Source organism: Xenopus laevis, chromosome 3S, assembly GCF_017654675.1.
Source record: "Xenopus laevis strain J_2021 chromosome 3S, Xenopus_laevis_v10.1, whole genome shotgun sequence".
NCBI classification, from domain to species: domain Eukaryota; kingdom Metazoa; phylum Chordata; class Amphibia; order Anura; family Pipidae; genus Xenopus; species Xenopus laevis.
In genome coordinates, this window is record NC_054376.1 from 77,027,553 (window position 1) to 77,099,641 (window position 72,089).

At 37.9% G+C, this 72,089-nt stretch overlaps 4 protein-coding genes across 9 annotated transcripts in view; 2 read left to right on the forward strand and 2 right to left on the reverse strand.

The window, feature by feature from the left end:
• Positions 1-11,166: 11,166 nt before the first annotated feature.
• qrich1l.S (glutamine-rich 1 like S homeolog) lies at positions 11,167-33,913 on the reverse strand. 3 transcript variants are annotated; one of them, XM_041587706.1, is made up of 9 exons: positions 33,776-33,913; positions 26,782-27,812; positions 25,606-25,777; positions 18,919-19,073; positions 15,827-15,941; positions 15,635-15,743; positions 13,946-14,097; positions 13,597-13,687; positions 11,167-11,397 (listed from the first exon to the last, which is right to left on the reverse strand). In XM_041587706.1, the coding sequence occupies exons 2-9, from the start codon at positions 27,787-27,789 to the stop codon at positions 11,208-11,210; spliced, it is 1,992 nt and encodes a 663-aa protein (XP_041443640.1). In that variant the 5' UTR covers positions 27,790-27,812; positions 33,776-33,913; the 3' UTR covers positions 11,167-11,207.
• A 3,936-nt stretch (positions 33,914-37,849) lies between these two features.
• Positions 37,850-41,640, forward strand: LOC108712484 (tetraspanin-7). The gene is made up of 2 exons (XM_018254685.2): positions 37,850-38,501; positions 41,129-41,640. Exons 1-2 carry the CDS (start codon positions 38,194-38,196, stop codon positions 41,571-41,573), a joined length of 753 nt encoding a protein of 250 aa, XP_018110174.1. The 5' UTR covers positions 37,850-38,193; the 3' UTR covers positions 41,574-41,640.
• A 1,881-nt stretch (positions 41,641-43,521) lies between these two features.
• On the reverse strand, positions 43,522-56,557 carry panx2.S (pannexin 2 S homeolog). 3 transcript variants are annotated; one of them, XM_041588520.1, is made up of 5 exons: positions 56,203-56,557; positions 55,595-55,930; positions 51,995-53,431; positions 50,485-50,630; positions 43,522-44,612 (listed from the first exon to the last, which is right to left on the reverse strand). In XM_041588520.1, exons 2-5 carry the CDS (start codon positions 55,818-55,820, stop codon positions 44,541-44,543), a joined length of 1,881 nt encoding a protein of 626 aa, XP_041444454.1. In that variant the 5' UTR covers positions 55,821-55,930; positions 56,203-56,557; the 3' UTR covers positions 43,522-44,540. The 3 variants fall into 3 exon arrangements, with proteins under 3 accessions (XP_041444454.1, XP_041444453.1, XP_018110080.1); XM_041588519.1 differs by lacking the exon at positions 43,522-44,612 and having other exon boundaries at positions 49,787-50,630; positions 56,288-56,557; XM_018254591.2 differs by lacking the exon at positions 43,522-44,612 and having other exon boundaries at positions 49,787-50,630.
• A 4,134-nt stretch (positions 56,558-60,691) lies between these two features.
• Positions 60,692-72,089, forward strand: part of trabd.S (TraB domain containing S homeolog) — a 13,512-nt gene continuing 2,114 nt past the window's right edge. Inside the window, exons 1-8 of one of the 2 annotated variants that reach the window (XM_018255822.2) lie at positions 60,692-60,853; positions 64,952-64,992; positions 65,711-65,756; positions 67,871-68,037; positions 68,319-68,459; positions 69,694-69,804; positions 70,308-70,447; positions 71,312-71,484. In XM_018255822.2, coding sequence (XP_018111311.1) covers positions 64,969-64,992; positions 65,711-65,756; positions 67,871-68,037; positions 68,319-68,459; positions 69,694-69,804; positions 70,308-70,447; positions 71,312-71,484 — 802 coding nt within the window. In that variant the 5' untranslated portion in view covers positions 60,692-60,853; positions 64,952-64,968. Of the gene's footprint in view, positions 60,854-64,951; positions 64,993-65,710; positions 65,775-67,870; positions 68,038-68,318; positions 68,460-69,693; positions 69,805-70,307; positions 70,448-71,311; positions 71,485-72,089 lie in introns of both variants that reach the window. The other variant, XM_018255821.2, reaches the window with a different exon arrangement.

Below are 72,089 nucleotides of genomic sequence, written 5' to 3' on the forward strand. Positions count from 1 at the left end.
TTTGCACCCTGGCTCTGACTCCTAAGACAGTGTTGCAGGCCGGCTGATGAAATTATTTTTTGGGGGGAGTATCCCTTAAGACTCGTAGCACACTTGAGAATTTCCTGTTATGATGAAAATGAAGCAACCACACAACACAAATACTTGTTAGCTACTAAAAAGACCCTGTAACATGCACACCCCATATGATAAATATAGTTAAAACCATTTAAAACCACATATAACAGATTGCTCCCCCGGAATAGCAAATATGCCCCTATCCACCAATGTGCTCGTTTGTGTGTAATATAAAGGTCTAAACGATGGAACTGGAACCAATTAGTTCTCAGTAACCTGGGTACATCCAAAATACAAACTGTTGTAAGTTAATCAAAATGAATCACTGAAATAACAGCTATGGCTGAAAAATAACAGTGTAACAACAGCTGAGAAGTAGCACAGCCCACAACATTCCACATGAATGTCATAGGAAGAAATGAAACCATACCTCTCTACAAAATCATTTACCTTCTTCATAATTTATTAAAAACTAGATTTTTTTTTCTTGCATGTCATTTTTTTACCATACTTCTGTCCAAGCAATGCTCCAATGGTTTTATTTTTTATTTAAAGGAGAAGTAAACCTTAACTAAGGAAGTAGGCTAGAACTGTTGTACATTATGCGTTGGGCTTCTGTACCAGCCCAAGGCAACCACAGCCCTTTAGCAGTAACGATCTGTGTCTCCAAAGATGCCCCAGTAGCTCTTCATCTTCTTTTCTGCTAATTCACTGCACATGCTCTGTGCTGATGTCACTTACTGAACTTAGGGACCCACACACAATATATAGTACACATAGAATATAAATGTCACAACATAGGGCTGATTAGTAATTAATATTGATAATAACTACATGTCACCACAGAAACCAGTGCAACTAGCATCAGAATTATTATATATAGCTTATATTACAAACCTCATTTTCTGCTTGATAATTTGCAACAACCCCTAAGTTTAGCTTCTCAACAGTTGCTCATGTGCAGCATGTGCAGAGCATGTGAGTGTCGAAGACACTTTCCAAGATGGTGACCCCCTGTGACAAGTTTGCAGTCCAGGATCATTGCTGCTGATGAGAAGCTGAAACTTTTGTTTGGTGCAGTAAGTTCAGTATATAAAATATAGCATTTTAACATATTCATTTTTAGGGTTTAGTTCTCCTTTAAGTCTTGTAAAGTAGTTTACATTAGCAAGATCACAGCAGTTATGCAGCAGCACACAGAGATTATTCACACTTCTGGTGCATAGCAACATCTCAACAAATGGCATTTCTCTTAAAGGAAAACTATACCCCCCAAACAATGTAGGTCTCTATTAAAAGCTACTGAGTAAAACAGCTCATGTGTAAAACCCTGCTTCATGTAAATGAACCATTATCATAATAATATACTTTTTTAGTAGCATGAGCCATTGGGTAATCATAAATAGAAAATTGCCATTTTAAAAAATAAGGGCCGCCCCCTGGGATCGTAGGATTCACTGTGCACACATACAAACCACATGTAAGGTCACATGAGCCAATTAACAGACAGAGTTCTGCCTTTTGCTTCCTCACTTCTTCCTGTTACAGTTAGTGTTATAGTATTTCTGGTCAGGTGATCTCTGAGGCAGCACAGATAGAGTCACGAAATGGTGGCTCAAGGCAAGAGATGTAAAAGGGCAAGATTTATGTAAATATATATTCCAGTTTGGTAAGATTCTTTAATATGTCATTCAATTTGATATAAACTATCTGTTGCTTAAGTATTCATTTTGGGGGTATAGTTGTCCATTAAGAAGAGTAAAATGCATCCATGAGGAAGCATACTCATAAACATTATATGTTGGATACTGCTGGTTTATATTCTTTGGGATTGAGAGCAATGGTTTACCAGGGCCTGCACTGAACAGCCCTTGGCTGGCAAAGCATATGCACCATTGCTCTCAGCTGTTCAGTATTTTCTTGTGTGTATCTGTGCACTTGTATGGGTTCGGTTGCAGGTATTAAGTAATTCTTATTAGATTTGTCAGGCAACCAGTCTCTTTATCTCCCGAGGAAATCTCCTCCATGAAATAATGCCACCTAGACTTATGAGATAAAGAAATCAGATAAGGTTTATTCCCGCAGGGAATGACACTCATGTACAAGTGTCCAGTGTTGGTCCTTTTATACCCCTGTAAGGGGGTCTCCAAAGGCTTCAGTTCTGACCAATCAGAGGTTAAAGTCCTTGTTTCCTTTAATCCATGTTTTGTAACGAATGCTCTAGGCCATCTTCTCTCAGATGATAATCTTGTCTGGAATTTTTTGAGGGACTTGAGACATATGTGATGACGATAATGATGATAATATCTCAGTAAGTACATTACAAGCCAAACAGCTCTTCTCCAAAGAAGAGCTGTGTACAATCCTTATGATGTAAACAACTAGGCTGTCATTATTCTAAACATAATTCAAACTATATACCGGTACTTATATTTAATTATCTTCATTCTTATACACATGAAAAATTAATATGCCATAACTTAGCCTCACAGATTGTTATCGCTATGGCACTGCCAAGTGCTGAACAAAGGTGGAACACAACTTGATGCATGTCACCTGCATTCAGTGCACATAATACTGTGAGCTCTACTGACATTTTATTTTCCAATTTATTTCATAGTAAAAATAACCAGTCCAGGTGTAAAGGTTAAATTAAGTGGACACTGACCTGATCCGACAAATCACATTATATCTGAACTGTCCTGGTTTTAATTCACACATTGTACTTTGTTCTGTTTAAATCTGTACTTGTATGTATTTGTTGCCCCAACTGCTTGTTTGTTGCTAATCTTTTTAAATAGATTTTTTTATTTATTGTTCTTTATGCTATTTAGGGGTTAATATCTTGCTTTGACATAATATTTTTAACTATACATCTATATTTTTAGGTGGGGATGTTTATTTCATTGCTCCACTTTAAATGTATTTGCATATGCTCTAGAAAAACCTTACGCCCCAGCTCTCTTTTATGTGGCTTTTCTACATCCTTGTTTGCTCTCATAGCAGAACAAAACAAGCCAGTAATTTTGGTTTACCCCCTCAATGATAAAAGAATGCAAACTACATGACCCTTTCCTTTAAACTCAGAGCTAAAGAATGTTCAGTTCTGTTTTTTTCATGTTTAGAATTTATTGTTGTGTTTGTAAAAAGAGTTATGACTCCCGTCACATTAAGAGAAAAAAAAAAATAAAAATTAAAAAATATATATACACGGGGAACCTTTAAAAAGTTATTAAAAATCCATAATTTTATTTAATACATTAAAAACAGGAGGTCAATGTTTCGGGCTGTTCCTAAGACCTTTTTCAAGACCTTGATCAAATTATGGATTTTTAATAACTTTTTTAAAGGTTCCCCGTGTGCACCTTTATTTTGGATTTTTGTAAAATGTTACAATAGGTAGCACCGAGGTCAATTTATTGTTGGTCATGGTGTGCTGAACATGTTGGGACTATTTATATATATATATATATATATATATATATATATATATATATATATATATATATATATATATATATATACATACTGTATATACATATAGTATGATGTAGAGAGTGATTCTGAGGCAATTTCAGTTGGTTTTAATTTTGTATTAATAAGGTTTTTGAGGTATTTACATTTTTATTCAGCAGCTTTCAGTTTGCAAGTTCAGCAATCTGGTTGCTAGGGTCCAAATTAACCTAGCAACCATGCATGGATTTAAGTAAGAGACTGGAATATGAATAGGAGAGTGCCTGAATATAAAGATGAGTAATACAAAGTAGCAATAATCTGAAATTCCAGATTGGAGAGCTGCTAACCAAAAAGCTACCTATAAATAATTTAAAAAATGTATTAAACCATTTGCATATAGTCTAAGAATATGAATGTCTACACCATACTAAAATCGAAGAAAGAGAGCTGCAAAGCAGGAAGTAGTGTTCTGTTATATTATACATCCAGTAACTCCAGCCTTTATACATTACATTTTTGGCTAACTAACTATATTAGAAACATTTTTTTATTTTGCACAGCCTATCTATTTACCCAGTTTTTATTTTTATACTGAACAATTCAGCATGATGTTAAATTGCAAAGAAAATTAGATCTACCTTGGTGATCAGAATGATAAGACATATATTTCTTTTCTCCTATATTAGGATATCTACCATACAAAGGAGACTGGGTAAAAGCAGAATACTTCATCAACCCTTCCATGTGGAAGAGTGAGGCATATTCTGTGAAGCCACTGAGATGTAATAGAGTAGACCAGGAAGGTTTATTAATGTAGTTGTTTTGACATTTTGTTTTGGTTGATAGGTGAGTATAAACCCTCTGTGTTAGGCCCCCTGTTCTCGCTCTATACTGCTTCACTAGGAAAACATATTCAGTCGTTTGGACTTCAGTATCACCTTTATGCTGATGACACCCTACTTTACTTGCCTACTCCTGACAAGTAACATGAGCCAGATGTCTAGATGTCTAAATAAATTTGGTCCATCTGTACGTATATTTCTTTCTCTCACTAGCACACAAGGAATTTAATTAAATGTAATTAAATAATAATTGGTTTATATTTTAAGCCTCTTGATCACACCATTTCTTTTGGTAGCATATACAGTTGTGGTTAGAATAATAGCAGTGTGTTTAAAAAAGCAAATAAAGCTCAAAATTGTTATAATAGCTTTTATTTCCAAACACACAAATGCATTGGGAGCACTGCACATTCTATTCCAAATCAAAACATGCAGAAAAATGTATCTAATTTGTGTTATTCCATTACAGAAAGTGAAGAAAGGGGAATATTAGGCTGTTTCCAAAAAAAAAAATAGTGTCTGCATTCTTCTTTAAAGCAATTTTGGAGAAGCCACACACCCCACCCGAGTGAAAAATATCCTCCCGGTGCCGAGCGATAGAGGAATCAGCCACCTCACAACCAGGTACGAGAAACTTCACTGGCACACAGGATTTGAAGCAGCAGGGAAAGCCCTTGCAATTTTATTAATGCAGTGCAAAGTGCAACGTTTCGGGGCCATGCCCCTTTATCAAGCATTCTTCTTTACAAACTCAAACATTCACTGTATAAACAAAATATATTCTTCAATATTTTGCTTTCCTTTGAATCACTGAACTAATATTTAGTTGTATAACAACTGTTTCTGAGAACTGCTGCACATCTGTGTTTCATGGAGTCCATCACATTCTGGCACTTGAAAATCGTTCAATCAAACAATTAAATCCTTCGAATCGTTTGATGCGAAGGATTTTAATCCATCGATCGAACGATTTTTCTTCGACCAAAAAAAGCTTAGAAAGCCTATGGGAACCTCCCCATAGGCTAACATTGCACCTCAGTAGGTTTTAGGTGGCGAAGTAGGGGGTCAAAGTTTTTTTTAAAGAGACAGTCCTTCGATTATCGAATGGTCGAATAGTCGAACGATTTTTAGTTTGAATTGTTCGATTCGAAGTCGAAGTAGCCAATTCGATGGACGAAGTAGCCAAAAAAATCATTCGAAATTCGAAGTTTTTTTTCCTCTATTCCTTCACTCGAGCTAAGTGAATGGGCCCCTAAGTTATTTAATCTACCTAACATTACTTTGCACTGTAAAGACTCTTAAAGGAATTCTTCAGTATAAAAACTGGGTAAATTGTTCGTTTCAAGACACATGTTTAAAGCTGAATCGTCAGATATACAGGTACAAACCATAGAATGCTACCTGTATCTGACAATTTAGCACTGTTCCAAATTTCCACCTGGGCAATCGACAAGCTGACCAATATCCAAGCCTTCTGCCAATATCGGTTGCTCATCTCCCGCCATACGAGCACCAAATATGGTACAAAAATTAATTTTCGTAAGATAATAACATTGAATGTATGGCCACCTTAAGGATCAATTGCAATGACCCCCCCCCCTTATAGTCGCTGACTTACTCAGAGTTAGAGATCTGAAAAGCAGGGAGTAGGGTTCTATTCGGTTTTGTTAGACATTAGCTCACTCGAGCCTTTATAGATTACATTTTTGCCTAACTATATACAAACTATAACCATTTTTTATTTTGCACAGACTATTTACCCAGTTTTTATTTTTACACTGAACTGTTCCTTTAAATACAGTAACATTTTTGTTATCCTGCTATATATAATACACAAAAGCCATGAACATCTTGTAAATGATATCCTTATAAACGGCTCTTAGTGATGTCATCAGTTATAAACGGAGTTTAGTGGTTGATCAGGTGGTCAGTCTAGAGGGGGTCCTGCCCAGTTTTCCTAATTTGGAAAACAAGAAAGGCGGTTTTGACTCAGGCAGCACTTCTGAAAACCGGGCTGTCTGGGTCAAAACCAGACAAGTGGCAACCCTACTTAAGTGTAAGTTCGTGACTGAAGGAAGGTTAACTTCAAATTGCACTGCGCATAGACAGTCAAAATTACCTTCCCTAAATTTCCTGTCTGCCTTGCACTAATAGTCACCCTGAGACACTATTCTCTTCTCACTGCTTGGTCTGGTCCTTTCCCAGCAGCTCATAGAAACCATTAGCTGGCCTGTAGTTGTGGAATTTTGGCAGATGTGGTCTTTATGATCAAACAGGGAACAGTCGCCAAAGCAACTTGTGAGAAGGAAGGAAAACCAACAGAGTGCATCAACACAACAGCATATAATAAGAAACACAAACATTTTATGGAACAGTAACTCCAAAAAATGGTTTAAAGTAATTAAAATATCATATTCTGTTGCCCTAAATTGGTAAAACTGACACTTGCTTTAGAAAGACTACTATAGTTTTTATAAACAAGATGCTGTTGAGCCATGGGGGCAGTCTTTCAAAAAAAAAAAAAAAAAGAGACGGCACAGGTTTACAGAGCAGACAATAAACTCTGTGTAGACTATAAAGGGATTCTACAGAACTTTCGTATTATCTACTGTGTAACCTGTGCCTTTTTTCCTTTCTTCAGACTGAATGACTGCCCTTATGGCTATGCAGCAATATGTTTATATAAACTTGTTTTTTTTTTTTTGCTTTCTTAAATAACATTTGGAGTGACACCTTGTGGCTGTTTAATATAGCACATTGCCATGCATGAATGCTGTTTGCATATACTCCAACATGGAATCCCTCTACTCATAATCTGATATGGGTTATTGTGATTCTTCGAGGACTAGCCAGACTGCCCAAGGCTTTAGCCAAGTTATTCTCTCGTATATAACAGGTTTTCTCAGGTGCAGTCAGCGACTTTCTATAAAGACACATTCGTGCTGAGTCAACTATAAATTCAGGTTTTTTTTCTCTCAGCATTAGTAGACTGATTCTAGCAAACCATCTTCTATTTCCAATGTATAAATGTTTTCAATGGTGTGGTTCTTCCAGCCGTACATGTCCCTGTCCTGCATTTTTACCTGCTACAGCCAAAAGGTCTGCAGCCAGTTATGTCTTATAGCGCTGAACAGGTTTGCAGTTTCAATAAAGCAGGCAGCTAATATATTTGCCAAACATATTATAGTAAATATTAGAGAAGCTTTATAAATATCCATGAAAATATAGTTCTGCCTATAAAAGATATATGTATAATACTTTTATATAGTTGCATTCCATCTGAAATCGGCTCTTACATGTGCCTTAATAAGAACAGTCCAATCAGTAAGCATGGTTTCTGCTGTCCCCAGTGGTGGAACGTATGTATGAAGGACATAGAGGATGGTTGCGTCCATGACTCCTGCAACACCTGACTCATTGCATCTTACCCCGAGCAAAACAATTGACTTAACCCTGCAAGTGCCAGTAAGTCTGTATAAGTGAAAATGAATGCTGTGAGAACTGGCTCTTCCAGCTTGTCTATCTTTATTAAGATATCTTTACACACATTGGCCCAACATGTATTTCCATGATATTTGAATATTCTTTGTTTGTGGCACAGGTGTGATTTAGTCTTCTGCACCAAGAATGACACTTTACAACTTCCTGCTGAAGGAAAAGCACTTTGATTAAAATCGAGATTGATTTTCATATCTGCCCAGATTTTACAGTATGGACTAAATGAGTCTGGGGTTAAAAGAATGGATATGATACTCGGGGTTTTTGCTTTCTTGTTTTGTCTTTGTTTCCATGTTGCCATAAATCATAACAGGTCATACACAGAAATGACTGTATAAGAGCTTAAGCTCAACAACGGAGATCATTAAAGGACAAGGAAAGTGCCCCAGACAGTATGCATGCACGTTGCAGATCCCAGGGAGTAGGGCATTCACATCCATCTTGCTGCCCAATAGAAGATATGAGTTGTTGCAGCAACTGACCTGTGGACCAGTTATCTTTTAAAAAGACAGCATACCCCATTGTTCAACATGAGTGCAAACCTGCAAAAAAAAAAAGTCCCACATAAAGTGTAAGGGCACTTTAAAGGAAAACTAAAGCCTAACAAAAGAAATTGGACAGAAATGTACATTATGTATGGGTCTTCTGTACCAGCCCAAGGTAACAACAGTCCTTTAGCATGCGATCTGTGCTCACTAGGTGGTCCCACAAATTGCTGGGTTGTCTATAGGACAAAGGTTTTATTTGTCAGTATGTTCTCCCAGTACACCCCAGTGTTTGTTAATAATGTGCTATATTTTCCACATTGCTGGGTGAAACATATGTACACATGGGACAGGTTTATTACCAAAATCTTTCTGCCGAGAGTGTATCAATAAGATCTCTTGATCTATCTACCTTCCTTTATGTTGTTCATAGAGAAGCAAATCTAATGGGTACTCTGTCTGTATTAACTGCTAACAGGAAACATTTTGGATAAACACTCTATGAACACATGAGCTCAAAGGTATGGATAATGAATACAATCCAACTACATTTGTATAAAATGCTGTCTAGAATAATGGGCAGATTTATCAAAGGTTGAATTTCAAATTGATGTTAATTTTTTTTTTTACTGTAATAAATTCGAATGTACTAACAACTCGAATGGGAGCTTATGAAAAAGTATGAACGTCTAAAATTCGATCGAATGGGAACGATCTGAAAATTAGTTTTGTATTCAAATACAAATAAAACTCAAATCAAATTTCCTCCAAAAAAACTCGAATGTCAGGAAGGCTATTAACATATTCAAATGGGTCAATGGACCTCTGCCATTGACTTGTAAATTAATTCGGCAGGTCTTAGGTGGCGAATATTTGAATTAGAGCGGTTTCCATGGTCGTGGTGTGATAAATCTCACATTCGAAATTACATTCAAATTGGGGGATTTAAATTTGAATGTGTCAATTTTGACACCGAAATAAATTTGAATTTACTATTCGATTCTTAATACAGTCATATGAAAAAGTTTGGGGAACCCCTCTCAGCCTGCATAATAATTTATTCCACTTTCAACAAAAGATAACAGTGGTAGTTCTTTCAATTCCCAGAAACATCTGAGTACTAGGGTGTTTTCTGAACAAAGATTTTTAGTGAAGCAGTATTCAGTTGTATGAAATTAAATCAAATGTGAAAAACTGGCTGTTCAAAAAATTGGGTACCCTTGTAATTTTGCCAAAGAACATATTACATAAATTCTTGGCAGTTAACGCATATGCCTGCCAGCACAAATAAAATATGTGCTTTGCCTGCTAAGCGTTAATGAATTCTACACAAATATCACTTGACCTGTGAAATGCAGTAGTACTCACAGTAAAACAAAAGGTTACACAATTCTGTCTTGATAACAAGTGTTATGGAGATTGAAACTGGGACAGTCATAAAATTATTAAAGAAGTACACCATGGGGCTAGTTTAGCAACATGCTAGTCAACATATGACAGACCAATAGAAATTAAATAAAAAATTAAAGTTCTAATTATAAAGGCAACATAACACATGCCATTTAAGTTTTATTTCAAATGAAAATTAGTGTTCAGTCTGTATTAAATAACAAAGAAGTCAGAAATCGAGCATAAATCAGATTAGAACACTCATTTTTCCTATTATTCTGTGATTTCCATGTTGATTTTTTTTGTCAAAATATACATCTCCCTGTAAAAGTGAATTTACTAAAAACACAATCAAATGTTACATCACAGTCACTATTGAAAGAAATCCAAGTGCCTGGATTGTTTTAAGGCACAGCCTAACTGGATTTGAGGTATGGTTGTATAGTTTTCTCAGCATGATGTGCAATTCTGCTGTGCATGCATAAACGTAGGTGTGAACAGATAAGCGTCAAATTTCTAGTGACCTTTTCCTTAGGCACGAATTACACTCACAACATCAAAAACACAAAAGCTGGAAATATTTCAAAAAATCTTGATGCTTCCTGTGACTACAATTTTCAACTTAGTTTTCAAAAAAATTATTCTTTTTTTTTTTTTTAAATGTCTATATCTGACATTTTTCAGTTTTGGCATCCTTAATTGTATGTCGTGGAAGCATTCTCCTTTACAAAGGAAAAACAGTACCATCATTTCAGCATGTTTCATTATGAACATGTTTATGGCTGTATTGCACTAAACAGATGAATAAAGTATACGAATTAAGCATTTGTTACCAAAGATATAAAATCTTTCACATGATACAGTACATATTTTAGAATTAGAAGACCTTAAGGGTTGACCTTAATATACAATCAAAAGCGGAGAACAGAGGAACAAACTTGCAGAATAACTGCTAAAGTGCAAATTTATTATAGTCCACACAACATGTTTCGGGCGTCAGGCCCTTTTTCAAGTTCACTTGAAAAAGGGCCTGACGCCCGAAACATGTTGTGTGGACTATAATAAATTTGCACTTTAGCAGTTATTCTGCAAGTTTGTTCCTCTGTTCTCCGCTTTTGATTGTATACAAGATTTGAGGTGTGTGGACGGAGCACCTGTGAGACAGAGGGACTGGCTACATTGCTGCTTTCTACGTGTATTAAATACAAAGTGGTTGACCTTAATATGTAATTGTTTTATGTAAAGATACCTAAGAGTTATAGAGTGCTCAGGATAGAGGAAGCATAAATTAGATCAAAACATACTAAATCTATGTGTTTTTTGTACATTGCAAAAAAGTTGAACATATATTGTGGTCAGTAAATGATTTGTGTACTCAAAGCAATCAGCTTTTCCCATGGAGTAAAGAACATAATCTACAGTTCATCATGCTTTAGAAATAAAGTGAATACTCATTTTTTTATTATAACAGGCAGGTGAATTAATATGCAGAAATGCTGGAAGATACATGTGCTTCCTGGACATCTTTAACCAGTAATATTCGAGTTAGCATTTGCTCCATCACTTCCTTATTTACAGGCTGTCCAGAATACCAGATAGGGCTGTTTGGGGCTACTACTGGTTCAGGAACTAAGTAAAAGGCATCTGTTGGTCCTCTCATTCCTTGTGGACTGCAAAAAAATATAAATACATAAATGAATCCTATAATATAACTTAGTTGCATTCTATAATCCAGATCTTAATAAAGATATGAAAAACAATATAGTGCAGAGACTCATATAAAGCATTTAACAAAAAGTTATAGCATCTCCTACTTGCTTTATTTACAGTATATATTGTTTGCTATCCTCATATTTGGGCCCTTTATTATTCATCTTCAGTACTGCCAGGCTGTTGCCTGTTTGCTAGGATAATGAAGCCCTAGCACACTTAGTTCAAAGGGGAACTATTGTGAAAATGAAAATTTAATATAAGCCTCTTCATACTTAAACTTTCTAAATACAAACAATTAAATATTCTGCATCGTTTCTGAAAAAATCAAGTTTATGTTCGCTATCCCTCTCTCAGCATCTGTTTCTCTTCATTCTGTCTTTATGCAGCAGTTGGGTGTCATATAGTAATTGACAGTTAGATCCAATATATCTTATAGGGGGACTTCCTTTCCTAGCAGATGAATTAGAGCTCACTCAAAAAACTGATTCCAGTACAAACAAAATCTAACAAAAAACCTGCCTTTTGCACAAATCCTGCATGTAGAGAGACATGATATCTGGGGATTTTAATACAGTGAGCTCTAATGCATATTCTAGGCAAAGATATATTGGATCTAACTATCAATGAATATTTGATACCCAATTCCTGCATGAAGAGAGAATGAAGAGAAAGATGCTGAGAGAGGGATAGAGAAGATGAACTTGATATTTTAAGAAACGTTACATCATTTTTAATTGATTGCATTTAGAAAGCTTTCATTTCAGTATGCTGAAGCTTATTTTAAATTTTCATTGTCGCGATAGCTCCATTTTAATTTAAAATGCAAAGGGAGTCAATTTCCTGCAATTAAGCCGGATTGCCTCAAGTGATAGTTATATTAAAATCTTGGTAATTAAAATCTATTTTAAGTATTTTTTTGGGAGATTTGTCAACTACAGTAGCGAAGAGTTAACTGCCAGCAACTAATCTACCCATGTACCATTACCCTAAATTTCAAGTCTAAGAAGCTCCGAACAAATGAGGGGAGAATGCCATTGAAACACCTATTTCAAGGGCATTTCCTCTTCGGCATAAAGCAACATGACCTCTTCAAGTATTTTTTATATTGAAACTGATCCATGATCCCTGTTATGCGATAAATAGACAATGACATTCCCATATCATGATGCTTGCACCACCATGCTTCCCTGGCTTTACAGTGTACTGTGGCTTGAATTCAGTGTTTGGGGGCCGTCTGTCAAGGTGTCTGCGGCCCCTAGACCCAAAAAGAAAAATCTTGTTTTTATCAGTCCACAAAATGTTGCACCATTTCTCTTTAGACCAGTCAATGTGTTATTTGGCAAATTGTAACCTCTATACCACATGCCTTTTTTTCCAACAGTGGGACTTTATGGGGGTGTCTTGCTGATAGCTTGGCTTCAAATAGGTGCCTTGAAATAGGTGTCTTCTAATTTTAACCATACTCACAGGTAACTTTAGACCTTCTTTGATCTTCCTGGAGCTGAGTCTTTGCCATTTTGGCTATTCTTCTAATCATTTGAATGGTACTTTCTTCAACTTTTTTCGGGTTTTTTAAGGTCATTTTGGCTAAGCAGCTTATTATTTTCTGCACTTCTTCATATGTTTTTCCCTCTCCAATCAACTTTTTATCAAAGTGCGCTGTTCTTCTAAACAATGCCTGGAACAACCCATTTTCAGAGAGAAATGCACTATAACCAGCATGCACAAAATTTGCTCCTTTCTTCCTTAAATAAGGGCCGTCATTGACCCCTGTTTTTTCACAGAATGAATGAACTCACTAATAGAACTCCACACTGCTATTATTTTGAACAAGCTATTATTATTTTGAACATGCCTCAATACAGATTCAGTTATACAGGACCAGCAGCATGCATGTCATGACTGTTGGTTTTCTATTACTCTACTACACCTACTAGTAAATTACTTGCCATGTAGAAATATAATTACTGCCAAAAACAGTGATGGATCAGGTTGGGCTGCTATTATTCTGAACGCAACTGTACATTTTTTTGCATGAAGCAATTTCCAACTATTATGGAGACAATAAGTTTTGTCACCACAACAAATACAGAAGACTGTATCACGTGTCATTGCCCACATCATAAACTGGCATTAAGAAAGATTACCAAACATACCATTTGAAGCGATAGAAATCATATAACTTAATGGGACACTGCAGTGGATTATCAGGGTTTTCAACTTGTTCCACGTAGGTTTCTTCGGTAACTACATCAAAGACAGGAGGAAAAGGGGCAGATATAAGGGAATGAAGAGAAACAATAGGTTTAGTTGCAGCAATGCAAACGTTACCTGATCATAATACTGACTGTAACAGTTGCCTACTAGATGCATAAAATTTAATGTAATAATGTTTTAATGCTTTAGATATACTTAGGTGTTATCAGAGTGTCAAGAGAAGTAAAAAGGAGCAGTCTGATTCTGTTTTCCTAAAGTTTCATTTTCCTGGTGGCTGTTTGAACATACCTTTTAAACCACTCTGAACTTGACCATACAGCCGTAGAAAACGTATTGTGCAGTTCTTATCTTTTCCTATTCCAGAGTTCTTCCTTGTCTGCTTTGTTATTTTGGAGAAAGCCAGCTGTGAATGCTGTTCTACAGTTTTTAAAATAAAATACCTGTGACATAAACGAAAGGCGTTAAAAAAAAATTATAATAATATTTTACTAGGAGGATTTAGTGGACAAACATAAAACATACCTGGTAACATACTTATCGGACACAAGTTATTGCAAATTGTAGTAAGCAAAGATTTCAATAAGACACATCAGTTAAAGAAGTCATAACCTCATATGCAATAAGCATGCATAAAATAACTGCACTGTGATTTTTAACAGAATACATTTTGATATGTACTCACAAATCAGCACAACAACGGATTGTTCACTTTCCAAACATTTTTTTCAGTTCAGTTGTTTTCAGATTGTTTACCATAAACAAATACTTTTTTCAAATGCTTTTTATCTTTTACTGTTTTCCCAAATGAACCATCCCTATAAAGTTTTATGTTCGTGTCTCTAGTGTCAGTGATCCAGGAGCAGATTCTGAACTGGTACAATTTGCTACATTCAGTTCATACAATTAGTTGATACATTTTTCAGCAGTATCTGTGTAATATTAGCAACTACGGTACCAATTCTAACAGCTGCCTCTTAATGAAATTCAGGGATTCTATATACAGTAGGTCTGTATAGGTATGCAATCAATCGATTTGTGGGGTAAACTTATTTAGCCCAAGTGGGGGGTGTTCACCTTTTGCAAAGTTGCAAACGAAACCTTTCTCGTTGCAATGATGAAAAATCAGTCATTACATTAATATTTGCATGTAAATTTTCTGCAAATATCTGCAGAGATCAGCAGCAGGTTGAAAGTTGGCTGTTGCTGCTTTAAGTGCTAGTGCACATGACTGAAAATATATCCAATGACTGGTATAACATTAGTTAGATTTGCTGCAAAACATGATCTGTGCATGTGCAGTACCACTTAAAGCTGTGCTGCTCCTCCAAGAAAGTTTATATCATTCGCTTATCTCCACTCTCCACATTAACAAGTGGGAGGAGGGGGTCGGCAGCCCCCTTCTCAAGAAGGGGGAAACCAAATTTGCCTAAGGGTAAGTGGTTTACTTGGCTTGTTTGTTAATTAAATTGTATCTAGTAGATACAATTATAACAACTGGACTTTCCAGTCGACCAAATAATATTATCTGGGGTGAAAGGGGACCCTGCTTATGCCCCCTTTTCACATAGGAAAGGACAGTGAACCTGGTCCAAAGCAACAAGTCATGTGAGTTTCCTCTATTTTTTACACGTTACTAAACATTGTAGGGTTTATTTGATTGCAGTGGCTACATTTATGGTAGCTGTAAAGCTGCAAAGAATCAAAACATAGAATACATGTAACTTGATCCACTTATCTTTGGGTCAAAATTACTAAGAAAAAGCAGTTCAGCCATTGTTTAGTAGGACTGTAAAAGTAATATCTCTTTGGGCTTGCCTAGTAAGCCAGCTCCATGGACAGTGCCAAACAGTGTCACATAGGGTATTACATAGGGCATTAGTAAATACTACCCTCACTACTTACTACTACCCACACTACTAATGATGCTGAAGGATAATTGATTTTAGACCAATTAAAGAGACCTGTAAAATTACTTACTTAGTGTTAAAATACAAAAGTGTGAAAAGTAGAGTAGTTGGTGAATGGGCACCAAGTTGTTTACAGTTCCATAACATTTCTTCAGTAATACAACTGGATATGATGTAACCTAAAGGAAATATTAAAACAAGAAATTACAGTGCACAAACATGCAAGACATTTTAGTAAGTAATGTAATAAATTATTTCGTACCAAATGGGTTTACTCTTGGGCACCATTCCTTAAGTACTTCATGAAGTTTTTCCAAAAACTTTGAATAGTAAAGGTCAGCAAAGACATTATCAATTCTGTTGTTGTCAAACATGTGCTAAAAATAAGAAAATGCAGTCAGATTAAAACTATACAGATAACTGAAAATAGTATAAAATGATTCTTAAATGTTCATAAATATAACTATTATAGTACAGGTATAAGATCCAGAAACTGGTCTCCCATTTTAATGAAATATTTAAAATGTAATTGTTTTCCCTATTCTTTGTAATAAAATGGTACCTTGTACTTGACCCAACCTAGGATATAACGAATCCTTATTTGAGGCAAAACAATCCAATTAATTTTAATTAATGCTTAAATGATTTTTTAGTAGACGTAAGAGTATGGAGATCCCAATTATGGAAAGATCCCTTATCCAGAAAATCTCAGGGCCTGAGCATTTTGAATAACCAGCCCTATACCTGTACAGAGATAAAATATCTTCCCCCCCCCCAACAGATTTTATCTCCCACCTTTCCTCATGTATAAACAAAAAAATAAATAAATATGAAATAGTTGCTGCTAAATATCATGCTAGAGAATTGTTGGAGATGTTCTTGACGCTGTCAATTTGGCCACAGGACAACAAGCTGCCAACTCTGGCCTGTATGTGGCCACCTTAACTGTCCTACCCCATCTGGACTGGTAAGTGTTTCATACCACAAAATACAAAGGGGTTTGTGGGAGAACTGCTAGGCTAAATAATGCATACATATAGTTAATTAGCTTTATAGCGCTCCGAAAACCTGCTTAATATACAATTAGTTATTTTGCAGAGAGGGAGGCCAAAGTTCCACCTGGCTGCAGAACCTCCAAAATGGTGGCCAAAATGGTAGTCAGCATAAGAGACCTACACTTCCCAGTGGAACACTACAAGGGGCTTTGGTCTCAGAACATTTTTCCTGAAAAATGCAACCAAATATGATGGTGCTAAACTGCCAGGTTACTAAAATTGTGACCAGATTTAAAGTCACCATATGGTATTGGTATGATGGCTTTATCATAAATTTGAAGCAGCTGAATGCACTGCAATACATAGCAAAACTCAACTTATTTGCCATTCAAAATGTACAGATTCTTCCCTGTAGCAGAAGAGGTTACTATTTTCTATTCACAATTACAATAAATCACCTTTTCATAACACAAACAAAAGTCTCTGCAGTCAGGCACTTTGTTTAAAAAAAAAAATTGGTTCCTTGCAAAGGTTTGTGAATAGCTACTTAAAAAAACAGACGTGTAATTAATAGTCACATATTCTGTACCGTGGAAAAATGAAATATCTAAATTTAGGCTAAAATTAAGTAAATGAACCCTCAAAGTAATGCTGCTCTGCTTTCCTTCTATTGTGTACACATGGGCTTCTGTATCAGACTTCCTGTTTTCAGCTGAAACCTCCAGGGCTAATGCTTGAGCATGCTCAGTTTGCTCCTCTCTCCCCCTCCCTCCTTGTTTACTTAGGTATGGTAAAGCATTCTGCAGATTAAATATAATTTTCTAGTTTGCAGTATTGTGGCTAATCTATTGGTAATAAACTGATTCGGTAGCTTTCCTTCTCCTTTAACACTTAAATGCCCTTAACACCAAACAAGGTTTTGTTGCCATTTCCTTTTCTCTCTCCCATGGGGAACTAAATAATGCACCTACTGGCATGAACTAGGTCTCTGTTTTATAAATGCTCATACAAAAATCAAATCAAATCTAAAATATTATTCAAAGTAAATGAAAACAAGAAATACAGGAAATACTGGTTTATAATCTTCTTTGGGTATATAAAAGAACAGAGAAGAAGGATAGGAACATATACCCAAAAGTAAAAGCAACTGACACCTTTCTGGCAACATTTCATCACATATAACATATGAATCAATCAAAGATTGTTTGCAGCACACTTTTTAAACTGATGGTAAAAAAAGTCATTGGTATGGGAGACATAGAATTCACTTTTCATAACATGTATAGTAGGTTTCAGTCATCTAAGTGGATCTGCACAAGTGTACATGTCTAGGCCATGCAGTGAAGCAGTAAAACAATTTTCACACAATGTGAAAAAGGCAGTTTTTATTTTATAGTGAGAGCATGTAAGACAACAAGAAGGGGCAATTAACACTTTTTTCAGGGAATAGTCACTGCTATGTTGTGGAGAATGTGTACAAATCCATAGGACAGCACAAATACATGTTAAAATGCCTTAGCAATTCACAAAGTAGCAACGGTTCAAGACTCTAATAAAAAGCTTGACAAAGAGCCTTAAGCCTATGTCACGCCTGGCACATTTATGCTGCTTTATAATGAAATTGTAACAGAGAGAATTAATGCCTGGAATTTCTTTGCACATATATCAGGCAGCTGTACTTCTAAGACACCATTATCAATTTTACACTCTTACAAACCTTTGCATTGATTCACTTTTCTCACAATTTACGACACTATAATATCAATCTTAAGCTTTGCTGTTGCAGTTTTGTGATGTGCAGTAACAATTAACCATTTGTAGCATTTCATATTTGAGCATGGTATGTTTATATTGGCAATGACTCACATTAAAATACCTACATTGAATACAGGGATTTAAACAGTGTGCATTAAATAATGCTATTTCGTCAATTTCAAAATGACACCATATAACAAAAACTGGTATTTGTCATTTGTGCCAGAAATCCAGGTTTATTAATATTATAGGTTTTGATTTGTTTTGTTGTCAAACATTTGTTCTCCCCCTGGCAGGAACATGCTACTATCTGCATGTACGATTCCCTACCCACAATGTTCATGGGTATTCAAACTTTTTTATCTCCTTTGGTTCTGCCTTAGTGTTTGAATTACTAGGGTAAGGCAGACAGGGAGCATATTGATTGAGCTGAAGTGAGAACAGGGAAACCGGAAGCAGTGACACCATAAACAAAACTGTTTTAGCTTGTGATATTAGTCTGATTAATTCAGTATTTAGACAATACTTGAAAGTAAAGTGAAACATGATGCTTTCATGAAGCCTTACTGTGACAAGTAAAAATATATTGACATTAAAGTCTTACCTTTTGCATACACAGAAATAAATAGAACAACATATCGGCATCATAAGAAGAACCATCCTGCTTTCTAGCCTCTTTGGTCATTAGGCAAAGTCCATAATTTAAATCTGCTATTGGCACTGAAAGAAGATCTTCCTTAAAAATGATTGGTTTTCTTCCTAGAAAGTACAAGAAACTAGAAATTAAAGGAGAACGTGGCTAAAAATGCTAATGCTGATTATTACATTCTAATGCTAGCCCTACTGGTTTATGTGCTGCCATGTAGTAATTATCTCACCCTTATAATGTGACATTTATATTCTATGTGAATTGTACTATATATTTTTATATATATTTTGAGTTGGTCACCAAGCTCAATAACTGGCAGCAGCAGACAGCATGTGCAGTGAATCAGCAGAAAAGAAAGGGGAGCTACTGAAGCATTTTCAGAGGCACAGATCATTACTGCTTAAGGGCTGTGGCTGCCTTCCACTAGTACAGAAGTCCAAAACATAATGTACAATATTTCTAGCTTCTTCTATAGTTAAACCTTAGTTCTCCTTTAAAGTATAATTTATGTTGTGAAGTATTATAGCAGCTACATTATCATGCTCCCTCTATTGTAAAATATTAGGACGTTCAAAGTCGACAAAAATTTCCATGACCTGATAAAAGCCCAAACATACAGGTATAATATTTCTTATCACAAACAGGTTGAAAATATAAATGAAACATGAATATCTGTAAATTACAGTTTTATCCAAGAGGACAATCTCATGTTGTTTGCAAGAAACCTAAGCCTTGGGAGCAGATTTGTCTTCCAGCAAGCCAGTGACCCCAAGCAAAAACACAACTCCACACAACAATAGCTTAAAAACAATGCATGTCCTGGAATAGCTTAGTCAAAGTATGTGTGGTAGGGCTTAAAAAAGCCCCACTCATGCATGGCAGAGCTTGCACAGTTTTGCAAAGGGAAATGGTGAAAAATTGCAGTGTCTATATGTGCAAAGCTGATAGTGACCTGTCCACATATACTTAAGGCTCTAATTGCTGTCAAAAGTAAGCCCTCCAGAAAATAATAGCAACCATATACCAATGTAACCTGGAAAAGATGAGACATGGCATTTTGATGCGGACAAAGCTTTTAACAGGATATCCCATGCACATCTCTATAGACTACTAAAATTCCAACATTTTGGGATCCAAATCATCATTTATTTATATAGCGCCGACAAGACACACAGTGCTTTACCTAAGTAATAACAAACAGGGAATAAATAGTGATTAGCAAACAAGGGTTAGAGAGTACAATAGGATTAGAGGGCCCTACAAATTAGAGTTTACAAACTAAAAGTTAGGGTACAATTGAGACATTAGGATTTTAGAAACAATTTTGTTATTTATGATACAGCTATGATTTATTAATTAAGGTACATTGAATAAGCCTCTTTAAACAGGTGGGTCTTTAAGGAGCGCTTTAAAGTTTGGAAAGAAGGAGAAAGTCTGACAGCTCGAGGCAGAGAGTTCCAGAGAAAAGCAGAAGTCCGAGAGAAGTCTTGTAGAAGTCTTGGGCAGAAGTGATGCAAGGAGATGCAAGGCGAAGATCAGAAGAGCAAAGGTTCCGTGAAAGAGTGTATTTGGAGATCAGAGATGAAATATAGGGGGGGCTTCATTATTAAGGGCATTGAATGTGAGTGTTCGTAATTTGAATTTGATTCTAGAGGAGATTGGGAGCCAGTGAAGGGACATACATATGGGAGCAGCTGATGTTGAGCGGTGAGATAGATGAATGAGTCTAGCAGACGTATTTAGAACAGATTGTAGTTGTGAAAGGTGACTTGTGGAATACCTGCAAGGAGTAGGTTGCAGTAATCAAGGCGGGAGATGATGAGAGACTGAATCAGTGTTTTAGTTGATTCTGAACTGAGATATGGTCGTATTCAGGCAATGTTGCGCAGTTTAATACGACAAGATTTTGCAAGTGTTTGAATGTGTGGTGCAGAAGACAGATGTGAGTCTAGGATAACTCCTAGGCAGCATGCCTGTATGGTGGAATGAAAGGTGCTGTTGATTACTATGAGTGAAATCTGAGGGACAGGGGAAGATCTTGGAGGAAATATAATGAGTTCTGTTTTTGAAAGGTTCAGTTTCAGGTGGCGTTGTGACATCCAGGAGGAGACAGCTGAGAGACAATCTGTAACTTGGGAAAGGACAGAATTAGAAAGATCAGGAGTAGACAAGTAGAGTTGGGTGTCATCAGCATAAAGGTGATACTGATACTGAAGACCAAATGACTGAATAAGTTTTCCTAGCGAAGTTGTATAGAGCGAGAACAGCAGGGGGCCTAGAACAGAGCCTTGAGGAACTCCAACAGAGAGAGGGAATGTAGTAGAAGTAGAGTTAGAGAAGGCAACTTTAAAGCAACGGTCAGACAGATAAGATGTAAACCATGAAAGAGCAGTGTCACGAATGCCAGCTGAGTATAGAATGTCTAGGAGTGTGTGGTCAACTGTGTCAAAGGCTGCAGAGAGATCTTGAAGGATTAGTATGGAATAGTGACCTTTAGACTTTGCCAGTAGAAGATCGTTGGTTACTTTGGTGAGTGCAGTTTCAGTTGAGTGTGATGGGCGGAAGCCAGATTGCAGGGGGTCGAAAAGGGAGTTGTAAGTGAGATGCTGGATCAGGCGTTTGTAAACAAGCCTTTCTAGTCATTTGGATGCAAATGGAAGAAGGGAAACCGGACGATACTTAGCGGGAGAGCTGGGATCAAGGGAAAGTTTTTTTGAAGATAGGAGTGATTAGTGCTTGTTTGTATAAGGATGGAAAAGTACCAGTAGAGAGTGAAAGGATAAATAATAAGTGCAGGAGACAGTGTATCACAGATTGGATAGAGGAGGCAAGAGGGTATGGGGTCAAGGGAGCAGGTTGTGGGTTTTGAGCAGGCTAGAAGTTTACTAACTTTTTTTACTAATTATCTAGTGTTGCAGGGGTGAAGGAGTGCAAAGTGGATGTGAGTGGACTGCACGTTAGTCGGAAATTGTTGTCAGACGGTATGCTCAGCCTAATGAGATTGATTTTTTCATTAAAGAAATGAGCAAGATCTTGGGCAGTTACATTAATGGGTGGAGGGGGGGATAGAAGTGAGTTAAATGTGACAAACAGTCGCTGTGGTTTCGAGGAGTGGAGATTAAAGAAGAGAAGTATTGTTGTTTAGCTAATGATAGAGCTCGATTGTAGCAGGAGAGCATGAATTTGAAGTGGATGATGTCAGGATCAGTTTGTGACTTTCTCCACCGTCGCTCAGCTGATCTACTACATCTTCTAAGGTACCGAGTTATGCCAGTGTGCCAGGGTTGGGGTTTAGCTGGTCGGCTGTGATGGGTGGTAGAAGGTGCAAGGGAGTCAAGAGCTGTTGAAAGGGCATCGTTGTAGAGAGAAGCTGTCATATTGGGACAGGAAAGATTGTTAATATGAAAGATGGGTTGTGCCGATACTGTTGATAATTGTTGTGGATCAAAGGCATTAAGGTTTCTGTATGTGTGGGTAGAGAGAGATGGTTGTGATAGTGCAGTTGAAAATATAATCTGAAATGAGAGTAGGTGATGGTCAGATTGGGGGTAAGGAGAGTTAGTAAGGTTGGATGGGCGGCACGAGTGGCAGAATATAAACTCAAGAGCATGACCCTCGATGGGTAGGTGAGTCGGTCCACCGAGAGAGGCCAAATGAAGTTGTTAGAGAGAGGAGTTTAGAGGTGGCAGGAGAAGCAGAGTTTCCAGTCCAACTCTGATCCAACTACTGTCCAACTCTGTCTAACGCTATATGTTGTACTTAAACTTTCTGTACTTTAAGTTGTTACATCTGCCATAGCTCTCCTGCCATTCTTCCCCTAGAGTGAATGTCCTGATATACAGCAAGGGGGTCACATGGGTGAGGGCCAGCAGTTGATTAAATAAAGCAAGTTTAAAGACAGAAGAATCTCATAGTTTGGTTATCTAACAGAACATCAGTAATTAAACAATTAATGGGACTGAGCCAGATGTGGCAATAACAGACATACCAACCCTTCAGTAGGAAAGTTGCTAGATGAACTGAAATCAAAATAACATTTAAGACATACCCCACAATTTAATTGGCAATGGTAATACAAAGTTTTGCAGCTGATCTGAGTGGAGAGTTGCAGAAAGCAAGGAGCAGTAAATTGAATTAGGAGGAATTAGACATACCCCACAATTGAATAATTGGCATGGTAAAGTTTTGCAGCTGATTTGAGTGGTTAATCCCTTCCAAGCTCTTTACACACAAACACACACACCAGTCAATGGACTTAATTCAGATGCCTTTGTAAATCAACGCATCACCAGGCAAGGCTGCCCATTATTGACACTACTTTTCAATGTGGCACTTGATCAGACATCAGACATCTTCACTCTAATGAAATGTTTCAAGGAATTCAATTAGGTAGCCAATAGCTAAAAATTACAGCTTTTGCTGACGATATCCTCCTTTTCGTTCTTAAACCAAAAACATAACTACCAATGATCCTACAGAAAATATTCGACATTGGTAGCATAGCAGGCTTTAAAATCAACCTGGAAAAATCTGAGGCTCTCCAATTATTTGACACCAACACCACTGATTGAAATAAATCATTCCACAAGTCACAATCCCACATCACATTCCTAGGAATTACATTGACATCACAAAGATCTATACAAACTAAATATTATACACGATATTGACCAAATAGACCAGGAAACACACAAATGGCTAAAAACCAACTTAATATTCTAAGCAGAATTAATTTGATAAAAATTATACTTTTTCCCAAACTCCTAAAATACAAATGCTACCATCCCGCATCTCACCAAAAGTCTGTTAACGACTAACAAAAATACTGAGAACCTTTATATGGAATAAATAAGCACCTGGATTGTTACCTTTTACTTTCAACAAACAATAACCTATAGAGGAGTCAATCTCTCAAACATAACTGAATACTGCACAGCAGCTTCACTGCAATATGCGGGTGACTGGTTCCATCATAGGAGCATCTATACGCCATTGATGAGGCTATGACAGCAGGCCCATTAATGAATTTTCTCTTACATTCCCCTGTTAAGGACATCCCACAAACCATTTAAGATTATCCTCTGTTCCTCTACACTTATAAAGCATGGCACACATTATGCAGGAAATAAGGTCTCTCCCTCTACAACTCAATACACCTTACATGGATAGGGAACGCTAATTTTACTCCAGGGAGACATAACATAATATTTCAAATATGGCAACCGACTTGACAAAGAAATACCCATTATTACAAACGCAACCCTTTCCCTTATTACAACTACTAAATTTTGTCACAGAACTATCTCAAATAACAGACGTAGATAAAAAATAACTCTCTATATTCATTATAGACAGGCCTGGACTGGCAATCTGTGGGTTCTGGCAAATGCCAGAGGGGCTGCTATAAGGTGCCATAGAAAGTCAGTATTTAGTGGGCTGGTAGGGGCTGTTTGGGCCTCTATGTACCTGAAATGCCAGGGCCTTTTTTAATTCTCAGTCCGGACCTGATTATATACATGACAAGCGACTATAAAATCTACGTGACATGACATTCTCCAGTACCATACCCACATAATGAAATGCTTACCGGCAAGTACTTACCAGGAAATGTCTCTTCAAATGTTACACTACTCATATTTTATGCAGCTTAAATTATGCCACATTGACACAGCTCCTTCAGACAAATGCTTAAAATGCGGCAGTACATATTTTTCAACATACCACCTCGTATGATACGGAGCTTCTTCGGGATAACCTGCTGCTGATCAAGTGTTTACACAGTCTGTCTTCTCTAACAGAACAGCAACACATTCACCCCCCCCCCCCAGGAGCCCCCAAGCTGATAGAATGTTAAGTAACTACTCAGAATTAATGCCATGATCTGTAAATCCAATGCTGCACCAAAAGAACCACAATCTTGTGCTGAGTACATGTAGTCCCCCACCTTAACTGAATAGAAGTATCCCTGAATACACTTCACCTTTTTCATTTGGTCACAATGTTTACTTTTTCTTATTTTAATAATTTTTTATAACCTGTACTTTGTAATTAATGTTTAAGCTAACATGTGTATCTCTGCTTTGATTCAACTCAAATAAATACAAAGTAAGTACTGTGGTGTTTATACAAATGGCCTGTAGATGTCACTGTGCTCAGACATACTGTGCATACTTCCTGGACAGCTTAAAAAGTGAAAGTTACTGTTATGTAATGGCTGTCTGACTTTGCTAATAAAGCACTGTTATACTCATCCCCAGCTACCAAAACATAACAGATTGGCGACAGGATGGCTCTTCTACCTCTGCAGCAGTCTGCACCTTTTCTTCCAAACCCTGGTGAGCCTACAATACCTTTTACTGCTTGGATCCGTATGTATGAAAATTACATTATTGCTGCTGACCAAGGGGAGATTTCTGCTGCTAGAAAGCGTGCTTTACTTATTCACTGCCTGGGAGCAGAGGGAAAGCGTATATTCTATACATTACCATTACCTGATGATACTTATGAAACTACAAAACTAAAAAAGTAACTAAAAAGTAATCTAAAAAAAGAAAAAAACATAACAATTATGTCCATTGCAGATAAACCAAAAATGATAAAATAATATCATATAATAGATATTATGATAGCTAAGCTTCTTACTTTCAAAACATGGCAACTTATTTTCCATTTCCTTCATGGTCTCTGCATGTTTTATCTGTGCCCAACTCTTCCAAAATAAAGCCCCTTCCTCTGGCTTGAGAGTGCATGGAAAATCTGCATTATTTTGCAGACGTAGGTGTGGTTCAGCTTGTGAGCTCTGTAGGCCTTCAGACTAGATAGGGAAATAGAAATATACATTAAACCATCAGAATCAATAACTTTTCAACAGGAAACTTACCATTGATAAAGAAAACATGAATACAATTATTAAGTGTTGATAGTATACTACAGAAATTTTTGTAGGTTATATACACATATATACTACAATATTACCAAGAGCATCTAATTAGCTGACAATAAAGGCAGAGATATTATTGAATGCTATCACAAATGTAAAAAATGCAACGGTCAATTTAGAAATTAAGTTGTTAAAAAAGCCCCATAACCTCTGAAGAGACCAGACAGCAGCAGGATTTACTTTGGTTTAGCAAAAAAGTTGCATTTCTCAGGGGACAGAATTATCTAAACTCCACAACACCAAGGCACACTAATAGCTATTTCTAGATGTCTTTGAACACAAAAATACCAAACCATAAATATACAATTCTGATTCTTACACTTATGGAAAATCAACTCATAACTGGAATTTAACAACCAACCTACATGGCCTACAATACAAAACAAAATCCGATATATGATTACCAATAAGGTAACTAATGGATATAAAATAGAATTGTAAAATAGATATTTTGGATAATTCAAAATGGGTACATTTTGTTTTCCAGGCAGTACTAAGGAATAGCAATCCTTGGTTAAACATAGTATTTTAGCCCTTATGTTTAATGTAAAGAAAAACAAAAATGCAACAAAATCATTTAAGAATTCAGGACAAAAAAAAAAAAAGAAACGGATTAGCGTGTATGGGTGTAAGAAAAAAAAAATAACATTCTTTAACTGTGTTTTTTTAATCTTCAGCAAAACAGCACCCACTGCTCTCTAGTGTGGTGAATATACAAAATGCAGTCATGTTCTTCAGTAGCAACTTGTAGTCTATACACACTGAAAGCACTTCCAGCCTGTCACTGCAAGCACAATGGGACCAGGGTCAAACAATCAATAGAAATGTCACAATTCCCTTCAAACCATGGATAATTAATGTCATTAAACAGAATATACCTGAACTTGATGATCCCAGTATTTTGATGGTTGATACCCTCTTCCTGTACTTTGTACAGACAAAGATATTGGGATATTCCCATTCATATTGGTCAACTGCATAGGGAAACCTGAAGTGCCTGGAGCATGTACAGTTTTCTCTGTATTGGTTTTTTTTGCTTCAAAGCTCTCTTTATTTTCTTCTACCTTAATGCTACTTGTGGTCATTGGAATTTCTCCCATTTGGACAATACCACAGGAATCCTGAGGAACAGAGCTATGCATAATAGTCTGAGATTCAGGACATTTTGCATGTGCAGAAAATATTGCCCAAGATTCAACGTTGGGCAGCTGACCAGAGGTTGATGTACTAGCTGGTACTAGCCCATACAACTGGCTACTATCCACAGTTAGCAGCTCTTGGCGAATCGGAATATAGGCCTGTTGCTGGCTCTGCACAGGTAATGCCAGTACTGCAGCAGCAGATGCACTCTGTAAGGTTGCGTGATTTACGTGATAGTTTTCAACAGACAAGTCATACTTTCTTTTTTTAACTGGCTGAGATAATCCTGAGAAGCATTGTCTTTTTTCTTGAGCGTTAGATGAGCCAGCAATGCTAGTACTTTGTTCTTCTGAAACTGGCTGCGCCTCTACTTGCTGCTGCATAGGCTTAGCAGATTGATTTGTCTGAATATCCACATAGTGACCCTGCCGTAGTGAAACATGGTGAACAGGAATGTGATGCTGATCAAAAGGAACACCAGGGCCACCTGTAGTATGCTGCAAAGGAGATGCAATGGGCCTAGCCAGCTCCAACAAAGAACCTGCCACATCTGTGCTGTCCATGTAAAAATAATGATTCAGTTGTGGATATACTGAAATCGGAGGATGTACAAACTGCTGCATTTCCTCACTTCCCTTAGCACTAAGAGAGTCCAAAAACTCTTTCATACGATGTGGCGGTATAGTTTGGGCTTTCATCCTCAAATAATCTTCATAGGGAATGGAATTTTCTAAGGAATAGTTCATCCTTTAGGCAATTGGAAGAAAACCTTAAGAATAAAAATAAGATTAGTATTAATAAATGTGCACCACTTTTTAAATTCTGTTCTATCATTTCTGTTCTATCATAAAATATATTCATAAGAGAGGGAAACATACAAAGGTTTGACTAAAAAAAAATACTTTTTTTTTCCAAACTGAAGACAAAAGTGGTCAAATTAAAGTGAAAGCATAATCTGAAACATTTCTTGCAGGATTGTACCAAAATGTTTCTGGCGGTTAATGCAGGCCACTGCAGAGTTTCCCTTCATCAATAGGGACACAGCAATCAATTTATCAATTTGTGAAGGAAGGGATTGAGTCTTGTCAAGAACAACTGTATAGAATGCAAGGAGTGCTTTGATGCAAGTACCTTCAATAAATGGGACTTTTCCCTTCAAAGCCCCTTTTCTTTTCCCTTTCAGAACAGAAAGTATATCCCCTAAATCAGTGATCCCCAACCAGTAGCTCGTGAGCAACATGTTGCTCTCCAACCCCTTGGATGTTGCTCCCAGTGGCCTCAAAGCAGATGATTATTTTTGAATTCCAGGCTTGGAGGCAAGTTTTGGTTTCATAAAAACCAGGTGCACTGCAAACAGATCCTCAATGTAGGTTGACAATTCGCATAGGGGCTATTAAATGGCCAATCACAGCACTTATTTGGCACCCCAAGAACATTTTTCATGCTTGTGTTGCTCCCCAACTCCTTTTACTTCTAAATGTTGCTCACGGGTTCAAAAGGTTGGGGATCCCTGTCCTAAATCAACACCCAACCTGACCCTAGAATTGCTCCCAGTGGATTCTCACCTACAAATGGAGCCTCTTTCATCTTGCCCTTCTTAATAGCACACTCAGCTAAGCATTGTTAGTAGCAACTTACAGCGACGTATCAAAGTTACTTTCATTAGTTTTGCTGCATTTGAATAATCAACGTGAACTGCTTATTGGTTGCCAAGGGTTACAGCTATAGTAAAATGACTGCAGTTACGTGAATCACCCCACCCCCCAAGTCTTTTTGTTCTCACAGATCAAGGTAGGAAATTTTGTCTGCATAAAAGTACAAGTCACTGCAGAATGCATATCTGCTTCAATAATCAATTATGCTTTCATCAAACAAATGCACTAAAAACACACTTCAGTAGTGCAGAGAACCGAGAACTCACATTGTTGACTGAAATAATATATTGTCCTACTACATGGCATTAATCCTTTCACTATATTCCATGTATTGGACACTCACAGACACATGGCGATATAAAAAAAAAAAAGGTTCCTTACATATAGAATAACAGTACACTATACAGCAATCAAAACGGTATTGTCAAATCAATATGTACACAACAGTATTGTCAGACATAAATAATGCCAGAGATTTTTCATAAATGCAGTTATTGAATGGAAAGGAATTTTTGAATGTTTTCTGCTCTTTGAATTTAGGGGCAATGGTTAGGTTATGAAAACATTTATATTGGTTCCCGCCTCTGCATTTTTGTGTAATTCTACTCCTGTAATAAAAACAGGGCTCTACATACCTAACAAATTATAGTTCATAATATAGGTGAATATATAAGAAACATAATTTATTTTAATCAAAAGCATTTAAATTATAGGAAAAGTCCCAGAAAAAAAGTATGGGTTTTAATAAACACATTCTGAGGAACAAAAATTCTCGGTAAAGAAGCACTAAGGGTACAATTTTGCATCACTTAGTTTCACATCTCGTGTGTCTGGGGCACTGATAACGCAAGGTGCAGAACAATATTGTGCACCAGGCTGCCCTGCATTGTCTGCTATAGGCAGACGGCGGCTACAGTCTTTGTTGCACCAACCACTAATTTGCACGTCTGAATAACAGAGGGGAGCAAAGTGCAAACGTCATCAATTGCACCTGTTTTGCTTTTCTTTTTTTTTTTTTCTTTTTTTTTTAAATACACCCTGCCCTGCACTTCATAAATGTGTGAAGTATTTGTATTATTCTTCAGTGAAGTGGAATGTAAGACTAGGAGGTTTTCAGCTACTTAAAATGTGTCCAAAACAGCCATATGTACCATGTCCCTTAGACATGTATTTTGAAATTCATATTGTTAGTTTTCCAATTAATATACCCTTTTCGAATACTTCTATCCATTCGCAACCCCCATCCCAGGTTACTCTTGCACTATAAAATGTGGCACTATAATGGACATCAATGGAATATCCAAAACAATGGCTAAGTTAACTTTAGAGAGTGCTTTTCTAAAAACAGTTTTGCATTACTTGCTTTGCTCTTCAGCCTGCTATTTGAAAATAGCAAAACAGAATGGAAATGTGGTTGAAAAGGGGTATGATTACAGCCAGAAAAAATATACTGCTCTCTGGGGCTATTATATCAGTGTCAGAATTTATTGCTTATCTTTCTATTAAGGCCCTCTCCAATTCACCTTCTAGTCTGTGATTCAAACAAATACTTGGCTTCTAGGATAAATAATTAGTTGCTTGGTTGGTCTTGGTTTTGCGAGTCATAACTATCCTTGAATTGTTATGAAGGTACAGATTAAACAAACCCTTGAATGTCTACGGTCTTCCTGTACAATGGTGGGCTTGAAGTGTACCATAAGCTGGTATCTGCCAGTGTGTTGGGCCTTCCAACGTGCTTCCACCACCGATATCTGACCAGAAATAAGCCACACATTGATCGGGCAGGTTTGATTTCCCCTCAGACCAAGGACTGCATCAGCTAGTTGATGTTGTCATTATCCCATAGGCCTCGTCAAACAAGCTGATCTTATAGTATGTAGCCACCTTTAGTTCTTTTTGTATATATGCTGCACTCCAAACTGTTACAAGATCATTTAAAGCATTTGATCATATTTTTAACTCCTTTTAAAAATATTAGCATGTTGTCTTTCACATGCCTAGATGTAAACATAAAAACAGGCCAAAAATGTACATCCAGGCTTTAAATACCAACCAATTGAAGTAATTTATGCTTGTGAACTGGTACACAAAAAACTAAGTTTGCAAAGCAGCTGGGATAAAGGAGCCTTCTATTTTCTTGCACTACCATCTGCTGAAGGGCACAGGAATGTGGTGCAGCATGGGGCATGGTTAAATCACCTGTGAGTATGTAGCCTAAGGGATGCAATGCAAAGGTTTTCTAAGAAAGTAGATATTTTGCATTCCAAAGCCTTGCTGCCCCTGATTAGTTAAGAGATGATTTCATGTATAATATGAATGAATTTTGCCATCCAAATATTAGGTTAATGACAGCTGCCAAAAATGTTTTTCCTGTGTATGCTATTCACTACGGGATGGAATCCATTATCCAGAACCAGTTATCCAGAAAGTTCAGACCTACGGGCAGGCCACTGTCTCTGCTATCTACACATGGTTTAACATCTGGTTTATGCAAATTATAGGGGGTAAAAGTCGCATACTTTGCATCACAGTTCTATAACTAATCAGAAGTATAATTAACTGATCATTTCTACAAAAGAAAATATTGATAGGTTACTAGAGCTAATGCAAACGTTGCAAATGGTATTTTATCAGCATTTTAGTTATGCACGGTGTTAAGTAATTACATGCAGGTTTTCCACAAAAACACAAGTAGGTTAGCATGCTGTGTTTTACGATAAATAGGCCCCTTAATGTTGTAAAAATATGCTCAAACCACAAACAGATGTCACCATTCTTCAGATACTAAGGGGCCATTAACAAATGCCACGTGCAATTGCAAAGAAGTTTACTGCTCGTTCAGGTAGCACTTGCGTCAGGAGTGCAGGGAAGACCTGTTTTTACCATATACCATAGAGCAGGTTGTAAGAGAAGGGCCCCGTTACAGACTGTATAGACTGTTACTCCCTAAATTTTTTGTCTACACACAAGTGGTGCTGTATTCATGGAGTGGCAAGCAGAGGCCTCTTGCAATTCATTTAGTGGGCAGGGCGCAAAATGCAAAAAAATTGCATTTTCTATGGTCTGATTTACCCTAGCAACCAAGCAGTAGTTTAAATTAGATACTGGAATAAAAATAGGAGAAGGCTTGGATAGAAACAAGTTGTGAAAAAATAGCAATAGAACTGTAGCCTCACAAAGGAATTGCACTTTTGTTGCCAGGGTTAATGATCTTTAAAAGTTGGAAAGGGCAAAAGAAGAAGGAAAACGAAGAAGGCAAACCTTCTGAAAATCATAAAAAGGACCAACTAAGATCAATTGAAAAGTTGCTTAAATATACCAAAGTTAACTTAAGTGAGAATTACTGCTTCACTGATGCTTGAACACTTAATTATTCAAACTGGTAAACCTTTGTAATTTTAGAAGAGACAATACTTTAATTTTAATAAACTGCACGGAAAATGGGAGAGAAAAGGAAATGACTTTCATTCAACTCATACACAGGCTAACAAATGACGTTGACATAACCACATAATAATTGTCGTGTATGCAAAAAAACAAGGCAGGAATATGTATTCATACATAACCAAGAAGCACCACTCTCATCTTCATGAAATGTAGTACAAAGTTGATCTATGTTCTGGGCCCATTGACATCTTGAGAAGTAAGGTAGGAATTATTCTTCCCCTCTACCTCATTAGAGGGACTGTGATTAGGGTTTTTATCAACTTCCTTCAACTCAACTAACAGTTAGGCAGGTTTCATGGGTTTCAAACCAATCTACTATGTTACAATGAGAAACAATAATACAAGGAATGACTGTGTGACTAAACAACAATCCTGTGAATGTCTAGAAATAGTCCTGTGCATAAAACTTGGACAAATAATTGTATCCAATAACAAGCAATCCAAGGAATGGTTGGCATCCTCTAGCAAGTCATTAGCCAATATGAGTATTGGTACTGTCTGGAAATTGAGAAATATTTTTAATAATGCATATAGAATACAAGACTGGTTATTTACACACACACGCGCAGAGCTCAAAGTGCAATTCTGGACTCTAGTTGTCATGTTTTTTAATCACAACTGAGCGTTTTTCTCTGTAATCTCAACATAAATGTGGGACGCAAGGGGAAGATACACTTTACCCAGTTGTGTTCAATAGGTGAAAATGCGTGCGGCTATGCTTGTGCTTCCACAGGAATTAGATGCAACTGTTATTGGGAATTGGGCCATTCCCAGTGCTCAGATACAATATGTGTGTGATTATTTAGGGTTAGTGTACACGGGGGTATTCGGGAAGATTTAGTCGCCCCGCCAATAATGGCCTCTTCTTCTTATGGGCAACAATGTTTGCCGATCTGCATTCCCGCCAGTGATAATGAACAATCGCCAGCGGGATGGCACTTGCGGCACTTCGTTTTCTGAAGTCGCCCGAACTTTCCCCGTGAGGCAACTTCGATTGACTTCAGAAAACGAAGCGCAGCAAGTCCCATCCCGCTCGTGATTTCTCATTATAGCCAGAAGGAAGGCAGATTGGGGAGTTTGTCGCCAAGAAGAAGAAGAGGCGATTAGTTGCCGGGCGACTAAATCTCCCAAATCTCCCCATGTGCCTTTACCCTTAGGCACAATTGTGCTGCACCTATTGACACTGGATGTGGGAATCATGGATTTGAACACAAATCCCACAAAAGTCAGAGCAGCTGCAGCAACATTGAGTACAACTATACAGAAGTGTAAGGAGCAGCTTTGGACACAAGTACTTTAATAAATGAATATGAAATGAAGTATTTTTCTGCACAACTGCAACTAGGGTTCCTACAGTTATAAAAAAATCCCTAAAGACTTTAAGCCTCTCTCTGAATTAATCTGTGTTGTTAATAAAGAAAGGGTAACCTTTGACACTTCTAATGTCGCTGAACTACAACTTCCAGTAGCTCCCTTTAGTTTTACTGAATTGTAGTTTTGCAGGAGATGAAGTGCCCAAGGTTGACCATTCGTGAACCTGCAGACCTGTTGGCGTTGTGTCCCCGGGATGCAGCAGCTCCATAACGCCCAACAGTACCGTGACACTGCTGCTTTTCATAACACAACTTGCCGTTCCGAATCACTGTTGTAATATCCCTGTTCGCTGTTTAAATGTGTAGCTCCTGGGCTCCTGCCGACCAGCTCCTCCAGACAGAATACATCAGCGTCACAAGTCTCATCTCGCGAGACCGCGACATTACAACTACAAGTTCATAAGCGCGGTGACGAAGCACGTAGCGCCCTCTGGAGAGATGCGCAAGGGTGTGGTGTGATGCTGTTGCTAAGCAACTAAGCATGAGCTAATGTTTACACGGGGTAGCGTTTGTAGGGAATGAGCTCCTGCTTTTGTCAGGCAATAAAGGGAAAAAATATGTTTGTTTTTATTTCGTGGTGATTGTCAGACGTATCAGCTGTGATTTGTGCCTTTGCTCCCAAAATTTGATTCAAAATAATTGATTCTTTAAAGTCCAATAAAAACTGTATTTTTCCTGGTCAGAAATAACTCCCAATGTAGATGCTTCCCTCAATATTTCCTCAGAAATCATTTTGTTTCTGCACGCAGCTCCTAGTGGAGGCCAGGACAGAAAGAGAAAAAAACATTTTCATAAATTGCCTATGCAACCAGAGCCTCATTCAGGGGCGATCCTGGCCCCTCCGTTGCTGCTGCCCCCCCCCCCCGGAAATTCGCTGTTGAAGTACCAGGAGCAGCATTTTTGCTGCCCCTGGTACCTAGTGGGGCGCTGCCGCCTGAGGCGACGGCCTCAACTTGCCTCATTGGCACCCTTGGCCTCATTGTATAACCAAAAGTGCAATATTTGTTTCTCTGATCGGAGGAGTGACTTGTGCTAGGAAACAAAGAGATTTTGTGACAACTAAAGATGTGGAGGCTTACTTATCAATTCTCATTTTGATGGTTTTAGAGGCTTTTGAAACCTTGATTAAACCCACTTTCTCTAAAACGAGAAATGTATTGAACGGAATGAATAAAAAAAGCACGAAAAACCACTGAACAATATGAATACCTCTAAAGAATTTAGTTCTTCAAACAATTACTAGAGAAAAAAAATCTGAAAAACTCTAAAAATCTGAATTTACTACAAACGGTCCAATACGATTAGCACAGCTCCCAATGACTTCTATAGGACCACCTTGACAGAATGCATCCTACAAATTGGACTAATACAAAAATCTGATGTGTAAACAACATGGAAGATTTGCTTCTTGACGCAACACCTCTATCGGATGTGAACGCTGCATGTTGTGTTTTCAACTGATGAGATAAAATCTGATGCTGTCGGAAAGACTTTTTCTTTTCATTGAAATACATTGGGATCTTAATGCATGAACAAAACACACCATCCAAATGAATCTGATGACACATTACATTACAGATGTGGGGATCAGATTTTGTGTTGGTTTTGTGTGGTGTTTTATGACAAGATCGGATAATGTCTAACCCCCAAAATCTGATCACAATCTCCAGAGTAGTTTAGCCCATAGGGTTAAACCACGGGAGATTTTGTAGGATGATGTCAGATCAACAGATCGCATCCTACAAGTCGGTTGTATTCGCTTGGGTCAAAATATAATAGACAGGAAAAGTTGTGCTCACCACTAATTTTTAAAACCATCAGGCGGGGTGCAATGAGGCTGTGACCACAAAATACATATAGACAAATACAAGAGTCCTCTGCACTCAACCCATTATCAATATATTTAAGACAGAGACATTTTGTGCATACTGCTACTGAAAAATGCCTTACCCTTTAAACAAAACAGGGATTGTTTGTCCATATATTACAATATATTCAAAATGGCCAACTACATCAAAGTCATCCCATATCTGGCTAGTCCTATGCTCAAATTAAATTTGATTCATTAATAATTTTATTGCTTCATTATACATTTTACAAAGGGACTAAGTTTTTCTTGCAACTTACTTGCTGCTTTCAAAGTAAAGCTTTCAAAGTAAAACTCCCAAACTTGGTTGCCCTTTTACTAGCAACTAGTGGGATCACCTAACTATAGCTGGGAATGGTTGGGGCTACAACATGGAGCTGGCCACAGCTCCTGTTTAAACTATAACAAACAAGGAAAAAGTTTTACCTGCAACTTACTTGCTGCTTTCAAAGTAAAACTCCCAAACTTGGTTGCCCTTTTATTAGCCACCAGTGGGATCACCTGACTATAGCTGGGAAGGGTGGGGCTACAACATGGACCTGGCCATACCTCCAGTTGTTTTTGGGGAATGCTCTAGTTAAACAACAGCTAGATGGAAGCAGTTTTGAAATCACTGATTTATGTATTTCTCCAGCCCCAGGGGCGCTTCTGCCATGAGGCAAGGTGAGTACCTTGCCTCAGGCGGCATCTCCCCAGTAGTTACAAGGGGCGGCAAAAAGCCTCTCCTTTTAACTTTAAGAGGCGAATTTCCGGTTTTTAAACCGGAAATTCGGCTTTTCTAGCACAGAGAGCGCAATTTCGCTCTCTGCGCTAGCGATGTGGCCCTCCCTGGACCCACATCGGTGATTTTAAGGTAAGCATGACAGGCAGGGGGGGCGGCATTTTAACCGCTGCCTCAGGCAGCAAAACCGCCTGGAGCGCGCCTGTCCACCCCACCCTCGACCTCTTCAGGTGGTGGCCCCAGCCTGCATAGTCTTTTATGAAGAAAGTTCTTCTCTTCTGCATTAACTTCAAAACTGAGATTTTCCATACCTTTCCATACCTCTCCAGGGTCCCATTTGAGAGCTGGTGACCAAAACTGTAGGGCATATTCTAGATGGGGCCTTCCCAGCGCTCTGTACAGTGGAAGAATAACCCCCTCCTCCTGTGAATCTGTGCCTCTTTTAATACAGCGCAAGACTTTGTTTGCCCATGTAGCTGCTGACTAGCATTGCTTGCTACAGCCAAGTTTATTACCTACAATGATCCTTTTCCCTTATGGATTTGCCTAGTGTAGTCCCATTAAGGGTATAAGTGGCTTTCATAGTCTTGTTTTAAAAATTATTGTTTAAAATGGTGTTTTTGTTAATGTTTAGTGCTGCTTGCAATGTAAAACCATTTTCTGGAAAATATTACATCGGTCATTGTCACTAAGCAAAGGTTAGCATGTTCACAAAAGCCATTTGTTTGCAAACCATCAATAGAAAGTCCATCAATAGGACCAGTCCCATGCATCCTTGCATAAAGGAACATATGAGTAAATTATGCTCAAACATCCCGTTGATCTACAATGGTTTGTTTTTAGCCATTGCTTGAATATGCAGCCCTCTCCAAAGCCAGAATTTTGGGTTGATGTATTGGCCACCTATGGTACTTATCCATGCCATATGAAAGAAAATAAGCAAAGAAAAATATGTATCATACTCATGAACATAAAAGGCTTATTGGCAGTTGTTCCAGAGGTTGTGTTACTGTTGCAAGGCTAACAACATTGATTTTAATAGAAGCTGTTCACAGGCACATTTCTGAACCAGCTTTGACCTTACGTTCTGCTATTAATTAGTAAAGGATCTGGAGAATGCATGTGCAGCTTCTCTAATTAAGGTGCTGAGGGAATAACAAATAAAAAGTCATTTGTAATTTCCCCTGCAGTGACTACTATTGACATCAGCAGTGGGAATAAGAGAGCTGAGGTTCCCTCCTTCCTTCACACAGGAGATGACACCAAGGACAGCTCATTAGCTGAAAGCAATTTCATAGTAGGTTCAGGTACATCTGTTCACGTTTTGTTTTAATTTGGCCTGTGGTTCTAATAGTTGTATCCATAATTTTAGGTTTGAACGTAATGATCAACCATTTATTTAATATATTTATTATTGTGCAGAAAACATTATAATATATATATATATATATATATATATATATATATATATATATATATATATATATATATATATTTAACATGTACGTTCAAATGTAAGATGAATTGTAATGAAATGTAAAATGAACAACAGCTTAGAAACCATGAAGGTGATATATAGGTATTCTGCTTAGGCTTTGGCACCTGAAGAGTTAATAGGATAAATTAACTCATGCATTTAACTTGTTTTAATATAAATGTGATTTTATGATATTGAGGAAGTAATGCATGTAGTAGAGTACAGAAGAAACTGATCATTTCCCACTCTGACATTTATTACCAAGCTAAGGGAGATCTATAGCCTTCCTATAAATCAGATGAGCTGATTGGGGAGGAAACCCCGGCAGTGGAAAAGGATCTGACTGATGGGTTAGCAGAGCAGATACAAACAGAGCTGAGATCTGCAGCAAGGGATAAAGTTTTAGACCAGCAAGGGACCTGAAGTTCCAGAATGCTGTCCTTTGTGAAGTTACCCTATTAGTGTGTGCATGCCAATATATACAGTTATCCAACAGAGGATGATGAAGAGAGTCAGTCTGCATCCTAGAAAAATGGACCAGCATTCAGAAGTACCTTTGATCAACCCCAAGGCTCACTGAAAGCCTGTCAAGAGGAGCAAAAATAATAGAATGGCTTTCCTTAAGCTATCCCTCATGGCTTTCAGCTTTGTGTTTTGGATTGCTGGGTTGACCATGCTGACAATGGGCATATGGACAAAGCTCTCATTAGAAGAATACCTGGTGCTGTCTACTAATGATTACCCAAATACCCCAGTAATTCTGCTAGGGAGTGGGGCTGCTGTGCTACTCTGGGGTTTCCTCGGCTGTTTCAGTGCCGCAGCAGAGAGGCGTTACCTGCTTCGCACCTATGGACTCTTCCAGTTGGCTGTGTTCCTAGCTGGGCTGGCTGCTGGGCTCTCCACACTCTTTTATCGCAGGTAAGCAGTTCCCCTCTGATAGTAACCTTTCCTACAACAGTCACCTTTCCTGTGCATTGACCATCACTCTCCTTCCATTTGCAGCATTCAATAAACTAAATAACTTCATGTTTTCAGCAGCCTTTTATTTAAGAAAAAACTTATAGGCATTTCAGCAATTTTAAATACTTTTACAGTTGGTAAAAATGGTTTATGTTTTAATATATGATGAAAAATGTACCATACTCTCAGGGCTTTTCATTTATTATTATTACATTATTTTTGCAATAAATTTTGTCTTTTTAATATCCCCTAGGGGGTTTGCACACAGAGCCTTTATCAACAGATGTATTTTGCATATACATCCAGTGCATCAGCCTGATATTGTGGCATATTTACAGCACTCACATAAACATTTGTTTTTGAAGGTTTACCCCTATGCTACTCTATAAATATTTGGAAATATATTTATATAGTCCAGTGACTCGTTTGGCAATACTGTACATGCAAAAATCTTATCGGTAGCTGATATAAATCTTTAAACCTGTCTGATCTAACTATTGATTGCCATGGCACAAAAAATGTTGGAACACTCCACACACTATCCAAAAATCGTACAAAAGGAAGATTCTGAATCTAAAATCTGGCTATGGTCGCTCTCTGTCTTCCTGACTCCCATCACTCTCCCCTGCAATAATTCTTGAACTCTGCTGCTAGGAACCCCTGATCTCTCCTTAGAGGGAACCTTTTCTACCCCAAGTAAAATCTTAAGCATGGCTGCTTGTTAAAGGAGAACTAAAACCTAAAAATTAAAATGGCTAAAAATGCCACATTTTATATATTGCACCAGTTTAACGTTTCAGCTTCTCAATAGCAGCAATGATCCAGGACTTCAAACTTGTCACAAAGGGTCACCATCTTGGAAAGTGACTGTGACACTCACATGCTCTGTGGGCTCTGAGCAGCTGTTGAGAAGCTAAGCTTAGGGGTCATCACAAATTATCCAGCAGAAAATGAGGTTGGTATGTAATATAAGCTAATGCTAAATAAAATTCTGATCCTAATTGCACTGGTTTCTGTGCTGCCATGTAGTAATTATCTGTATTCATAACTAATTAGCCTTATATTGTTACATTTATATTCTACAGTATGTGTACTGTATATTGTGAGCAGGTCCCTAAGCTAAGTGACAGCAGCACAGAGCATGTGTAGTGAATCAGCAGAAAAGAAGATGGGGAGTTACGGGGGCATTTTGGAGACCCCCGTAACTCCCCAAGACCAGATCTTTACTACCAAAGGGCTGTGGTTGCCTTGGGCTGGTACAGAAGCCCAAAACATAATGTACAACATTTCTAGCCTACTTCTTTAGTTAGGCTTTAGTTTTCCTTTAAGCAAAATATAGCAAATAAAATCCTTCTGATAACATTCTAAGACCCTCACTCCTCTGCTCTTCACTACATTTTTTCACTTGTCTCACTGTAAGTTTATGGCCATCTCCTCTGCTTCTCTCAGAGGTCTTTTCATCATCCACATCCACTGCCACCCTCCCACCTTTCTATCTTAATCCTCCTTACCTTACACATAAAGTTATACATACATACATATATACATAGATTCTGCTAACACAAAATCACCCAGCAGGGCATTTCACAACCGCATTGCCTTCTCCATGAAGAACATCCTATAATGCTTCAAATGGAAGTTCTGTTCCTCCAGTCTAAAGGGGTGGCCTCTGGTGCATTGATCTATTATATGAGAATAAATATTCCGTGCTATCCGTCCATATTGTCATCAAATGTACTTGTAAAGATTAATCATGTACCCTCGCAAGCACCTTTTCTCGAGAGATAGATGGAGAGAAAGAAAAAGATAGATAGAACTTCAACACCAGGATCTATATCTATATTGTATATAAAAGCCAATGCAACATTTTGGTTCCTATTAGGGACAATATATAATGGAAAGTCACTCAAACGGCAGATATGGCAATACCCTTTCCTAAGGAAAAGACAGCAACACATAGCAGGCAGGTATGGGGTCAATATATATGGCATAACATTAATCAGTCTAAAAAGAAAATTGTGTCATCAGATTTCAGAGTCTGCAGCCAGTTGGGCTGAGTGTGAGTGGTAGAATGCAATGAACATTGGCTATAGTGCACCTAGGCAAGCAGAGGTCAGCAGCATATTGCTTGTAGATTGTTGGTGAATCCATACTGAGTTTACGGCCTATTACAGGTAAGCAAACACAATGCAATACAGTTGAGATTTTTACTGTAGAGAAAATGTTTTACATACTGGATAGGAATAAGGAATGAATAAGAATAAGTGATATTCTAATTCAAATAAATAATTTTTAAATAATTTCTAACTGAATATGTTGCTAAAGAACAATGGAACAATTGCAGTTTTTTCAACAAAAAATTTCAGCAAGAAAAATTGATTGTTTTCTTCTATGGGAATGCCTTTGATCTATTTCTCTTGTTACTAAATTCTAGAGAGTGGAACAAAAATAAGAGGCTTATACATTATACCATCAAGTGTAATGCTTGGTAAGGTTATAGTAACACAGCAACCAATACACATGTAGAATTTATGGCCGCAGTGTGACAGCACAGAACTGATTGGTGTGTTTATGCTTTGTAACAGGGACATTGCAGAGGGATTCCATATTGGCCTACAAAATGCTGTTCAATCATATGCAGAAGATGAGGCGAAGGCATATGTTCTAGATGATGTCCAGAGGGCCTTGCGCTGCTGTGGCGTTCACAGTTACCATGACTGGTTTGGGTCACCCTGGTCCCTGGAGCAGCTGGAACAACATCAGTTTTTTGGAGAACACAGCAATAATTCAGTGCCCAGCAGCTGCTGCCAGGTGCGTAGAGGGTGTCAGAACAACCCTGTGCTTCCAGGTGCCCCAGGAATCCACTGGGATGGATGCTTTAAGAAGGTGTTTGACTTTGTAAGTGACAACATGTTCTACATTGCTACTTCTGCTTTGGGCCTGGCATTTATTCAGGTGGTTGGTATTGTCTTAACATGTCTGTTGGCTACCAAGATCCCTAACAGAGAACCAGAAACAGTTCCAACGTGAGCCGACACCAACCTGAATGACGGCAGTTTAATGCTAAACTCTAAATCTTTTAAAAACTATATTTAATACCAGAATTTTTAACTAGTAGTTGAGATGTAAAAAGAAAAGCTGTGAACTGTATTTACTCAGAGGTGAACAAATTTTGAACTGCATTTACTCATACGTGAACTATGTTAATCAATTGGTTTGTTCTATAATGAGTAGTTATACATAAGAACATGGTTTCAGAGTAATAAGTTTTGTCAAATTAGGGATAATCTGTGGCTTTTAGAGCATGTTTATGGAAAATGAAAATGTTTTCTTTGTGTCTGTAATTATAATCCTAATGGCTACATAATGTACAATAAATGGAAGGGGCCTACCATAAATCAGTTTTAAAGAGAAAGGTGATTGTCCATTTTTGTACTTTCTGGGGGTAGCTAAGGAATGTTACTGAAGAAGTCAATTGTTATACAGGGTGTAACTGGGCCCCAGAAGCAGCATATTTTTATGATCACCATCTCCACAATTTGGTGAAGATTCTGCACTTACAAATATATAATTTAGGCCGTAGCGTCTGCTATATCTCTAGTATGGTTTCTGTGGCATTGCAACAATTGATGGCCTCCGGATTATCTGATATGCCTAAACTGATGTTCACTAGAAGTTGAGAAAGCCTGCATTATTTACAATATAACATTTTTTTGGAGACGAGTTCTCCAGATACAGTGTAGTGCTACAGACACTTATTTACGCAGTATCTGCTAAAGTAAAGAATGTTGGAAAAATAGAAATCGTATAAATACATATCAGTTAAGAACAAAAGCAGAGCAATAATTTAGGGAAGAACATTTAAAAGCAAAAAAATGTGAAAACACTTTGAGACATGCATTATTTATGGCAAACTCAATGGAGAACATGGAGGAGATACATATAAACATAGAAAAGATTATCTGTTTCACACATTAATGGGGCTATTTACAAATGTTGGATGTCAATGGGGAAAACTGATAATATTATTCTGAAAAATGTATGTTTCTAAAAATTGCATAAAAACATCATATTCCCATTATGTATAAAATTCATGAGAAAACTTCCCTAGTACCTATTTATACACCAAAAGAATGTGTGCTTTTAATGCATTATTATAGACATCTCTGGAACTGGCAATGTCCTTTTAAATCAATAGGAACTATGTTACAGATGTTCAATGAGTAAATTGTAGCTTCATACAGATATACAGTATACCTCATTATGACTAGTGTGAATGATGTATTTTTTCTTTAAAGCGCTATGTAAATGTGTCAGCAGTATATACATTATAGATAATAAAAAGGTTCTTGAAACCATTTGTGCTCATTTACAGGTGTGCATTTCTTCTCCTTCAGCCTGCTCTGATAGATGATGTGCAAGTGCACACAGTGCCACACGGGAACCCTGGAATTACAGTCAGAATTTTGCTGGCAGTTAAGTCCAGGGTACCCCTAGCAAGTTGGTCAGTAGCTGTAACTGACTTAGATCAAGTGAATTGGATACTAATGTCATTAATGCCAAATGGTGAAACTAATGCCACTCGGCCACAAATTCACAAATAAAATGAATGTTTTGAAGGTGTGGTTCACCTTTAAGTTATAAAAACTTATCTCACTGTTTATCAAGTGAAAACTATATTGAAGTCTATGGGAATAACTGAAACTGGATTTTAAAAAAAATTCTCCTCAAATTGATGAGTTTTCATGTGATAAACATCTGGACCAGAGTTTGATAAAATGGAATTTCTTTAATGATAAAATGTGGTAATTATGTATCAGATGTATTTCCTGAACAGATATCACTTCTGCAGATCTGGGCTATAGAAATGATTTCCAAAAAATAGGATAAAACATTGTGCTACTGTACTGCTATCATTTCCATGCCTTCACTACCAAACCTGGAAGCTGAGAATATTACAAAATTAAACACACAGGACTCATATTAGAATTCTGTTTATTGATTTTCAATGCTATTTATTTCATTCAGCAGTGACAATGATAAATGGTGCCTTTTAAGGTTACATGGACATATCCCAAGATACTATTAAATGGGAATATTAACAGCTGCTGCGTTCTTGCTGTATACAACACATACATTCATTTATTCTAGATTGTAAATTTCTATTACTAAAGCAACCCTCTACACAACTTGACAATACCCGTATGTATGCCCTTCCACAAAAAAAACACTTAGCAATTATAGTGTGCCTTATTTACTTTATTTGTGGGCACAGTGTAGAAATGGGTGCATTTTGCCAATTTTTTACCTCAATAGTGGTAGTTGTGACTGTTTGTGAATTGTGCACAAGATGCACTTGGAACATTCTAGTCATCACATTCTCAGGCCATGGCAGTATGCATACATGCCCCTCACTTACAAGAAATTTACTCCTAGGTGTGCAAGTTATCTTGAGCCTCAGCAAGCTGCACCTAGCACTTCACTTACATTAATAAGTGTAATTGGAACAATTACACACAGATCATGGCAGTTTCAAATGCTCTGTGAATGGTATTTACAACAATGCATAACTTGTGCACAATGCATTTTTTTTCCTACATCAGTAAATAAGGTCCAATACTTTTATCCCTTAAGTAGTGGGCCACTGGAATACCAAATCCCAGAGAGTTAAAACACGTTTTGTGTTTGAATGCAGATGCGTTTGCATTATTGCTTTTATGACTGGTTTCTGGTTAGTTGGGGGAATTTCCCATTGTGTATAAGAAAAATGAAAGTAGATCAGAATTCACTTCTTCTAGCTATTGGGAAACTGCACCAAGCAGCACCATCCATGAATGAAAAATATCTCTATTAAAATGATACATGACTATTTGGTATTAGAAAATACAATATAAAAACAAACTCTACTCTTGTTGTTATATTTAGTGAGCATATGCTTTCAAACAGGTTCATGTAAAACTTAAACTTGAGGAGGAAAACAGACTCCTTGCTCACAAATCATGGACACATTGCTGCGCAGCAATGCTTTACTTGACCACCATGCAAACATTTTCCGTGCCATGTCTGTACCTGTGAATGAAAAAATAATTCTATTTTTTATAGTTATGTGCACGGTAAGTTCAGATTTATAGTCTAGTCTAGTTATGCCTGCATCACATAGCATTTCTTTACAGCTATAGTGGTATAGTAAGTTACTCTTTATTATGTTTTCAGGAAAACATAACAACAAATGTCCCCCATTTAGAAATGTTTTATAGCATGTGACTTTGTAGATTAATATGCAAATATATAATTTCTTTTATGTACATATTAGTGTAAGCTATACTGCTTGCCTCTGCAAAAGATTTTTCGACATACTGCATTATAACCAATATAGTGGTTAGAGACTCGAGAAGTGGCTGAGTGGATATGCTCCAAGCTGGTCATCGGTATATACCGTACAAACATGAAAGGGATGACAAGTAAAGTATATAATACATTCAGTTTAATGAATAAGGTTTGAACACAAGTAGGCAGGAGTGCTAGAGAGGGTATCCCCCAGTTATCAGGAATGGATAAATCTATGAGATTATATAAGGCAGATGAATAAAACTGGCCATATATAGTAAGACCTGCTCAGCAGATCATTACTTGATTTGGCCACCAACCAGCTGGCCAAATCTGGGTTGATATGTCTGGAGTGTTATGGAGTAATGATATTTGAATTCAATAATCATAATAATAAACATCTAAATGTGGTTCAGTGTGAAAACATAATTTCTCTAACCCCCACATGGATACCAGTACATTTGTGAATGACATGCGTGTGCAGTTTTGTACCCTTTTGAGTGCTTTGCAAATTGTACTTTTACTGTTGCTGCAATTAAGAATGCTTTTATGAAGCAATATAACAGCTTACACTCATATGAACATTAAATGAGATAATGAACATATAAGGAATAATTTGTGCGTAGGAATCAATTGTAGCATAAGTTACTGTTCATGTTACCATATATAAATAGAAGATCATCCACCCATACTATAAAAAGGTATATTGTCTTGTTAACTTCAAATACATTGCACCCATTTTTCCCTACAGCTTACCTGAGTGAGTATGACTTAGCAATCACTTCATTGGAGAGATGAGGGCTCCTTTACCCAAACATAGATCCAAAAAATGGGCAGCACACTTTTAGAGAAACAATTCACTGTTTGCTATCAGCTGAAATATCATTACTGAGTTATGAGTGTTTACTGCGCCTGACCACAAGTCAGTAAATTTGGTTGCAGTATATTAAAGGCTATGGTTTGCATAAAAAAGCACACATTGGCCAAAATCATTAACCTCTTAAATAGTCAAGGAAAAAAGGGGATTAATTAGCTATAATTAATGCCCCCAATATTATATTAGAGAATAAAAGGTCTATATGTTATTGATCTTAGCATGAAGGGTTGTGTAAATGGAGCATATTAAACTTTGTTTTGATCCTACTAGTTATCTTTTCCCTGGGTTGATTCATCGGATTAACTTGAGCAACATCACAAGAGTTTTCTTGTACAGCAAAACCACCCAGCCCTGGGGCAGCGCATGCACAGTCTAGCTATTCCAATCCCCTGTGCCTGTCTGCAATCAGAGTCAAGCAGCTTGAATAAATATGGTGAATGCGAAGACCCCCAGCTTGCAAGAACCAAAGTCATTACAAGCTGGGAAGGTATGGAGCCAGAGGCACAGGGAGGAAGGAGGGATGTCAGATGTAGGAGGCTACAATGTGCCCCGCAGGTTGATGCGGCAACCTGAACCCCATAAGAGGTGTTGAGTAATAAGACATAGGGGTAATGATGAGCAGGTGATCCACGAGTTTGCTTTGCCTTTAAATCCTGCACTTACACTAGTGTACACAACAATGGTGGCTGTGAAAGCTTTGATTGTGTGCAACAGATGCTCAATAGGTGCAGAACTGGTGGAAATATAAAGGGGAAATTAATAATCAGTCTATCAGTCTATATCCATATAATATGGATATCAGTATGCTTAGTGATGGATGAGGTTGGATAGTGTACACTATCGGCCAGTGTAAGGTTACCTTTACACTTGGGTGTTCACAGGATGGAAGAACTCCCTTGAAAAATACTATTGGTCTTTAAATCAAATATCAAAGGTAATATGATTCTCTCAAACAGCAATCAAAACTAATTTTTATTGGGAACCATGATATGTACAGTGGTGCTTGAATGTTTTTGAACTTTTTTTAAATGTAATATATCTTCTTAAATATGACCTAATACATTACTATTTTCAGGCAAGCCCTAAAGTCAAAAGGCAGCAACGCAAGCCATTTACCAAAAATATTGCTTTTCATTAAAACAAAAAGGTTCTATCTTAATCTAATACACCCACAGAACATTCTTCTAATGAAATTCTGATTTATCCATGTGGACTTTAGCAAAATGTAGACAGGCAGCAATATACTGTTTGGACAGATTTGGTTTTCTTCACGTGCAACCCTGCCATGCAAATCATTATAGTTCAGTGTTCATCTGACATTCACCTATGCAAGAGAGGCATTTTGTTCATTAGACAATAGCCTGTGATTCTTTGAGATCTCCCAAAGTATTACATGCCTTACTCTGATTGTGATCTTTATTCGTCAACCACAATTTGCCTGACAGTGGACTGGTCACTTTAGAAATAGTTTTGTAAACTTTTGTTCAAACCATGATGCATTTCCAAAATCCCATGATCAGACTTGGATAGTGAAGATGCAGATTTCTGCTCTTTAAATAAGACATGGATGGCTTCAAATACACCAGATTATTATCCCATTGCTTGAAACCTGAATTTCCCCTTTAAATGAACTGAGACTCCTAGGAGGGAATGTAATATTGGTCGCTAGCGCAATAATCATTCGTAATCCATTTGCAATGCCAATAAATGTTCGCAAAGTGAAAATTTTGCGAACACTTTGCCCCTCACACGACAGTAAGATAGCGATTACAAATTTTTGAGTTTGCGAACGTTGTATGTAATAAAATTTCGTAATCGTAAACCATTTTTTGAGACAAAATACAAAACTGCAGAGCAGGTGTTTATGGTTGGCAATGCGCAATTAAGATTTGCAAAGCAATAAAAGCCTAATAAAGAATATTTCATTGTAGGCAATTTTTTCATTTGCAAAGATTAGCTCTTTACTTTCCCCCCTAGAGCTTCACATACTTTTGCCAGGTACAAATACATAGTTACATAGTTAGTTACATAGTTAAATTGGGTTGAAAAAAGACAAAGTCCATCAAGTTCAACCCCTCCAAATGAAAACCCAGCATCCATACATACACCCATCCCTACTTTTAATTAAATTCTATATACCCATACCTATACTAACTATAGAGCTTAGTATCAGAATAGCCTTTGATATTATGTCTGTCCAAAAAATCATCCAAGCCATTCTTAAAGGCATTAACTGAATCAGCCATCACAATCACCCGGCAGTGCATTCCACAACCTCACTGTCCTGACTGTGAAGAACCACCTACGTTGTTTCAAATGAAAGTTCTTTTCTTCTAGTCTAAAGGGGTGGCCTCTGGTACAGTGATCCACTTTATGGGTAAAAAGGTCCCCTGCCATTTGTCTATAATGTCCTCTAATGTACTTGTAAAGTGTAATCATGTCCCCTCGCAAGCGCCTTTTTTCCAGAGAAAACAACCCCAACCTTGACAGTCTTCCCTCATAATTTAAGTCTTCCGTCCCTCTAACCAATTTAGTTGCACGTCTCTGCACTCTCTCTCCAGCTCATTTATATCCCTCTTAAGGACTGGAGTCCAAAATTGAACTGCATACTCCAAATGAGGCCTTACCAGGGACCTATAAAGAGGCATAATTATGTTTTCATCCCTTGAGTTAATGCCCTTTTTTATGCAGGACAGAACTTTATTTGCTTTAGTAGCCACAGAATGACACTGCCCAGAATTAGACAACGTTTTATCTACAAAGACCCCTAGATCCTTCTAATTTAAGGAAACTCCCAACACACTGCCATTTAGTGTATAACTTGCATTTATATTATTTTTGCCAAAGTGCATAACCTTGCATTTATCAACATTGAACCTCATTTTCCAGTTTGCTGCCCAGTTTTCCAGTTTAGACAAATCACTCTGCAAAGTGGCAGCATCCTGCATGGAACCTATAGTTCTGCACAATTTAGTATCATCTGCAAAAATAGAAACAGTACTTTCAATGCCCACCTCCATAAACAAGTTGAAAAGCAAGGGACCTAGTACAGAGCCCTGCGGTACTCCACTAACAACACTGGTCCAATTAGAAAATGTTCCATTTACCACCACTCTTTGTAGTCTATCTTTTAGCCAGTTCTCTATCCAGGTACAAATACTATGTTCCAGGCCAACATTCCTTAATTTAACCAGTAACCTTCTGTGTGGCACTGTATCAAATGCTTTAGCAAAGTCTAAGTAAATCACATCCACTGCCATCCCAGAATCGAGGTCTCTACTTACATTCTCATAAAAAGAAATTAAGTTAGTCTGGCAAGATCTATTACGCATAAAACCAGGCTGGCACAAACTCATAGTATTATGATTTGCTATGAAGTCCAGTATCTTATCCTTTATTAACCCTTCGAAAAGCTTTCCTACCACTGACGTCAGACTAACTGGCCTATAGTTTTGAGGCTGAGAACGGGATCCTTTTTTGAATAGAGGCACCACATTAGCAATTCGCCAGTCTCTCGGCACTATGCCAGATCTCAATGAATCCTGAAAAATTAAGTAAAGAGGTTTGGCAATCACAGAGCTAAGCTCGCTAATTACCCTGGGATGGATACCATCTGGCCCTGGACCTTTGTTAATCTTAACATGTTCTAGTCTCTTTTGAATTTCTTCATGTGTGAACCATGCATCATTAGTTGTATTACTAGAATTGGGACTGTTAAGAAGGAAACCTTCACTTACTGGTTCCTCATTTGTGTAGACAGATGAAAAATATGAGTTCAGAATCTGCGCTTTTATTTTGTTTTCATCAACAAGCTGACCCCCCTCTGATAGTAAGGGTCCCACCCCTTCCTGTTTCATTTTTTTACTATTAACATATTTAAAAAATAATTTTGGATTTTTTTTACTGCTAGCTGCAATATCCTTTTCTATAGCAATTTTAGCTTGCCTTATAGCTTCCTTGCATGATTTATTGGCCTCCTTGTACCTTATAAATGTTTCGGCTGTACAAGCTAACTTGAAAGCCTTAAAAGCACGTCTTTTCTTACCCACCTCAACACCAACGCTTCTATTGAACCAAAAAGGTTTTGCTTTGCAATGACGTTCCTTGCTTACATTATCCATAAACACATAAATGCACACACTTTATGTTTTTGACTCAATTATGTAATTAGGTTATCATTATTTAGTTTAAGGACTTAGGCAAAAAAACACGTTTTAGGTCATATTTATGCAGAAATCTTAAAAAATTTAAATGGGTTCACACACTTTCAAGCAGCATCTAATAAACATATACAGCCCAAAGAAGACAAGATTGTTTAGAAACTACAGACAGTTTATGCTGCTCTTACCTAAGAGGGTCAAAGAAAACTGTGCTTTTCATTACAAACTACACAAATATATTATTAGATTAATTTCATGTAAATGGTGAAAAAGTAGTGGGTTCAGTATATTCAGAAAATACTTAAATGCTCCAAACTCATGCAGCAATTAGTGTGTTTGTGTAATGAACCACTAATTTTCAGTAATCCAAAGTAGTTATAATGGTCATAGGCTCCTCAAAAGAAGCCAACATGACCTGCTTTGGTGGAATCACAGAAATTTCCCCAGAATCTGGGGAGGAGTGACCACAATCTATCTGGGTAGTTACATGTTCCTCCCTGTCCTCATATAAAGTGCTAATGTGAAGAAGAGGGTGACTGGGATAACGATTAAACACACTCATTGGTTCTGGCTTCACCTGGCTGATTGTTACACTCGATGTAGTCACTGCTGCAGATTTCCTGTGGCCACAAGTAAGAAACAGCCCAGAAACAGATACATCTCTACAGCTCTCAGTTAATGGCCGATTCTCCTTTCCTGTGTCTGCAGTTGGCTTTAGCATATCTGGAAAACAATAAAATCCACATGCACATTTGAAGATATATTATGACCCTTTATTATGTAAGGCTCATTTGGTCTCCCAACATCAAGGGTCATCAATTCAATAAGAAAAAACACATGTGCAGTTTCAAAATAATATTGTAAACATGATTCATACTGTGAACAGCATTGCACCATTAAAAACCACAAAAGTATTGATCCATGCAGTAACATCTTCATCTGAAAGATAAGCTGTTCACAATATCACTTTGAGAGTACTCGCAATATTTGGGGAAAAAAATACTTTGGCTATGGATGGGGGTTTTATTAGGAAATAACCGTAGAGGAAACTGAAATTGTACATTGTCAATATTCAGTGTGGTAACCTGTGATTGCTTGCAACGGCTATATTAACTCCATTTTTACTGAAGAAAGCGCCTCCTCTTTTACCTGAGTAGGAACACTTATTTGTTCTCTTCAAAATATATACCACAATTTATTGATAAATCAGTTGGTTGGATATGACCTACTATTAGCAAGCATAACAAAAAAGATTTGGAAAGATTTTATTAATCTGGCCATCTAAGTAGTATAACAGAATCACAGGGGGCACTCAGGGCAAGTGCAGCAGGAAAAACACTTAGTCTAGTGAAATGTTTCAGAGCCACGACCCTTTGTCTAACATTGTATTACTGTTTTTAATCTTGAAAGGTTTCTCCCTGCTGGACTTGCCTTGTGTACAGATGATTCTATTCTACTGTTTTAGGGCTGTGCCTGTCTCCCCACTGCTTAACACCAGGCTTCCATTAATGCAGAAGTTTTCAGCACTTAAACACAAGAGTTTGCATTTTGGAGCTGAAATTTGCCGTATGTGACTGCCTATGCAATGGTATCAGCTGCTGGCAAGAAAGAAGTCTGATGTAAAAGTAGTGGCCACAGGCCAAGATCAGCTCCTTGTGGCATCAGCCTAAAGCTTGGAAGGTAAAGGTATGTGAGTGACTCCCCTTTTCATTATCATCCAAGTAGTAGTTCATGTCAAGATGTTTAAAATATAGGAGGGCACTCCACTTAATTTATGGCATCAAATATAGATACTAAAGAGTGCAATGGAAGGCAGTTTTCCAAAACCAAATAGGTTTAACTGCATTAACAATACATACAAACACATAAACATACCAAAGGGATAGACTTAAAACACAAGATAAGGAAGAACCAGGAAAAGCAGACATGTTTCAAGAATGATAAACCCCAACATTTTGGAACAGAGTCCTTTTTCAAGGGGAATCTATATAATATGCATATATAATATGCATGGGCATTCCTGTACCAAGTGATTATTTTTTAAATCTCTCTCACAATGCCAATACACCTTTAAAGAATGACCTTACCTTTTGCAGATGTTACAGAATCCGTTATTCTTTCTTCATGGTTCAGGAAGCCACTCTCTTGGCTTTCAGACATAGCAATTGGAGCACTTTCCTGTGTTTCTGATATGGGTATTTTATTGCTAAGGACATATGGATGAACATCTAAGGAGAAGTGCCGAGAATGCTTCTTATCTCCCATGATGCTCATATCAGCTTTAGGAGACATTGTTTGAGAGGAGCATTTGGAAGAAGCTTCTAAAAAAGGGGCTATTAAGCTCTCTGTAGCAGTTTTCCTCCTCACAGGTTTAAGCTTTTCGGGCTTGCTGTTTTCAATTTTCATAATTGCTAACTGTTCCTTAAAGGGTTGAGGAAGAGGGTTACTACTTGGAATCCACTTCATTTTCTTCTTTGGTCGTTTTATAACAAGCTGTTCATTCACATCAATGTCTGCTGGATCTGTGTTAGGGTCAACAGTCTGAATGCCTGAATCACGCATGGTGGGTGTGGCATCGTAGTTTGACTGTGCCAGAGCCGCCAGCAGTTGACGAACCACATTGTCAAACATCAGATCACTCTCATTTGTGATGAAGTCAAGTCGATTCAAGGATTTGATATGGTCCCGATTTTCATTGCAAAACAAAGCAAGAATATTAATATCACAGAACTGTGACTTTTGCCACTGTTTCTTAGTCTTAATGCCAACTTTGTTAAGTTTGTCAAATATGAAGTTGGACTTTCGGACAATAAAAAGATGAATCAAATTGACAAGGATAATAAGATTTATGAAGCTAAGAAGAAAAATATCCACTGAAGCAATAATTCGTTGGAGCTGAACAGCTGGCAGTTTACAATTCATTCTTATGTGCAACTTTGAGTTTATGGTTTTATGATGGGGCTCTCCCAGTGCACATATAAATTCATTTTGCTTTTGGGTTTCATAATAAGTGCTTAGATATGTTATTGGTATAATACTTAAAAAAATAATGAACAAATGCCTTGCTAAATATAATTTGGCTAAGACGTTACTCCGACCTCTTCTTTCCAAGTACTTTTCAAAAAGGTTTTGTTCAGGGCTTTTTTCCTTTTCTGCATTTTCTATAATCTCTCGTTTCTCTCGTTCAGTAATACTCGGACCTTTTGACTGAATTTGCTTCTCAATTTTGGGTGCACGTCCCTCTGCTGCCCGGTGATAACAGTTGTCAATCTCTTGAAGAAGAAAGTTTAGTTCTGAAGTCAACCTTGTTGAGGCAAGAAACTCCCAACCCAGTGCAGGTATGTACATTATTCCAGCAAAAGCTAGAAGAGCATAGGGCAGAAACTTGTGCTCAAATAATGAAGGCCATTGATTAATGTCCACTCCTGGTAGGGCATCTTTAAGCTCTGTCCAGCAAAACCCTCTTGAATACAAGGCTTGATCACGGGTGAAGTTTTGTGGTGTGTAGCAGTATATAGGCTCCTCTGAATAACAGAGAGAAAAGTCACTGCTATGGGTTTAACCTACAAAAAAATCTACAAAATAATGTAGATTTTACTTTTGCTGATGATGACTAAACAGCATGACCCTAAAATAAAATAATCTGGAATCAAAATTACTTTGAAAAAGTAGCATTTTTATAGATCAAGAGCATGCTTCATTAAATACATAGATAACCCTCACTGTAATTCCATGTTGATAAGACACAACAATTTGGCTTTAAATTTTATTGCAGTAAAAGCAGTATTTGTTTATCATTGTCTGCTCTCTGGGTCTCATATTTCAAATAATGTACTGTTGGAAAAGTCAGTTAAAAACTACAGGGGGAGCAGGGGGTGAAACTGGGCCAGGGTCCGCACACCCGCAGGGCCCCCCCGGCAGATCGCACGCTATGCAGCCGGCTGGAGTCGGCTGCAGCCGCAGAGAAAACTCACACGGACGAGGGTGGAGGGGCAGGGTGCCCGGCTGCACGGCCCACACCAGGGGCCCGGCTGCATGGCCCACGCCAGGGCCCGCCCCCACCTAGTTCCTTCACTTGGACAGCTTTTAGGTGGCAAATGGTGGAAGTTGAGGTTTTAAAGTGACAGTACATGATAAATATCGATATTCGAATTTCGCAGTTTTTTTCAACTTCGAATCGAAGTTGGACTTTTCGATGGTCGAATTACCCAAAAATTTGTTTTTTACATCGAAAATTAAATTCTATCTTTGATAAATCTGCCCCTAACTGTTGCAAGTTTGAGTGGATCCAGGCAACACAGGTACCTATGTCATATTTTCCGCAATTTTTAAATATTTTCTTAAAGAAAAAAATAGTAAATTTGTCCCCTATAATAGTAAACTAGTAAATGTAGATAAGGTGTGCTTCAAAAGCGGATTAAGCTTGACAAAGGGCCTGCGTAGCCCGAAACGTTGCCTATGGCATTTAAGTAAAGGTTTACAAATTTTCAAAAATACCGGAGTGCTGCTGCTTTATTCACTATAATAGTAAACTATTTATAATGCCATTCTCCACCACATTATCTTCCATATGTTCTATTACCCCTTGGATGTTGCTCCCAGTGGCCTCAAAGCAAGTGCTTATATTTGAATTCCTGGCTTGTAGGCAAGGTTTGGTTGCATAAAATACAGGTGTATTGCCAAACAGATACTCTTGTACACTGCCAGTCCACATAGGGGTTACCAATAGCCAAACAGCTAATATTTGGCACCCGTAGGAACTTTTTTGCATACTTATGTTGCTCTCCAACTCTTGTTACCAATGTGGCTCAAGGTCATAACTACAATTTAGCCCACATCATTGCACTCTATGGTAAAGAATAGTGTATTCTTTTTTGCAATAACTGGTTAGAATAAGCAGATATGTAATTTCAAAATAATATTCGTTTGGTATTACTTGTCACTTAAAACCAGCATATATGGTTTATGTGTCAAAATCCTTTTCTTACATGTTACAGGCACCCAAATGAAACACATGCTGTACAGTTCACCATTGGTAAGAATTTTCAGAGGACTGGAACTCAAACAACTGTTCATAGCAGCTGTCTACCCCATTAGATTAGGTTGAATGGATGGATGTATCTGGCTGTGTACAACAAAGGTCACATTGCTTTCTCATTAAAAAAAAAAAAAAAGATGAACTTTCCCTTTGTCTCTGTACTTTGTTCTTCTCCTGCACTTCTGCTTTAACAGTGCCAATGCTGGTGCTTTGACACCAGAAATTGAGCAAGGAAAATGCAGTGGCTAAAATGCCTAAAAATCACTAGTGGTGCCATCGGCCTTAGATTTTTTTAATTTTTTAAATTCGGATGAATTGAAACAACCCTTAAAGTCTAATTGAATTTGATTCGAATTCGGTCAAACTTAATATGAGTTTTTTCTCTGAAAAAAACTTGAATGTCAGGAAGGCTTCAAACCTTCAAATTGATCCCTGGACCTCTCCCATTGACTTAAACAGCAATGATACGTTACATTTTTAGGAAATGCTTACCATTTGCTTCTTTGTGATGTGGCCTTCTAAACAAAGCTTTGCATCAAAAGCCATAATTGAGTTTAGTTGTGTTAATGTTTTTATTTACATAATTTTAGTGTGCTATGGATAGGTGGCTGTAGATATAAAGTGCACCCTCTGAATATATTTCACTTACCAGCAAAGTTCTTTGTGAAGACTAAGGTAACGAGGAGTATAGGTATAAGGACAGTGCCAATGGTCACCACTCTGTCAAAGGGAAGCTCAAGCTTAAGCTGCACCATAAGTGCTGCCAAAGAGCCAGCTCTGTCATCTTGCTGTCCAGGCAGTATCAGTTCCATGAGTTTCTCTCCAGCCAGCAGAGCAGTAGCCATGTCTGGATGGTTATCGATGATATGTTGCATATGCGAATGAGGTTCTGGTTCATTTGAGGCTTCTCTCTCTCTTGCTTCTGTGTCCGGTGTTCTTTCCGGTTAATGGAGCAAATATGGTTAGCTTGGTTAAGTAGTCAAATCTTCAAGGAAAAGCATACATTATAAATAGTAGCATCAGAGATGAATAAAAATCAAAATCAGCATTGCAGCTGTACCAATTGGTTTTATCCATGAGTAGTTAAATTAAACATGATTACAAATGGCTGCAGATAAAAGTAGCTAGAATAAATAATAAAACTTCAGTAAGATTTTTCATTTTCCTAATAGAAACATCTGCAGTCAGCTGCAGTCCAAAAAAAACACACACCACACATTTGTACACAAGTTACATAGAGATGCAATATCTATTCACCTGCTGCCGCTGGTCCCTGTGCTCCTAGGAAGATGATATGCAAGACAGTGGCCATCCACAGATTTCAGGCAGAGTAAAAACTTACATGTCATGTCACTGGAAGTCGGCAAATCTTTAAACAAGGCTGACAGAGGTTAGATGTTCATTCACTGTGATGTTTGTTCCCAGCATTGAAAGACAGCTGGAATGTTCTACCAAAAATGCTCTGCAACCTCTTTGCATCCCAGTAAAAATACAATAGGGCAAACAGCTGGTAGAATAGAGATGAAAAAGGTCTTTCGATGTTAGCCATACAATCAGTGAAGGAAGAGACAGCATTTCCAAATACTGCAGGCTACAGAAGGGAGGCGGGATTTCTGACTGTACGCTCTGTACCACAAATGTGTTCTGCATTTCCCTTTCTCCTGGAGACAGACTCCTATTCACATGGTACCTTCTGTTTGTGCTAAATCCTTTATGTTTGTTGATAACTGGAGAGCAAATATTCCAGAAATGCATATGTCTTTCCATATCTAAAGATTGCATTTGTGTTCAAAATAATGCTGTATATTATTGAAAATTTCACAAACACTAGAAGTGACTGCAAGGTTAGAGCATACACCTTTGTGTATTTACTCGGGATGTTTAGCTGAGCATTGCTTTAGTGCATTTGACATGACAAATAATCATACAACATTTTTGTTAATGATAAAATTAGTTTTTAATGGCAGATCCAAATTAATGGACAGAGACCTTAAAAGCATACTATCATCATCATTTATTTATATAGCGCTGTCAAGATACGCAGTGCTCTACTATGAGAAAAGACACAGAGGATACGCTTCAGTGAAGAATGCAAGAGTAACTACAAATTGAAAAATTAGTCTTTATTTTGCTTGCAATTGCTTCTAATAAAGGTACCTGCACCCATACATGCTTATATCTTGCATTTAGCACTGATAACCCAGTTCTACCCTAAAAAAGTGCACGTAACTGAGGGAGTTCAAGAGTCTTGAGGTGACTTTACTTTAAGACTTCCCTTGGTATTTTGTATCTACACTTGGCAACTGACTTGCACCTAGTGAATTGCACACTGATGCTGCTATTGGCTGTTTCCTAGGACTGATGCTATTTACACAAAAATTCAGCATTAAAAAGCGTTCATGCAACAATTTTTCATTAAACAACTTTCATGAAATTTAGCAAAGAGAACAGTATGTTGCATATACACTGATAAATCACACTCATGTTGTGGAACACACCATTTAAAAGGTTTTGATAAAAAAAAATGTTGATTGGCTTGTTAATTTTGCACATGGCATGAATTTAGTAAATGAGCATTTATATGTAGCGCTGGCAAACCAGTACTTGGTTTAGAGCATTTGGTTGTGTTTTATACCATTTATTTGATAACATGCATAGATTCTCAAATACAGTATGCAGTAGCATGGGAAATGCATCGCCCACTATGCAAATAATAGCTGAACATGATTTGTGCTCATCAATCAAAATATAGCCTTGACTCATCCACAGCAATAATGACCAAAATGATAAAGGGACAACCCAACTATAAAGCTGTCCCTCTGTGCCCTTTAGTTCTTGCTAAAATGTGATAAAAAACATAATTACACATGGAAACCAATACATCATGAGAATTCAACTGATCAAAACATAATTACAGATGCAAGAGAATGCTCATTTCCAGCACTAAGGGCTCTTACACATGAGCGTTTTTACCTGCGCTCCCCTGCGTTCCGTTTTTCGGCGTTCAGCCGCAGGGGAGCGCAGGAATAGACGCATTTAATTATTTCAAATGGGGCTGTACTCTCACAGGCGCATGTAGGCGCCGAACGCAGGTTGAGACGCAACATGCTGCATTTTTCCTGCATTCGGCGCCTACATGCGCCTGTGTGAGTAGGGGAGCGCAGGTAAAAACACTCATGTGTAAGAGCTGTTATTAGTCATACATCTTGCTCTTATCTTAAATACAGAGATTATTGTGTCATTATTTTATTTCATACAGGTATGGGACCTGTTATCCAGAATGCTCAGGACATGGGGTTTTCCAGATTATGTATCTTTCTGTAATTTGGATCTTCATACCTTAAATCTACTATAAAATATGCCTAATAAGCTGATTTTGCTTCCAATAAGGATTAATTATATCTTAGTTTGGATCAAGTACAAGGTACTGTTTTATTAAAAAAAATTGGATTATTTGATTATAATGAGTCTATGGGAGACTGCTTTTTCCTAATTCTGAACTTTCTGGATAATGGGTTTCCGGATAATTGATTCCATACCTGTACCCTTCTATCTATATATAAACTGTGACAGTAAATACATAAGTACCTCTCTTTTGACTGATACAGAAATCAAAGGCATTGGTCCAGCGTAACACAGCATATTTAGCTAATTTCTACAGCAGAAAACATATCCCAAATGGCTCTTGCCTAACTTTAGATCAGTACCAAATGGTGTGACATCTTAAATCTTCTGTTTTGATCTTGTTTATAAGAAATGGATCCAATGACAAATATGACCTTTGAGGATACACATTTGACAACTTAATGCATACCTCGCAACTGTCCCTTTTTTAGAGGGACAGTCCCTCTTTTGACAGCTCAACACGCAGTCCCGTTTTTCTCTGCACTGAACATGTAGAAAAAGAAACAATGTTTCTAACTTAATTGGCTTTTGGCAGAGAGCCCAGAACAGCCACAGCAGCATGTAAGATACTTTTGTAACAATTTCGAGATAAGCAAATAAGTAATTGTAACAATATAAGATAACAAGTCCCTTGGGACAGGTCCCTTAAGGACAGCTTAAAGGGCAATTCACCTTCATTAAGCTGGCCACAGATGCAAAGATCGGACTTTCCCATCTCCCGATCTGCCACTAACCATTCAGATCAAAGTCTTACCATTCATCAAATAAAATAGTTAATGTACAGATCAGCCGATGTTCTGCCCCTGACAGCAATCGTACGATAGTTTTGTCCGACAAAGCTAGTGACTGTCTCCCACTGAAAATCGTCTGATCGGCAATACATGCAGAGATATTATCGGCAGCCGACAGAAATCTTTTAACCTGTCCGATCGACCAAATGACCGATCTCCGCCGGATGAAAAATGTCGGGACTCTGAAAACACGGTCTGAAAATCCAGTGGTAGTTCACTCTGTTCTGGGGCACTAAGCGCTATAGACGCTTAGGGGCAAATTCACTAAGATTTGTAGTTGCGCCAGGCGTAACTTCACGGCACTTCGCCACACTTCGCCAGGCGTAGTTTCGCCAGCGCTTCGCAAATTCACTAAAATCCGAAGTTGCGCTCAGGGGTAGCGTAAGGTTGCGAAGTTGCGCTAGTGTTGATTCGCTAAGCGAAGCAAAGTTACGCTAGCGATGGTTAATTTGCATACGGCGCCAAATTCAAATTTCAATGGAGGAATACGTAGAATCACTACAAATGCCTGGGAAACCTTCAAAACATCAAATAAAAATTTTATTTTGCCCTACACATGTGCCCACTGTTTAGGTAAGTTGCCATGAGTCAGGAAATGCAGGGGGGAAGGAGGGGAGCCCCAAAAAAATGTACGATCTTTTTCAGCCTTTCACCCATAATGTATAAAACACGCCAGCATTTTTTTGGACTTAGAAAAAATTTTGACTTTTTTTGAAGCAATCCCTATCTACTCTATTGCGCTTCGCCTGGTCTGAGGTGGCGAAGGAAGTCTAGCGTAAAAGGTAGCGTTCAGTACACTGCGCGCGTCAGTGAATTTGCGTAGTTACGTCCATAGCGAAAATTTGCCAGGCGTAAGGGTGCAAAGTAACACTAGCGAATCTACGCCAGCGTTCGTTAGTGAATTTGCGCAGTAACGAAAATGCCAAACGCTAGCGAAGTAACGCTAGCGTTCGGCGCTTAGTGAATTTGCCCCTTAGTGCTCCAGTGTCAAAAGATGCGATGCGTGCAATCTTGCGGGAGGGAGGGGCGCCGGAGGACACAGGCCTCAGGGTGCCGTGAGGAGAAATCTATGCCTGGTAATAAATGGAAAAAAAACACATAAATATGTATAAACTAGGGATGCACCGAATCCAGGATTCGGTTCAGGATTTGGCCACGATTCTGCCTTTTTCAGCAGGATTCGGCCGAATCCTTCTGCCTGGCTGAACCGAATCCAAATTTGCATATGCAAATTGGGGGCAGGGAGGGAAAACTTTCGAGAAGGGTTCGGGGTTCGGCCAAATCCAAAATAGTGGATTCAGTGCATCCCTACTTCAAACAGTCAAAACCTGACAAATTTTGTAAAATGAACATGGTAATTAGGGGTGTGGCCACAAAAATGGGCGTGGCCAAAATGTCAATGCGCTATGTGCGCCAACTTTTTTGTCCCTCTTTTTATTTCCAAAATGTTGGGAGGTAAGCGTTATGCAGTGACCACGCATTACCAGCAGCACACGCTCATGCGACTACTTGCCGCCGCGTCACTGCGCTTAGCTAATTGTAGTCGTGATGTCACAATCTCGCGAGATGAGACCTGATGCTACTGTATTCCGGATGAGCTGGCCGTCAGCTGCAAAGGAGATAGTAATTTCAACGGCGATCCGGGACATTTTACGCAACAACCCAGGGCTGCGAGTTGTGTTATGAAAATCTGGAGTGTCCCGCAGCAGGCGGTAGGCTTCATCTGCAATGTTAAGGCTTTTAGGCGCCCATAACATGCCGGGCTGTCATGCCATATGTTTCCAAGTTTGTTGTCTGTTGGTGTTCCCCTTCTGCAGTTCTTGCAAATGCTTAGCCGGTATATAGGAGTAGGGCGTCATTCACATGTTTATCATATATTGCAGCAATACCAGTCAGGCGGCTGATGTAAGCTTTTGTATAAAAACCTTGCCCTTCACATATTGCCTGTGAGTGTGTATGTGTGAGAGTGTGTATGACTGTGCTGCGCTGTTACGTTGCTTCTCTGACAACTACTTAGTAATTTAGACGGGGAGGCTTCATTTTTGTTTTTAAGGTGCTGTGAATTAGGACCCCAGTTTAATGGAAAAGATTTTAAGTGTTGTTCTCTGATTTTAGCAACAAACTTGTTCCCACAGTTACTTGTCTGAGGCTGCAGGGAGTCCAGGTTTGGCATCAGCTTGTGAGTGTGGAACATTGTCATTAAATTGGGTCATCCACCCAAAAACTTTACTATAATGAAACAAAATGTAACTCTAAGCAATATTCATTAAAAAATGTCAATTATTTTAAAGCTATATGTTTATATTATTTGCCTTTGAACGCAGTATCTGCCTGGCCATCTATGTTCTCTGAAATACTGCTGCTGACCTGGAGGAGAACTGACGACATTCTTTTAAATGTCAGAAACCAGAAAGGAACAAGCAGATACTACATTTACTGAAATCTTTAATGTATGCTACACAGTTGCCTAGAACTTTTTATTATGCAAAAAAAAAAAGTATTTAGGTGCAGATACAGAAATATAGATAAATGGAGAGCACACTAATAGAAAACATTTTTGGCAATATATATTTAGAGGTGCAAAAAAGCCTAAGGGTAGGACTACACGGACAATTCCCGCGCAATCCGATGCACTGCGCAAAGACGCAGGCATCACGACGGATGCGACAGAAAAAGGTAAGCGATCTGATGTGCTGCGCAAACATGCAGGCGCCAAATTGGATGCAATGGAAATAAGGTAAGTGAATGCATTGTCGGATGGTGTCTCATCGTTGATCCGAAACGACTGTCGGATGCAGACGCTGCGCGCCAAGTCTGCATCCGACAGTCGTGTCTGATCAACGCTGCGACACCATCCGACAATGCATTCACTTACCTTATTTCCATTGCATCCAATTTGGCGCCTGCATGTTTGCGCAGCACATCGGATCGCTCCAAAATCGTCCGTGGAGATCCTCCCTAAATTTACCCCTACATAGAGTAACAAAACACTCACAATATCAAATATCAGGTTTGCACACTCAAAAAAAAAAAATGAATCCCAAAGGCTGCCAAAACGTTGGGGTTATTCTCATTTTTGGCAGGTTTATCCGCTCCTTGTTGCTTTCTTTCTGTCGTGTACACACCATTGGGTGGTATGTATATTACTGTTATATATGTGGACTGTTTTTGTAAGCATTATTGTAATTGCCAAATTGATTCTTTTAAACAGTAAAAAGATTTTTGCGATTCCACTTTAGGTGCAGATACCCCTGTAAATTGTAGAATTGACATAAAAATTTAGTTTAGAGAAGTATAGAAGTATACTCATCCTGTGGCCTTTAACATTGGTTTCCTCAGCAATATGCTGCTGGGAGTTAGAGATGAATAGCAGAAGGAAGGTCTCTGGGTGGACAAAACCGGTTTAAAGTGAGATTTAGCTTTCTAATGAAGTTTGTTATTGCTCTTAAACAGCACTAGCAGAGGATCTAGGCAGGTTAAAAGATTATAACTTTTAAAGTAAATCTTAAATTATATATGTTATTCACATATTCACGTTGGATGCGACAGAAATAAGGTAAATAGTAGCATTGTTGAATGGTGTCTCATCGTTGATCTGACACGACTGTCGGATGCAGACGCTGCGCGCTGAGTCTGCATCCGACAGTCGTGTCGGACATCAAGCGACACCATCTGACAATGCATTCCCTTACCATATTTCCGTCGCATCCGATTTGACGCCTGCATGTTTGCGCAGCGCGTCGGATCGCTCCAAAATCGCCCGTGGAGATCCTCCCTAAAATTACCCCTACATAGAGTAACCAAACACTCACAATATCATATATCAGGTTTGCACACACAAAAAAAAAATTAATCCCTTGACAAAGGCTGCCAAATTCTAGCTGAAAAATTCTAGGGGTCTAAGAGTCTTTACCCACTGTGTTGCAGGTTACCACCTGTACAGAAGTCAGTGTATCTTGTATAAACTTTGGGATCTCCCTCCCAGTATGGGTGGCATATCACTTAATTTTCTGCCCAAAGTAGTATTGTTTCTGTTATTGCTCTTAGCGCACATCTACAAAGGGGGAAGGTATTTTGGTATAATTGGTGCCCTTTAATATACTGCAAATGTGCCATTTTTAAAGTAACTATAAGCAATTAAATGTAATTTAATGTACCTTAGTTAAAAAATATAGTTTATTGTGTGACCAGCCTTTACTTTTGTTCCCATTATTTATTCAAGGTTATACTCATAGCAGTTGTGCTAAGTTTTTTTTGATTTTTTTTTTTAGCTGGAACAAAAAGAACATTAACTTTGGATATGCAAATAATTTGTAGGAATGGGTACATGTAATAAAACAGTAACTACCGATTTATGAAACAAATTGTCTTTCATCCACACTGCTTATATTTATCCAGGTCAATTATATTATCTATTATAATAAATGTATGTCCATTGATGTTGGAACGCCTTATTTACATGATGCAAACTGTATCATCACAGTGGCTCTGTGCTGCATTTTTATCAGCTGTAAGTCAGAAAAAATCTCTGAAATATCACAGGGCATTTGACTTTAAGGGGCTTCTTAACCCCAAAAAATCTGGTTTCAGGTATCTTTTCAAAATCATCCTCCTTATCGACACTATACCTGTACTAGTGGCTGCATGAACCTGATTAAGAACATACTATCTTTTTATTGCTAGTCCATTATGATATTTGGGTGGAGACCGTATGTAAAATAATATACATGCAGGAAAGAAAACATTTATATATGCCTTGGGTGGAGGGTTCTGCTGTCAGGGGTTTTGATTTACATGTGCCCCCAACACAAGTCCCCAAGAGATGTTAAAGTGTGATTCATAGTTCATGAATTGAGTGGGGCTTGGGGGTAGATGGTATTTGGGTGGGTCATGGATGGGTCTTTGGCCTAATGGAATATGACTTAAGTGTATTTGGAGCATGGTATTCTGTGAACAGGCCATTTCATTTTCATTGGCACGCCATTTTACATGGTGAAATTCTTTCCTCCATCAATAAAGTGATTCGCCAGTGTTAAAACATATGCAGCATTTTGGGTCTGATGAAAAATGAAGCCACACATATGCTTTACCACCAGTGATTTACTTTACCGCCAGTGGGAAATCATTTGGAGGAAATTAGTCATCCACAGAGGATATTTGTTTTGGATGACTAATCTCCTCATGTGTCATTGCCCTTAAGACTGTAGTCTTCCACTTGGCAATATTATCCTCTTTCATTGACAAGAACAATAGAAATAGAGCTAGCACAACTTTATCCTTATCAATTTAATAAACTTGGCAAACCACATAAAAACATCTGATTAAATACTGAATAGGGATTCTGAATAACAGCCACTATTTTGCTTTTTTATGTTAAGGCGAGGATATAGGCACCAATAATAAAGTGAAAAAAAACAAAATTGATAGATATAAAAAATAAAGTGATATAGATTTATTTTTACATATAATTAAAGGAACAGTAACTTCTAAGAATGAAAGTGTTTTTTTTTTTTTGTTTTTTTTTAAAGGAATGACAGTATAATATACTGTTGCCTGCACTTGTAAAATTGGTGTATTTGCTTTTATGACTTGGGGCAGCTGGGAAATTTCAGATTTCAAAATTTAATATAAAAAAATCTGTTTGCTCTTTTGAGAAATGGATTTCAGTGCAGAATTCTGCTGAAGCAGTACTATTAACTGATTCATTTTGAAAAAAAAATTTTTTCCCATGACAGTATCCCTTTAAGTAGGTGGGTTTAGTTCTGCAAAGTAAAATAAATGGTTTTTGACCGTGCCTCTTATTTTCACAGGTTGCATCTTTCTTGGAATGACGGAGAATCGACAGCGAGAGGTATGCTGGCACTATAGATTTTGAACTAACAATACGCTGGACAACATGCGTGCCATATTTCAAGCAACACAGCTTTGACTTTCATCATATTAAAATTTAATTTTGTTTTAATTTTGCCTAGTTCTAACAGACAGAGTCTGCCATCTTAAACAGCATTTTTTTCAGTTTTTCTAAACTGACATTCCGAGCAATGTTTGTGTGCTTGTGACCTATTTTGTAAACAATAATAAAATTGAATGTCTTTCTGTTTTGCTGAAGGATAAAAACTATTGTGTAACTGGTATTCTGATAAAGGCCTGCTGTGCCTTTGGCCTTTTGGTTCTGAAAGGTGTCTCTGCCTGTGCACAAAATATTCCTTCTCTCCCCAGCTGTTACACTACAGATGGGATAATTTGTAGGGGCTTCAATATATGTTCATGTTCTTATCAGTCCAAGAGCAATATATATTCCCTTGGGGAAAATAGTATTGTATATCGATTTTCTTTTATACCAAGTGAGGTCTGATAGAATCATCCATTTCTATATATTAATTGAATTAGGTCTTCTGAAGCACACTCAGTGGGTTTTTTTTGAACATGTAACAGAGCAGCATATGTAAATATAATTATCTTCTTGCTGCAAATGTATCTTCTAAAGCGTCTAAAAAATGTTTTTAGCAAACCTTGAATACAATGAAAAGAATTAATACTTTTTAGCATATGTTATGTGTTATTTTCAGGTTGCTGCAGAGCCAGTGCCAGAAGATGCACCCAGGGAGTCTTTAGGTATACCAAACAACATCTGTAAGTATTTGGTTTCAGGCCATCATGGCAAAACATGTCTGCTAAATAGCCAGTTTATAAAAGAATACCATATGGCTTATGGCACACATGCGTTTGCTACACTTCTCTATGCCTAATAAATATTAATGAGGTTATTTGAATCTGATATCTCCACTTTGCTCTGTGTACCCGCATACATGGGGAAGCTGTTCTTCCAACTTATTTCAGCCCGCACCTTTGGTTGGGGATAATATATTTTGGCAACAGGTGCCTTTTAATATTCATTAGGTGGAGAGAAGCGCAGCAAACTAATGTGTGCCCTTAGCCTAAGAACAGCTGAGAAATACATATCTTAAAGCAGTTCAAGAATACTTTGAGCCCACATATGATGGAGCAACTTTCACAGAGAGATGCTCCCAATGATTCAAAGAGATATTAAGACATTTTCGAGGTACATGACATGCCACATACCATAATGGTTACTAATAAGGTGCTTTCTCAGAACAGTGTGTTGTAATAAGCTATTCAATATCACATCTCATGGCTAACATTGAAACATCTTTTAAAGAAGAATGAAACCCTCCACCCTCAACCTCAGGTCTTCTCCATAGGCACTCCTCTATGCACCACATATTACTATCAAAAGTGTCTTTTTTTTTTTTTATTTGCTATAAAAATACCAGGTTGACAAGCCCAACTTTGGATCTTCTTCTCTCAGGTTGAAAACACTTACCATACAAGACCATGTACAGTTGAAGCCAATCCGGACATATCTGTTACTGACCATGCTCAGCTGGCAAGCTCTAAAAATAGAGAATCTAAAGCAGCACAAGATGGTGTCTGTAACCCACGGTGGTGTAGGGGATCAATTAAGGGGACTTGGGTGAAGGGATTTCATACCTCCCAACTGTCTTGTTTTCTGCGGGACAGTCCCGATTTTGACAGCTCAGTCCGCAGTCCCGGGATTCTTACTGACGTCCTGAGTTGCTCTCTGATCTCCTGCATGAATGCCAGAAAAAGATACAACATTTCTGAAACTTAATTAAAATAAAAGGCTTTTTCGCAGAGAGCCCAAAACACAGAGAAGCTGCACTCTGATACATTTGTAACAATTTAAGATAAGCAAAGAAACAATGGTAACTATTTAAGCTAAGCAGGTCTCTTGGGAGAATTAACAATCACAGCTTAAACGGCAATTTCACCTTCATTAGCAAAACTGTTATAACACATAAACCATGGCCCTAAGGCTAGGACTACATGGCCAACATTGATGCGATCCAACGCTGGACGACTAAACGCACGCGTCAAGTCGTATGCAAACGCTGCAAGCTGCATCCGACAGTCGCATCACCGTTGCGACACTATCCAACTTTACATTATTTACCTTGTTCCTGTCGCATCCGACTTGATGCGTGCGTTTAGTCGCCCAGCGTCGGATCGCATCAATGTCGGCCGTGTAGTCCTAGCCTAAAACTCTCAGAAATGTGTTCAAACTTTCACAACCTGGCAAATTTGTTAAAATGGACATTGTAATTAGTGAGTGTGGCAAAGCAGGAAGTATGTGACATTGTTGTGGCACACCCCTCTTTAAAATTAACATAGATTACATTACATTTGAGTGTATAAATGTGGAACTGTTGTTTTGGCAGGTAATTAAATAAAAAAAATCACATGGCTAACCACAAATACATTTTCCCATGCAAGCACAAAAGAGGACTTTTTCAGAAGAAAAGTAAATCACATTGCTTAAGATACCATTACCGTACACAGGAAGCCCTTTTAGTTCTTTTAGCATGGCTATAAAAATGTCCCTCTTAGGGTCGCGGCACAAGCTCAGATTCGGAGAGATTAGTCGCTCGGCGACAAATCTCTTCTTCGGGGTGACTGATGTCCCTGAACTGCCTCCCATCGGCTAGAATCTAAATCGCCAGCGGGATGGCACTCAGAGCGATTCGTTTTTTGAAGTTTCCTCGTGAGGCAACTTCTGGCGACTTCAGAAAACAAGTCGCTCCTAGTGCCATCCCGCCGACGATTTGCATTCTAGCCGGCGGGAGACTAATCTCCCCGAATCTGAGCGTGTGCCCTGACCCTAAGACATTTCTTTTTTCTTACTTAAGCTGATGAGGATGCCTTCAGAATCCTATGGGAATTGAAAATGAAGAAAAGACAGAAGCGCCCATCTCTTCCAGATACTGTGACAGAATTTACTACTGAAGAAGGGAGCAAAGTCTATATTGTAGGCACTGCCCACTTTAGCGACAGCAGCAAACAAGATGTGGTTAAGGTATGATTACAGACTACATCACATGAGTTTTTATCATGAGTGTATTGTCAGTTTAATATCAACAGACTGGACAGTACTTTGTCATTCTACAGCAGAATTGTAGCAGCAGAATTTATATACTTGTGCTTAGGGCTGTGGCCTAACAAAAAGGCTGTTATGTGCATTTTGGGAATGAAAAGAGTTAACAGTGCCTATTAGTCAGTGCCTATTAGCCTCAGTCAGAGCTTAGAAGGTAAATAAATGTTTCTCTTAAGTATTAAAATAGCAATGTCTGTTCTTAGACCATCCAAGAAGTCCAGCCAGATGTTGTTGTAGTTGAACTTTGCCAGTATAGAGTATCCATGTTAAAGATGGATGAAGAAACACTGCTTAAAGAAGCTAAAGAAATCAACCTGGAAAAACTTCATCAAGCGATTAAACAGGTACCAATTTCTTTTCATTCTTTTTTTTTTTTCTTTCTAGTGGGGGTTGGCGGATTTAAAGCTTACTAGATAGGTGGAGCTCTTAAAGAACAGAATGGAGCTAAGGGAAAGCAAAAGTGAGAAGCAAGAGGTGCCATATAAGTTATATTTTAGTTTAATTGGAGAGAAAACATCTGACCAGAGGTAACACTAATAATGTATTAAAGAAAGCATAACATTTTTATTTATCAATACATATAGATCCATTAGGTACATTTCCCCATTCTATTCTACAATGACATAATGTTGAACAATATAGATTTTTACTTATTCTGAGCAAGTGTGGCACATACGGTACTACCTGAAACAAGTATCGCTATTTGGAAGATTGATACTGTGCAACGCTTCTTACTTGCATGTAGAAAGTAGCCCTTTCTGACAGGAAAATGTAACATGTCTATACCATGCAAAGCAACTTCAAGAAGCATTTTTTTGCCCATATGTTGTACATCAAACAGCTGCAATCAGTTTCAAAAAGTTTTATCTTGCAGCCTTATAATCTTCTTTCATCTGTGATAACCAAAGTACTTGGAAAGTCCCACTGTTGCAAAATAGCCATTGTTCGTTGTACAGCTCTATTAGATGGTTCATGTGGCATCAAAGCATTGCATGGTTTAAATAGTTGATTAATAGTTAACTGAATATATTATACTGCAAATTTCTACTTATTGCTTTGGTCTCTCCTGCAGTAACGATTGAAACCAAATTACTGTACATAAGCTCGAAAAGTGGCTCTACTCTTAGTCTGTATTATCTTAACTGTGATTATACATTTAACAACTTCTTAGGGTAAGGTCACACTGGCCGATTTGGGGAGATTTAGTCGCCTGGCAACTAATTGCCTCGTCTTTGCGAAGACCAATCTCCCCAAATGCCTTACCTCTGTCTTGCGCCAGCTAAAATGAAAAATCGCCTGCGGCATGGCACACGCGTCACTTGGTATTCCGAAGTCGCCCGAAGATTCCTCGTGAAGCAACTTTGGGTGACTTCGGAATACGAAGCGACGCATGTGCCATGCCATAGGCAATTTTTTATTTTAGCCGGCACAACACAGAGGTAAGGCATTGGGGAGATTGGTTGCCGCAAATACAAGGCGATTAGTCGCCAGGAGACTAAGTCTCCCCAAATCGCCCAGTGTGACCTTACCCTTATTATGCTTCTGTTAATACTAAATGTTTTTATTGCTTTTTACCAGAATGGCGTCATGTCTGGTCTCATGCAGATTCTCCTGCTGAAGGTGTCTGCTCACATCACGGAACAATTGGGAATGGCCCCTGGTGGGGAATTCCGAGAGGCTTTCAAAGAAGTATGTTCTGTTATTTTCGTAACCAAAAAAACTTTTTGTGAAACCTGTCATTAGGCCTCATATTTTACGGTGATTGTGTCTTAAAGCTACTCTGGAGGATCTGCCATTTTATAATGTCTAAGACTAAATAAATATCTGATCTTCCCTGTAGTCCCATTGACCCCCCACAAGAAGACCATGGTTCCCCACTTATAACCATTATGTTTTGTTGACAGTTTTTCTAGGGTACAGACTGATTCAAAAACCTTTTCTGTTGGGCAAAGCAGTGGACTTTATATTAGCTTGGTTCAAGCTTTACTTACAAAATTTCCATTATTTGGCATGCTCTGTCCCAACCAGGGATTTCAGCAATAGCCAGTTTTGGAAACCAATTTGATGAATGCATTTGTTTGAATACCAAAAACTCATTAATAACTGTACATTTGTGATGCCAAATCCAGTAGTCCTCTGCCTCTTATCTGCAAAATGTCTAGCATTGTTATTGTAACTGACATTTCTTGTAGGCAAGTAAAGTTCCTTTCTGCAAATTCCACTTGGGTGACAGACCTATTCCAGTAACATTTAAGAGAGCCATAGCTGCACTATCAATATGGCAAAAGATGAAACTTGCTTGGGGATTGTGTTCTCTATCTGATCCTATCAGGTATGAAAAACAAACTGTGTTCTGGTTACTATATATTGCCATAATTTTGCAATAATTTTTTGATGATTGTAGTAACAGTGTTTTCAGGACTGATGTTATGTTGGAGTTGGGTTACTTTGGTACAATATACCAATCATTTATTAATATCTTTGGTATCCAAAGAATACTATGTCATTTTAAATGATAAAAGTAAAATCAAAGTCATTTATTTCTGTAAATTATGGTTACTATTTAAGGTCCCAAAGAAAGTTAAGTTTTTTTTGTTTTCTGTTTTTTTGCTAGAAGCCAGGTCCTTTGCAGCTTAATTTACAGCACATTTCACCCAGTAATCAAAGGTTTAATTGCACTGCCAAAAAACTCTTATGAGATAACGAAAAATTATATGAGTAAAACTGGGATATGTAACATAAACTACAGACCAGTTACTTCTCTCCATGGAAGTAGTATATGATCTCTAAGTCTTAGTACAGGTATAGGATCCGTTATCCGGAAACCCGTTATCCAGAAAGTTCTGAATTATGGAAAGGCCGTCTCCCATAGACTCCATTATAATCAAATAATACTAATTTTTAAAAACTATTTACTTTTTCTCTGTAATAATAAAACAGTACTTTACAGTTGATCCCAACTAAGATATAATTAATCCTTATTGGAAGCAAAACCAGCCTATTGGATTTAATTCATGTTTACATGATTATCTAGTAGACTTAAGGTATGAAGTTCTAAATTATGGAAAGACCTGTTATCCGGAAAGCCCCAGGTCCCAAGCATTCTGGATAATAGGTCCCATACCTGTATTAACTTAAAGGTAAAATACAATTTAATATACTTATAATTGGGTATACCTACATTTCTTTCTTCCAGTGAGGATGATGTTGAAAAATGTAAGCAGAAGGACTTGCTGGAACAGATGATGGCAGAAATGATAGGGGAATTTCCTGACCTCCATCGTACTATAGTCTCAGAGAGAGATATTTATCTCGCCTACATGCTAAAGCAAGCTGCTAGACCAACTGAACTACCTCGTGCCTCAGAAAGTAATGCTCTGTTATCTACTGTACTTGTCCTGCCTGTGTGAGTGTGGCATTACTAATCTGTATTTCATACACTGGCTTCAACCTAACAGTGGTGATTCTGTTGTAAATAAAACAGTAGTCAATAAAACACAGTGCTCTCAACTGTGAGGGACACCTGCTAAGAGCCAGTACAAGCTGAGGGCATGTCAGCAATTAAAATTTGTGCAGGCATGAATCCGCTTTCATCAAGGCTGTGGCATTTGTACATAAATCCTCCAACTCCTCAGTTTATGGTACCTTTGACTCCTGTGTTTTTAAAGGAACAGTAACACAAAAAAACTGAACGTCTATCAAAGTAATTAAAATATAATTTAGTATTGCTCTGCACTGGTAAAACTAGTGTTTGCTTCAGAAACACAACTATACTTTATATAAACAAGCTGTTATGTAGCCATGGGGTCAGCCATTCAGACTGAAATAAAAAAAAGAAAAGGCACAGGTTACATAGCAAAACAGGTAAAACACCATTGTGTTGGATAGAGATTATCTTTGTGCTATGTAACGTGTGCCTTTTCTAATTTTTTTGTTCTGGCTTCAACAGCAGCTTATTTGTATAAACTATAGTA

Coding starts and splice junctions, on each gene's coding strand:
- LOC108712484 (XM_018254685.2), top strand. CDS start 38,194: ATGGCTTTCCTTAAGCTATCCCTCATGGCTTTCAGCTTTGTGTTTTGG. Junction 38,502..41,128: donor TCCACACTCTTTTATCGCAG/GTAAGCAGTTCC, acceptor GCTTTGTAACAG/GGACATTGCAGAGGGATTCC.
- qrich1l.S (XM_041587706.1), bottom strand. CDS start 27,789: ATGAACTATTCCTTAGAAAATTCCATTCCCTATGAAGATTATTTGAGG. Junction 25,778..26,781: donor ACTGGGATCATCAAGTTCAG/GTATATTCTGTT, acceptor TTCCCTATCTAG/TCTGAAGGCCTACAGAGCTC. Junction 19,074..25,605: donor TAAGTTGCCATGTTTTGAAA/GTAAGAAGCTTA, acceptor TGTACTTTCTAG/GAAGAAAACCAATCATTTTT.
- panx2.S (XM_041588519.1), bottom strand. CDS start 55,820: ATGCAACATATCATCGATAACCATCCAGACATGGCTACTGCTCTGCTG. Junction 53,432..55,594: donor CTTCACAAAGAACTTTGCTG/GTAAGTGAAATA, acceptor TCTGTTATTCAG/AGGAGCCTATATACTGCTAC. Junction 50,631..51,994: donor TTCTGTAACATCTGCAAAAG/GTAAGGTCATTC, acceptor ATTGTTTTCCAG/ATATGCTAAAGCCAACTGCA.